This window comes from Saccopteryx bilineata, chromosome 3 (assembly GCF_036850765.1).
Source record: "Saccopteryx bilineata isolate mSacBil1 chromosome 3, mSacBil1_pri_phased_curated, whole genome shotgun sequence".
Lineage (NCBI taxonomy): Eukaryota > Metazoa > Chordata > Mammalia > Chiroptera > Emballonuridae > Saccopteryx > Saccopteryx bilineata.
Window position 1 is genome coordinate 304,464,582 of NC_089492.1, and position 62,394 is coordinate 304,526,975.

The 62,394-nt window shown below is 44.2% G+C and overlaps 1 protein-coding gene across 1 annotated transcript; it reads right to left on the reverse strand.

Moving 5' to 3' along the window:
* Nucleotides 1–17,165: 17,165 nt before the first annotated feature.
* LOC136332005 (zinc finger protein 479-like) lies at nucleotides 17,166–45,169 on the reverse strand. Its single transcript, XM_066271234.1, has 6 exons — nucleotides 44,990–45,169; nucleotides 38,515–38,588; nucleotides 33,182–33,308; nucleotides 32,340–32,435; nucleotides 26,279–26,352; nucleotides 17,166–19,286 (listed from the first exon to the last, which is right to left on the reverse strand). Exons 2-6 carry the CDS (start codon nucleotides 38,527–38,529, stop codon nucleotides 18,393–18,395), a joined length of 1,206 nt encoding a protein of 401 aa, XP_066127331.1. The 5' UTR covers nucleotides 38,530–38,588; nucleotides 44,990–45,169; the 3' UTR covers nucleotides 17,166–18,392.
* Nucleotides 45,170–62,394: the final 17,225 nt, after the last annotated feature.

Consider the following 62,394-nt stretch of genomic DNA (forward strand, 5'->3'; position numbering starts at 1 on the left):
TGAACAATCTGGCCAGGGCTGATACGGCATCTTTATCTAGGTCCCTGTGGTGCCTGCACTGCTCACCCAGAGCTGTTTTCAGGAGCACTGGCTGACGAGGATCAGACCCAGCACACCTGACACCTCCAGGTGAGAAACGGGCTAGAACTTCTAGGCCCAGCTCCCTGGGTAGAATACCTCCTTCTTTTCCAGAAATTTACAGGAACTACTTTTTAAAAATAATTAAGTATGGCCTGACCAGGCAGTGGTGCAGTGGATAGAGCGTTGAACTGGGATGCCAAGGACCCAGGTTCAAGACCCCGAGGTCACCAGCTTGAGCGTGGGCTCAACTGGCTTGAGGGGGAAAAAAAAAAAAAAAAAGCATGAACACAGGTTTGAGGCTGAACATGGAATAACGTTAACTATGAAAATATCTTCATCAACTTGCACAATGAATGAACAGGCTCTGTAAGAACCAAGTTTCAGGCCAATCCAGGCCGACTCTCAGTGTTTTCAGAGTGGACAAGAGGAACTCAAGGGGTGAACAGCTCCACGCTGGCTCACAGTCATTAATTCAACAAATCACATGAAAGAAAGAAAAAGCTGCTGAACATTAGATGCATTCATAAAACAGTACTAGGTTTTGACAGTTAAGATCATACAAATTTTTACCAAGCACACTCAAACAGCCTGATGCTTTATTAAGTATCCATAGCTGTTCCAACACATAATACACAGCAGGTAGGATGCAGGCTCAGAAGTTAAACTAGACCGAATACACTTAAAAGAAAAATGTTATGTAATCCTTTTCTTTTTTTTCTTTCTTTCTTTTTTTTTTTTTTTTTTTTTTTTTATAGAGAGAGAGAAAGAGAGAAGGGGGGAGGAGCAGGAAGCATCAACTCCCATATGTGCCTTGACCAGGCAAGCCCAGGGTTTTTTTGTTTGTTTGTTTGTTTTTTGGGTTTTTTTTTTTTGTATTTTTCTGAAGCTGGAAACGGGGAGAGACAGACAGACTCCCGCATGCGCCCCACCGGGATCCACCCGGCACGCCCACCAGGGGGCAACGCTCTGCCCACCAGGGGGCAATGCTCTGCCCCTCCGGGGCGTAGCTCTGTTGCAACCAGAGCCACTCTAGCGCCTGGGGCAGAGGCCAAGGAGCTATCCCCAGCGCCAGGGCCATCTTTGCTCCAATGGAGCCTCGGCTGCGGGAGGGGAAGAGAGAGACAGAGAGGAAGGAGAGGGGGAGGGGTGGAGAAGCAGATAGGCGCTTCTCCTGTGTGCCCTGGCCGGGAATCGAACCTGGACTTCTGCATGCCAGGCCGACGCTCTACCACTGACCCAACCGGCCAGGGCCTGTAATCCTTTTCATGTTGAGACTCATCCATATTTGGAAAAAAGGGTTAAGAGCTTGTTATGAAAGATCACCAATGCTTATTTCACAAGGTAATGACTACAGAAAAGCAGATATTCAACCTACTAAATATATCACAAAAATTGTTTTTAAAAAGTAAATTAAATGTGAGACGTTTAATAAAAACAGCAAATCCAGTAGACAGAAACTAAGAAGACCCAAACTTTTAATGTTCCTTGAAAAAGCTAGACCTTAAAGCCTGACCAGGTGATAACACAGTAGATAGGCCATAGGGCTGGGACACCAAGAACCCAGGTTTGAAACCTCGAGGTCACTGGCTTGAGCAAAGGCTCATCCAGCCTGAGCCTGGGGTCCCTGGCTCTGCGGTAGTCTCTGGGTCAAGGCACATATGAGAAAACAACCAATGAATAACTATGGAGCTGCAACAAAGAATTGATGCTTCTCATTTCTCTCCCTTCCTGTCTAACCTTCTGTCTCTGACACACACACAGAGCTAAAACTTACAGAAACCAAATTCATCCCAATAAATTCAATTTCAAATTATGAACAAACAGAAAGCATCACATGTTCACAGATTCACTCACTTCTAGTCTCGGTTCCCCTTCCTCTTGCCATCCCAGAAAATAAGACCCATGACTGAAGGACAACTCTCATCCCTCCCAGTTTATAATGGCTGGAACTGGAAGCAAATAATCTTAAAATCCCCAAGCCTTAGAACTAGAAATTCTCATTAGTAATGAGTAATTCTCATTTTAATCCTTTTAACTAAAACAATTAAGCAACTGTGAAATAGATTCACTGGGGAACAAAATTTAAGTTGCATCCACCAAAACACTTGTTCTTACCTAATTCGAGTGTGCTGATCTCAAATCTGCCATTAGTTTTTCTCTGTAAGCTACAGTTTTTTTGTACTTCAAGATTTTAGGTTTTCATCTTATTGTAAAATTTTCAACATTTAGTTTAACATAATGAAGTAGAATGTCTTCTTGGGCATCATCTTTGTGAAAATAGAATATATAACGCAATAAATACACTAATACTCTAAAAGATATAATTGCATCAGAATTTTTATACAATTTTGAAATAGAACATATTAAAACACTTATTTTAATCATAAAATTTGTGCACAACTTATTTAAATTCTATTCAGGCAAAAATTTGCATTTGTAGCTCTTGCGTTTGTGTACTTGTTGAGGACAATCTCGTTTGATGCTCCAGCAGTAGTCTGCTCATCACTAACAGCTCCAAGATTTTCAGGACACTTATCAACTTACTGTTCAGGAAGTGAATCTTAACGCTCATGTTACATCCAATGTCACGGAAAGCTAACAGCATCCTTTGAACCAGAAGTTCATAGTTTTCTGCTTTTTTGTTGCCAAGAAAGTTCTTTGTAACTGCCACAAAAGACTGCCGTGCTGCTTTCTCCTCCTTATTCATCTTCCTGGCAAATTCTCTGACACGTAGGAGGGTTCAAATTTGAGGTCCATCGAATATACCTCCTTTTATCTTCTCAAAAGACAAGGCAGGAAAAGCACAAATAATATGTTGAAAGCATTCACTTTTGGCCCTGGCCAGTTGGCTCAGTGGTAGAGCATCACCCCAGTGTGCAGGAGTCCCAGGTTCGATTCCTAGCCAGGGCACAGGAGAAGCGCCCATCTGCTTCTCCACCCCTCCCCCTCTCCTTCCTCTCTGTCTCTCTCTTCTCTTCCTGCAGCCGAGGCTCCATTGGAGCAAAGATGGCCAGGGCGCTGAGGATGGCTCTGTGGCCTGTGCCTCAGGTGCTGGGATGGCTCTGGATGCAACAGAGCGACGCCCCGGAGGAGCAGAGCATCCCCCCTGGTGGGCGTGACGGGTGGATCCTGGTTGGGTACATGTGGGAGTCTGTCTGACTGCCTCCTCGTTTCCAGCTTCGGAAATGCAAAAAAAAAAAAAAAGGAAGCATTCACTTTTTCTATTCAAAGCCTGAACAAACTGCTTTATTAAGACAAGTTTGATGTGAAGTGGGGGAAAAGTGATCCGGTCTCGATTACCTACAGGTTCATTCACAATATTCTGCATCCCTAATTCCAGAGCTTCATGTTTTAGCCACTCCCTCTGTGTCCAGTGTTTCTCCCAAGCTCAGCTGTCCCACAAAAACAGAAAGCAAGGATACTTCGTGAAACCTCTCTGTTGTCCCAGCAGGAAATTTAGCATTTTAAGATCCACACAAATGCAAATGATCCAGTTTTGCTCCTCATATGTCACAAAGTCGAGGACAGTGTTTATCATAATCTCGCAGATGAGTTGAATTACCAATTGGAACCGCTGCATAAACATTACCTTTGTGTTAGGAGACACATTTCAGACTCCCTTTAGAGTTGTCAAAAAATAGCCACCATTCTGTTAGATTGTAAGCCACCATTCTGTTAGATTGTAACACTTAGCTGGCTGAGAAGACTACTGATATCATGATAGTAAACAAAGTGTTTTGTCTTGGGGGGGGGGGAAGTCCACAAAAATTTGTTCACACTTCCTGAAATGGGAAACTTTAGCTGACCAGAGAGGTATATCCTTTCCCTGAAGCCTGGAGGCTAATAACTCAGCTGCTTTCTTTGATAGGCCCAAATCTCTTACTAAGTCATTCAATTCAGGTTGGCTAAACTGCTGAGGGGTTAATGACTGCTTAGCATCAGAAGACTCTTCAGATTCTACAACAATTTCCTCATTCATGCATCTTATCAAAATACACTTAATCACCATGTTCACTTTCTTTGTCCTTAGAAGAAATAAAACCATTGAAAACTGGAACCTGGAGTGTCTTAGAGTGTGGGATAGGTCATATTGCTGAAGGAATGTTAGGATATGCGATCAGGCCTGACCTGTGGTGGCGCAGTGGGATAAAGCGTCGACCTGGAACACTGAGGTCGCCGGTTCGAAACCTTGGGCTTGCCTGGTCAAGGCACATATGGGAGTTGATGCTTCCTGCTCCTCCCCCTTCTCTCTCTCTCTCTAAAAAAATCAATAAATAAAATATTAAAAAAAAAAAAAAAAAAAAAAAGGATATGCGATCATACGCTGTTTTTTTTTTGCCGATTCCCTTGGTATGGATCAGAGAGAAATAACAGTCACTGCTGTGGTCCTTAGGTTCACGCCTAACCATGGGAATATGAAAAGGCATTCCTTTGCGTTTTCCTTTTGTCCAGTCATGAAGCTTTTCCCCACAATTATGACACACAATATGAGGAGCCCAATTCTTGTCTTGAATGCCAAGGGAAACTTGAAAATAGGCAATATATGCACTTGTCACAAATGATGAAATATTGCGCTTTTGACGTTGAAGTGTGTAACCTCCACATATATAACAGAAGGTGTCAGGAGTAGTCTTACATTTACACCTACTTGAAGAAGCCATGATTGAATCTTAAAACAAAATAAGAGGGTGTGTTTATCAGATAATAATTGTTTACATTTAAAAACTACAATCATACAAAAGTGCTGTTTGTAAAACATTAATTGCCTCCTGGTTATGTTCAATCCAAGAGTTATTACTCTTTAACTCCAATTTAAAAACCAATGCATGCCTGACCTGTGGTGGCGCAGTGGATAAAGCGTCGACCTGGAAATGCTGAGGTCGCCGGTTCGAAACCCTGGGCTTGCCTGGTCAAGGCACATATGGGAGTTGATGCTTCCAGCTCCTCCCCCCTTCCTCTCTCTCTCTTTCTCTCTGTCTCACTCTTTCTCCTCTCTAAAATGAATTAATAAAAAAAAAAAAAAAAAAAAAATTAAAAACCAATGCATGCCATTAACTATAAAAAGAAATTAAAATTGCATAAAAACTAGCCCTGGCCGGTTGGCTCAGCGGTAGAGCGTCGGCCTAGCGTGCGGAGGACCCGGGTTCGATTCCCAGCCAGGGCACACAGGAGAAGCGCCCATTTGCTTCTCCACCCCTCCGCCGCGCTTTCCTCTCTGTCTCTCTCTTCCCCTCCTGCAGCCAAGGCTCCATTGGAGCAAAGATGGCCCCGGCGCTGGGGATGGCTCTGTGGCCTCTGCCTCAGGAGCTAGAGTGGCTCTGGTCGCAACATGGCGACGCCCAGGATGGGCAGAGCATCGCCCCTGGTGGGCGTGCCAGGTGGATCCCGGTCGGGTGCATGCGGGAGTCTGTCTGACTGTCTCTCCCTGTTTCCAGCTTCAGAAAAATGAAAAAAAAAAAAACAAAAAAAAAAAAACTAGAGCATGCACCAAAAAATGGATTTCAGATTTGGAATCAGTGACGCAGAAATTTATAGAAAAAGTTCTAAAACCTTATGCAACAGAAAAAAAAAAATTGTTCCCCAGGGTTATAAACCCGCACACCCATGTATTACCACTTAATCATGCACATCCCAGGGGCTCACCATTCAGAGGTTCTGGTTCCCCTTCTGCTTCTCTGCACTGTTGGCCTTTCTTTTTTTTTTATTTTTCTGAAGCTGGAAACGGGGGAGAGGCAGACAGACTTCCGCATGCGCCGACCGGGATCCACCCGGCACGCCCACCAGGGGCGATGCTCTGCCCCTCCCTCCGGGGCGCCGCTCTGCCGTGACCAGAGCCACTCTAGCGCCTGGGGCAGAGGCCTAGGAGCCATCCCCAGCGCCCGGGCCATCTTTGCTCCAATGGAGCCTCGCTGCAGGAGGGGAAGAGAGAGTCAGAGAGGAAGGAGGGGGTGGGGGTGGAGAAGCAAATGGGCGCTTCTCCTATGTGCCCTGGCTGGGAATCGAACCCGGGTCCCCCGCACGCCAGGCCGACGCTCTACCACTGAGCCAACCGGCCAGGGCCCTATTGGCCTTTCTTGTTTCCATCCTGCCACCCCTGCTCTTTCTCTCCTCTTTATTCCGGCGCTGAACTTGTTCTGAGAAACTCTTAAAAGCTATTTCATCTTCAGCTGCTCCTTAATCTTTGTGAGTGCTCCCATCTCCACGGACGTCCGCGTCTTTCTAGCCTCCCCCGACCCGTGTCTCTGGCTTCCTGTAAGTCTTTCCTTTCCACCCAGTACCCCCGCAGACTGACTCCAAGCTGTTTCTCCCTCCGCTCCCTCATCTCTAAACCCCCTTTCTGTCCCTACTCGCCCCCCCCCCCCCGCAGCTCTCCTCCTCTGAGCCACTCCCTCCTTCTGAAATGCTCCATCCTGCGCCCCTACTCCTGCTCCCCAGCCCCCTCCCTGCGCCCTTCTCTCCGGGCCCCTCCCACTCCTCGGGGTTTCTCCCCTTTCTTCCCCTCGCGCTCCTCTCCCCGATTACTGTCACTCTCCCCGTCGCGGTCCCGTCCCCCCGCACCCCCACGTGGCCGTCTCTTCATGGCCCCTCACTGACCTCTCCTCCCCCTCTCGTGTCTCTCTCAGTCCCCTGACCCCTCCCAGCCCCGCTCTGCGCGTCCCCGGGGCCCCTTCGCTGTCGCCGCTCCCACACAGCCTCCCCGCAGGGGCCGGGGGCTCTTCTGGGGACCCCGGGTTCTCGCCCGGAACCCCCGCCCCATGGACATTGTGCTGTTCCTGGACCCGGGCCTCTTATTAAATGGGGGAGTGTCTCAGGAGGGGGTTCGCAGGTCCCCAGGGCGGGGGGGGGGGTGCAGTCCGGGCTCTACAGGGCGAAAGAGGCCTGGCGGAGGAGGGGCGCACACTGTCTGTCTCCCCAGGATTTAAACAGCGAGGGGCGTGGGGGGGGGCTGCCCCCTCGGACCGAAGCAGGAAACCCCGCTGCCGGGGATGTCATCTCAGGAGAAAGGCCACAGCAAACTCAAAGTGAATTTTATAAGTTTTGTTGCAAACCTGCTCAGGGACTGCAGGCAACCCATGCACGGGAGCTCTGCAGCCCCGAGCTTCTAAAATGGCTCCTTTTTATAGGGTGGCTATCTAGGCTGAGCAAGCATTATACAGAAGCAGATGTGGCAGTTAGCTATTCGGTAGGGAGGTTGCGCACAGCATAGCAACAGAGGTGGGGTGTATAGCTCAGTGGAGAATTTCAAACATAAACTTCTGATAAGGGTCTCTGAATCATAGTCGCCCAACTTTGAGCTGAACTCTTTGTTCTCGGCCTCACAGGGACCTTGTCTGCACTTCCCTGCTCCTGTTTTTCTAAGAGATAGACTCTGGCAGCCACAGCACACTTCCTTGAACCTAACAGGGACGTCCCACACCCCACGGCGGGGTGGCCTCAGAGTTTCCCTGGAAACCAACGCGGAGCCCCCACCCGGCAGCGAAGCAGGCAGGCTCCGGGCCTCTCACCAGGACTCCGCACTCACCTCTGGGGGCCCGGGAGCGGGGCTCTCGGCGTCCACAGCGACTCTCAGTCGCCCCGCCTGCAGGAACGGGACGGGGAGGATCAGGTTTAAACAGGAAGACCGTCACTGGGCTACGCAACCTTCGCGACTCCACAGCCGCTTCCGGGTCTGTAAAAAGTTGCGCGTGCGCATTGCCTCAGAACTGCTGCCCGTTATACCCGAACAGAGCGCTTCCTCAATGGGCGTGGTGTGATAAGAGGCGGGTCCCTACCCACACAGCGAAACAGCGAGGGGAGGGTACAAGGGCGGGGCCTGGGCTCCCCTCCATTTGCTCCCATTGGTTTTAGCCTTTCTCCATTCGTTTAAGACTTCCTCACATCATTATTGCCATTGGTTTTTGTTTTTTTGTTTTTTTTAAGTGTTAGGAGTAGAGATAGATAGATTCTAGCATGCACGGAACCGAGATCCACCTGCACCCCGCCTCCAGAGCTGGTGCTGGAATCAACAGGTATTTTTAGCGCCTGAGGCTGACTGGCTGCTCAGACCAACCAATTTATCCTCAGCTTCCGGGAACACGTGGGAACCAACTGAGACTCTGGCTGAGGCAGGGCTACTGGGAGAGAAGGGAGAGACGTTGGGGGGAAAAAGTAGATGCTCACGTCTGTGGTGTGCCCTGACCAAAAATGAAACCCCAAGAGTCCATATTTTGGACCACACTCTGTCCACTGACAAAACTGGCCAGGGTGATTATTCCTAAAATTTAAATGATTTCTACCAATGCAAAATTTATGATAACCTTCCAAGGATTCAGTTGGATAAGATCTTTGCCACACATTATTTTTTAGATTTCTCTTACTCGTATCTTCACTAACATTCCAAGTTACACTCTCAGTAAATACGTTGTCCAACTGATTATATTTTAACTTCTCTGCCAGTGTAAATTTCTGGTGCTAAGTGAAAGTTCATCAGTTGTTATAGCTGGAAATAAGTCGTGTGGGTCAAAATTGAGCAAGACGACTATTTTCTCTTTCTTTCTTTCTTTTTTTTCTTTTTTAACAGAGGCAGAGATAGACAGGGACAGACAGACAGGAACAGAGAGAGATGAGAAGCATCAATCATCAGTTTCTCGTTGTGCGTTGCGACTTCTTAGTTGTTCATTGATTGCTTTCTCACGTGTGCCTTGACCGTGGGCCTTCAGCAGACCGAGTAACCCCTTGCTGGAGCCAGCGACCTTGGGTCCAAGCTGGCGAGCTCTTTGCTCAAGCCAGATGAGCCCGCGCGGGACCTCGGAGTCTCGAACCTGGGTCCTTCCGCATCCCAGTCCGACGCTCTATCCACTGCGCCACCGCCTGGTCAGGCAAAAATATTCCTTTATTTTTTTTTTTATCTATTCATTTTAGAGAGGAGAGGGAGAGACAGAGAGAGAGAAGGGGGGGAGGAGCTGGAAGCATCAACTCCCATATGTGCCTTGACCAGGCAAGCCCAGGGTTTCGAACCCGCAACCTCAGCATTTCCAGGTTGACGCTTTATCCACTGCGCCACCACAGGTCAGGCTGCAAGATGACTATTTGAAGCTTGTTTAAACAGTTGGAAATTGTGTCTAAGTACCACGACTTCCCTGAGCAAAGGTAGGGTAGAGCCAGATTTAATAGGAGGCACAACAGGCTCGCGACCTGGGCCCCAACTTCTGAAGGTCCCACAAAACCCGAACTTTACATTTTTTCTAATGACACCAATTTTAGTTTCATATGTACAATAGTATTTATTTTTTTATTTATTTAAAAATGTTTAACATGTATTTTTATATTTCCTAACATTTTTTTTTAGGGGCCTAGTATTTTGTTCTGTGTCCAGGGCTGGAACTGACTTTAATCCACCTCTGGGGAGAATATATATGGAATGCTTGAGGTTATTGGCATCGGGTTAGGCTTGTCTGTCTGGCGGATGTTCTTAGTTTTTACATTTGACTGAAACTGGCTTGGGCTAGGTAGGCTATTGTGATTTTGTTAGAGACAGTTATTTTAATAATCTTAACAGAAACAGGCAGGTGTTGGAAACAATGTTTAGGTTATGCCTAACATCTACCTCAAGTTTTTCCAAATTCATTATACTTGGAGGTTTTCTCTAATGAGTATAATTGAAATATTTATCAATAAAGAAGAAACATATGAAGAAGAATCTAAAGATAACCAGGGTGAAAGATTCGGAGATGGAAATTGTAAAAAGTATAAAAGAAAATCATTAGAATATATTACAATAAAACCCCAGGATTCCTGGCCTTTGGTGACTCACTGAATAAAGTGTTGACCTGGAATACTCGGGCTGCCAGTTTGAAACCCAGGGCTGGCCCAGTCGAGGCACATAGGAGAAACAACTATGGTTGATACTTGTTTCCTCCCCCCAGTTTTCTCTTCTCTCTATAAAAATCAATAAAAACCTTAAAAAAAAAATACACCCAGAAATGATCATGTTAAATGGAAACCATGTTACTTGCTGGTGGCCATTGGAATAAAGCATTCAAGTACTACTCATGTTTGGAAGGTTTAAAATATTATCATCTGCCCTGGCAGGTTAGTGCAATGGTAGAGTGTCAGCCTGGAGTGTGGATATCCTAGGTATTTTTTCTGTTCAAGGTACTCAGAAGAGCCTATTTGCTTCTCCACCCCTCCCACTCTTGTCTTTTTCTCCTCCTGTAGCCTTGGCTCAGTTGGAGTGAGTTAGCCTTGGGCTCTGAGAATGGCTTCAGGGACTCTGCCTCAGGCGCTAAGAACTTGGTTGCTGAGCAACACAGCAATGTTACACATGAGTACAGCATCGCCCCCTAGTGGGCTTGCTGGGTGATTCAGGGCCAGGGCATGGTATGCAGGGTTCTCTCCCTGCCTCCCTTCCTCTCACTGAAAAATAAAAAACTTCCATAAACTGTCATGATTTGTTGTCATTTAGATATTTTTAAACTTCACTGAAACTGGCATGTGGCTAAGCTATTCTGAATTAGGGTAAGTTATTTTCATAATTTTAAGTGAAACTGGCAGGTGCTGGAAACAACTTTTAGCTTATGCCCATCACCTGCCTAACATTTATCCAAATTCATTATATTTGTAGGTTTTCTCCAAGTATAATTTGAATATTTATCAATGAACAATGAATGAAAACTTTCCCATTTTAATTGCAAAACTTGCTTCTCACACTAGGAAGGATTCTTTTCAGTTAGGAAAATTAAGGTATCACTTTGATATATTTCTTGATTTCCTTTATACTACTAATTGTTGTCATTTTCAATCACCGTGGTTGACCCTGATGGATGAGATACTTAATCCAATCCTTTTTTCTTATCATTCCATGCATTTGTTTTCTGAACATGTATTTTTTTTTCTTTGATTGTAGAGAAAGAAGAAGGCAGAGAGAGTGAGACAGAGTGAAGCATCAATTTCTTCTTTCACCTATTTATGTATTCCTTGGTTGACTCCTATGTTTTCTGAGTGGCGCCGCAGACCAGGCACACAAGGACAATGCTTCAGCTGACTGAGCTAAATGACCAGTGCCACAGGTTTTTTGTTTCTGTTGTTTTAGTACATACAATGTTGGGAATAGTTTTTAGAATATTTGGAAGGTAGCTATCTAATATTGCAGCCAGTTCTGTTGGGATGAAAGTGATTTCAACGTTTACAACTATCTTCACTAACAAATAATTACATGGCTGCTGAAAAATTTCATTGAATTTAAAACAGTTGGAGAACAGCCAACTATAAGTTAGAATCAAGAGTTCATTTTCTTGCTTGACTGGTTCTGGAACAGTGGATATAACATTGACTGAAATTTCTGGTGTCTGCAGCGTGATCCCATGATCATGGGCTGAATGTGGCATCAACAATTCAATCCTGGGATCACTGGCTTGGCCATGGTGTCACTGGTTCAACAATAAGGTGACTGGCTTGTTTACGAGGCTGTCAGTTGGACCCCAATCAAGGTAGATTTGAGAAGCAAGTAATGTACAATGTAGAGCAATGAGTTGATGCTTCTTTTTTTTTTTAATATTTTATTTATTGATTTTTAGAGAGGAGTGTGTGTGTGTGTGTGTGAGAGAGAGAGAGAGAGAGAGAGAGAGAGAAGGGGGAGGAGCAGGAAGCATCAACTCCCATATGTGCCCTGACCAGGCAAGCCCAGGGTTTTGAACCGGCAACCTCAGTGTTCCAGCTCGACGCCTTATCCCACTGCGCCACCACAGGTCAGGCGAGTTGATGATTCTTTTCCTCTCTCTGTCCCTTTTTGTGGACTGAAATATTGACATGGGAGTGAACTGAACATTTTTACAAGAAAAGTTATGACATGTCTCCCTGTAATATTATAAAACATGTATATTATTAAGCACATCAAAATTATTTTCAAAAATTGGAAAACACAAGCACTAGTGTGTATCAAATTCTGTCTCACAAAAACGCATACTATTCATTTTTAAACACACATGGAACATATATTAACACTGGAATTTAAAAAATCCAAACATGATTATTCTAAGCCAAAACTGTAATGGTGCATTGTATAAAGCAGGGGTAGTGAACCTTTTTATACCTATCACCCACTTTTGTATCTCTGTTAGTAGTAAAATTTTCTAACTGCCCACTGGTTCCACAGTAATGATTTATAAAGTAGGGAAGTAACTTTACTTTATAAAATTTATAATGCAGAGTTACAGCATATAATAATTACTTACCAAGTACTTTATGTTGGATTTTTGCTGTTTGGCAGAATAAATATAACACAACTTACTATAGTTAAATCTTTTTATTTATACTTTGGTTGCTCTGTTACCGCCCACCATGAAAGCTGGAACGCCCACTAGTGGGCGGTAGGGACCAGGTTGACTACCACTGGTATAAAGCATCAACCTGCAGCACTGAGGTTACCAATTCGAAACCCTGGGTTTGCCTAGTCAAGGTACATATAAGAGATGATGATGATGATGTATATATATACACGTGTGTGTGTGTGTGTGTGTGTGTGTGTGTGGCAGACGGGGAGAAACATACAGAGGGGCATACTGGTACAGACAGGAAGGGATAGAGATGAGAAGCATTAATTGTTCATTGTAACACCCGAGTTGTTCCTTGATTGCTTTCTCATATGTGCCCTAACCAGGGGGCTGCAGCAAAGCAAGTAAGCCCTTCCTCAAGCCAGTGATGTTGGGCTTTAAGCCAGCGTTTTCTGGACTCAAACCAGCGAATATGGGGTCTGTATATAATCCCATGCTCACAGCAGCAACCCTACATTCAAGCCAGCAACTTCAGGGTTTTGGACCTCAGTCCTCTGTGTTCCAGTCTGATGCTCCATCCACTGTGCCACTGCCTTGTCAGGTAGGTGCTGATGCTTTCTGCTCCTCCCATCCCGCCAGTTCACTCTTTCCTTTTAAATGAACTTTAAAAATCCAACAAAACAAAATCCAAAGAAGTTTATTCTAGCTCTGCTCAAATGCCTGGGGCATTATTCCAAAATGCAGAGGTTGCTGGTTTGGTCCCAGTCAGGGTACATACAGAAACAGTTTGATGTTTCTGACTCTTTTATTCCCTTTATGTCTTGGTAAAATCAATAAAGAATTTTTTTTTTAAATTTTTACAGGGACAGAGAGAGGGATAGATAGGGAAAGACAGGAATGGAGAGAGATAAGAAGCATCAGTTTTTCGTTAACACACCTTAGTTGTTCATTGATTGCTTTCTCACATGTGCCTTAACCGTGGGCCTTCAGCAGACCGAGTAACCCCTTGCTCGAGCCAGCGACCTTGGGATCAGCTGCTGAGCTTTTTGCTCAAGGCAGATGAGCCCGCGCTCAAGCTAGTGACCTCAGGTTCTGGAACCTTGGTCCTCAGCATCCCAGTCCGATGCTCTATCCACTGCGCTACCGCCTGGTCAGGCAATAAAGTATTTTTTTAACAATGATTACTTTAGGGTTGGACCTGGTTAGTACTTGGATGGGAAACGATTACTCTAGAGATAGGGCTCCAAACAAGTTATCTAAAGATCTTTCAAAGGCTCGCGAAGAAAGGCTTTACTGTAATAGGAAGGGGTCAAAGGGCTACAAATAATAAATGAAATGTTTCTATATAGATAGAAACATTTAAAGTAGATGAAGTTGGCCAAAGGTGTGAAATTTGAGGGAAGGAAATTAAATATTTTTAAAAATTGTAAACAAATTACAAAATAACAGGAAATAAAAATGTTTATTACTTTTTGCTTTGTCTTGTGTTTTAGGGAAGAAGGGAGACAAAGGACAGGAAGGGAGATGAGAAGCCTTAATTCATAGTTGTGTCACTTTATTCGTTCGTTGTTTCCTTTCTCATATGTGCTTTGACCTGGGGGCTCTAGGTAAGCAGTGACCCCTTGCTCAAGCCAGCGAACATCTGCTTCTCACCCTCGTCTAATACCACAGCCAGTTGCTCGATTGGTCTGAATGTGGGCCCAGGTGCTGATTGCTCAGTTGGTCTGAGTGTGTTAGCCTCAGACACTAAAAATACCTTGGTATTGGACCATCAGGCCCAGGTTGCTAGAGACTTCCTGATCAGGCTGTATATGCAGGAGTCGGTCTCACTAAAAAACAAAACAATACTAAAAAACCCCAAAATAGTAAGATGCCTGAAGAGCTGGGTTTGAAACAAGACGTGACCAACTTCACCATGGGATCATAGACATGTCCCCATGCCCTGGCTTGAACCCAAATTTTCTGGCTTGAGAAAGGTATCACTGTATCTGCTGTACACCCCACATCAAGGCACATGAGAAAGCAATCAATGAACAAGTAAGTTGCTGCAATTATTGATGCTCCTGAAGTTTCTCCCTACTGCCTGTCCCTATCTGTCCCACTCTCATGAAAAAATCAAACATTAGTTCATACATATGCACAGTGTTTGTTTCACAACTATGTGCAACAGCTAAGATATGAAAAGTACCCTAAGTGAACATCTATAGATAACACTGGGGAAAAATTTTTTTCATTTTCCGTTGTATGAGATTTTAGAACTGTTTTTATATATATTTCTGCTTTGCCGATTCCAAATTTGAAATGCGATTTTTAGTGCATGCTCTAGTTTTTATGCAATTTTAATTTTTTTTTTAATTTTTAATTTAAGATTTTATTTATTCATTATAGAGGGGAGAGAGAGAGAAGGGGGAAGAGCAAGAAGCATCAACTCCCATATGTGCCTTGACCAGGCAAGCCCAGGGTTTTGAACCGGCAACCTCAGGTTTCCAGATTGACGTTTTATCCACTGCGCCACCACAGGTCAGGCCATAATTTCTTCTTACAGTTAATGGCATGCATTGGTTTTTAAATTGGAGTTAAAGGGCAACTCTTGGATTGAACATAACCACAAGGTAATTAATGTTTTATACTTTTACGTAATTGTAGTTTTTTAAATATAATTATCTGATAAAAACACCCTCTTATTTTAAGATTGAATCATGGCTTCTTCGAGTAGGTGTAAATGTAAGAATAGTCCTGGCACCTTTTGTTATATATGTGGCTGTTAACACACTTCAACATCAAAGACACAATATTTCATCATTTGTGACAAGTGCATATACTGCCTATTTTCAAGTTCCCCTTGGCAATCAAGACAAGAATTGGGCTCCTCATATTGTATGTCATAATTGTGGGGAAAAGCTTCGTGACTGGACAAAAGGAAAATGCAAAGGAATGCCTTTTGGTATTCCCATGGTTTGGCGTGAACCTAAGAACCAGAGCAGTGACTGTTACTTCTGTCTGATCCATTGGCAAGAAAAAACGGCATATGACCGCATATCCTAATATTCCTTCAGCAATAAAACTTATCCCACACTCCGGGACACTGCTGGTTCCAGTTTTCAATGGTTTTATTTCTTCTAAGGACAAAGAAAGTGAACATGGCGATCAAGTATATTTTGATAAAGATGCATGAGGAAATGGTTGTAGAGTCTGAAAGGTCTTCTAATACTAAGCAGTCATTAACCCCCTAACAATTTAGCCAACTTGAATTGAATGACATAGTAAGAGATTTGAGCCTAACAAAGGAAGCACCTGAGTTATTAGCCTCCAGGCTTCAAGAAAAGGTACTTCACTGGTCAGCTAAAGCAGTGGTCCCCAACCTTTTTCGGGCCATGGACCGGTTTAATGTCAGAAAATATTTTCAAGGACCAGCCTTTAGGGTGGGGTGGATAAATGCACAAAATAAAATGCAACCGGCATAAAAACTAGTATTTTTTTCCCTGAAGCTGGAAACGGGGAGTCAGACTCCCGCATGCACCGACCGGGACCCACCCCGCACGCCCTGGTGGGCGTCGCTCTGCTGCGACCAGAGCCACTCTAGCGCCTGGGGCAGAGGCAAAGGAGCCATCCCCAGCACCCAGGCGTCTTTGCTCCAATGGAGCCTTGGCTGTGGGAGGGGAAGAGACAGAAGGGGGGGGGGTGGAGAAGCAAATGGGCACTTCTATGTGCCCTGGGCAGGTATTGAACCCGGGTCCCCCACACCCAAGGCCGACGCTCTACCGCTGAGCCAACTGGTCAGGGCTAAAACTGGCATTTTAAAATATAATTGCTGAACTTATTAGACATGCATCAACAGCGAGTCTTAGACGGATGTAAGAGGGAATCCAGTCAATTTCTAAAAATAAATATCATTCATTTATAAATAAAACGGAAATAATGTACATTATTCTCTGTGGACCAGTACCCGTCCGTGGCCTGGGGGTTGGGGATCACTAAGCAAAAGTATCCCATTCCAAGAAGCAAGAACAAATTTTCGTGGACCTTTTTCCCTGAAGACAAAACACTTGTTTACTGTCATAGCAGTAGTCTTCTCAGCCAGCTGTTACCACTTAAAATCTAACAAAATGGTGGCTTTTTTTTTTGTATTTTTCTTAAGTTGGAAATGGGCAGGCAGTCAGCCACATGCGCTCAACTGGGATCCACCTGCCATGCCCACCAGGGAGTGATGCTCTGCCTATCTGGGGCATCGCTCTGCTGCAATCAGAGCCATTCTAGTGTCTGAAGGAGGGCACAGAGCCATCCGCAGAGCCCAGGCCAACTTTGCTCCAATGGAGCCTTGGCTGCGGGAAGTAAGAGAGGAAGGAGGGGGAGAGGTGAAGCAGATGGGCGCTTCTCCTGTGTGCCCTGGGCCAGAATCAGACCCAGAACTCCCGCATGCCAGGCCGACGCTCACCACTGAACCAACTGACCAGGGCCTATTTCTTGACAACTCTAAACGGAGTCTGAAATGTGTCTCCTAACATAACAGTAATGTTTACACAGCGGTTCCAATTGGTAATTCAACTCATCTGCGAGATTATAAAAATTATCCTCGACTTTCTGAAAAATGAGAAGCAAAACTGGACCATTTGCATTTGTGTGGTTCTTAAAATGGTCAATTTCCTGCTAGGGAAACAGTTTCATAAAGTATCCTAGCTTTCTTTTTGTGGGAGGGCTGAGCTCGGGAGAAACACTGGATACAGAGGGAGTGGCCAATACGTGAAGCTCTGGAAGTAGGGATGCAGAATATTGTGAATATTTCCCATACACACAGGGAATAAAATCACAGCATGAAATCATGTGATAGCAAATCACTTTAATATATTTGTCATATCGCAAATACTGCCAACAGAAGATTCTAAATAATTATACGTAACTCAACCAAGCAACTTATGATTTACGAAAGCACAAAGCAAAGTTAACTGAGGTTGTAATCATGGCTTAACTACCTATATTTTAAAGTATTATGTGAAAACTTTTGAGTACATTTCAGATGGTTTTTTATTTTTTTAAATGAGTCTAGACAGACTTCTGTATGTATAGTTCCCAGCATCCACCTGGTAACCTGTATAGGCCTGATGCTCAAATCCACCAAACTATCTTTAGTGCTTGGGGGCTGACACTCAAGACGAAATGAACTATCCGCAGATCCTGGAGATGACACTTGGACTAACTAAGCAATTCTCAGTACCCCAGTCCAACGCTGGATCCAACTGAACGACTCTTGCTTTGAGTGGGGTAGAGACATAGAAAAGAGAGGGGAAGAGAAGCAGATGGCCACTTCTCACATGTGCCCTGAGAAGGAATCATACCTGGGATGTTTGCACTCCTGGCTGATGCTCCAATTACTGAACCCCCAGCCAGGGTATATGCTAGGACTTCAATTCAATAGGTTTTCACATGTATATATATTATTTACATCTTTATGCTCTCTTGTGCAGCAGGAATTGTGTTGGCTTCTGACATGTATATTTTGAAATAAGTTCTTCCACCATATACTACAAACATGAACATTTTAACCAGTTACATTCTCTGATATGGAGGTTGCAGTTCAAGCTAATGCCTTTCCTATATTCTTCATTCAACATTTCTCTTTGGTATGAATTCTCATGTATTAAGTTATGAATGCAGAATAAAAATTTTGCAAGACTGTATACGTTTCTAAGGCTTACCTCTGGTATAAATTCTCTCATGTTCAGTAACATAGGAATGCTGATTAAATGCATTGGCACAGATTTCACATTTGCAAAGCTTCTCTCCAGTATGAATTTTCATGTCAAGTAATTACTAACCGCCTAAAAAGTTTTTGCCATATATTTCACATTTGTCAGGTTTCTCTCTGCTATGAATTCTCAAATGTTGAGTAAGGTCTGAAAGGTAACTTAAAGCTTTGTCACATAATTCACATTCATGTATGGATTCTTTAACATATGCCTTTTATCATGTTTAGTACATTTTACCTGCTGGTTCAATGCTTTGTCAGATTTCAAATTTTAGGGTTTTTCTCCGATATGAATTACTTCATTTAGTAACTTCTGATCAATCTTTGAAGGCTTTTCCACATATTTTACACTTGTAAGGCTTGTCTTCGGTATGAATTCTCTTATGTTGATTAAGTGTTGACAACTTAGTAAAGGCTTTGCCACATATTTCACATTTGTGTGGCTTCTCTCCGGTATGAATTTGTTCATGTTTAGCAAGGCCTGAAGGATAATGAAAAGCTTTGTCACATACCTTACATTTGTGAGGCTTCTCTCTACTGTGAATTACCGCATGTCGCGTAAGGTGTGACAGTTTACCAAAGGTTTTGCCACATATTTCACATTTGTGAGGTTTCTCTCCAGTATGAATAGTCATATGTTCCGTAAATACTGACCACCTACTAAAGGCTTTGCCACATACTTCACATTTGTGAGGCTTCTCTCCAGTATGAATTCTCATGTGTTCAGAAAGAACTGAAGAAGAACGAAAAGCTTGACCACATATTTCACATTTGTGAGGCTTCTCTCTGGTATGACTTCTCAAATGATCAATAAGCTGTGAATGGAAATTAAAACTGATGCCACATTCTTTGCATTTGTAATACTTGTCTGCAATATGGGTTTTCTTATGTTTCTTTAAACTGGATAATTGACTAAAGAATTCCCCGCACTGATAGCATTTGTAAGCTTCTTCTCCAGTATCAATATTCTCAGATTGATTAGTATTAAAATATTGGCTCAAAGATTTGTTACATTCACTATATTGGTTTGTGTTTTCTGTAATATCACTATTATTATCTGTATTGAGATCTGAGGTTTGATCAGTAACTTTCATACTTTTGTGATGGTTCTCTGAAACGCTGGTTCTTGAATAGCTTTTGAGATTTGACCACTGGTAAAAGTTGTTCCAAGATTCATTAAATTGATCACTTCTCTTGCCATTATATGTACTCTGGAATTATAAAAAAAAAAAGGTCATTAGTGAGGGTTCTAATTTCCTTAAACATAAAAGTTTTTCCCAATTGCCTGACCTGTGGTGGCGCAGTGGGTAAAGCGTCGACCTGGAAATGCTGAGGTCACCGGTTCAAAACCCTGGGCTTGCCTGGTCAAGGCACATATGGGAGTTGATGCTTCCAGCTCCTCCCCCCTTCTCCCTCTCTGTTTCTCTCTCCTCTCTCTCCCTCTCTCTGTCCTCTCTAAAAATGAATAAATAAATAATTTTAAAAAAGTTTTTCCCAATTAAGTATTCTATGAAACCATATTAGAATAAAGACAATACCAAGACTATTAAATTATAAGCTTTGGATCTAGGAGGAAATGCATCTAGGGAAAAGCATAATGAATCCCTCTTTAAGGGATTCTCAGATCTGGCCGGTTGGCACAGCAATAGAGCATCAGCCTGGCAGTAAGAAGTCAAGGTTTATTTGCTCTCAGGACACCTGAGAAGTGACCATCTGCTTCTCCACTGCTCATCCCCTACCGTCTCGCTGTCTTTGTTCTCCTCCCCCAGACAAGGCTCTGTTGGACCACATTGGTCCAGGTGCTAAGGATGACTGAATAGCTTCACTTCAGGTGGTAAAATAGCTTGGTTTCTGAGCAACAAAAACAAATGTCCACGATGGACAGCATCACCTGGTAGAGGTATGGCTTGGTAAAAACAAGGTGGGGTATGTATGGGAGTCTTTCTGCCTTCCCACTTCACTTAAATAAAATTAAATAAATAAATAAAAGTTCCCAAAATTATATTCTTTATAATTTGTTTTCATTGGTAATCTCTAATTTTCAGAAAAATTTAACCTAATCCAGTATTTTTCACGGGCCAAATGAGTATTTATTTTTAACATCGACTAGATAACTTCTGATATTTCCAATTTCCTTTCAGAGAATATGTTTGTTTATAAAATTGTTTTTTGCCAGACTTGGTGTGGTGCAGTGCATCGGACTGCAACATAAGGGCCACCCTGGTTCAAATCCTTAAGGCTGCAAGCTTGGGGATGGGCTAATCTGGCTTCTGTAAAGGTTTACCAGTTTAAGCGTGGGGTCACTGGCTTAAGCATGGGATCATAGACCTAACACCAGGGGTCCCCAAACTTTTTACACCGGGGGCCAGTTCACTGTCCCTCAACCGTTGGAAGGCCGGAGTATAAAAAAAACTATGAACAAATCCCCGTGCACACTGCACATATCTTAAAGTCAAGAAACAAAACGGAACAAATACAATATTTAAAATAAAGAGCAGTAAATTTAAATCAACAAACTGACCAGTTTCAATGGGAACTATGGGCCTGTTTTAGGCTAATGAGATGGTCAATGTCCGGTTCCATGTTTGTCACTGCTAGCCGTAACAAGTGATGCAAGTGTGCATCAGTTAGTCTATATCTGGTTGGAGATTTCAAATGTTTTATTCTGGAAAAAGTCTGTTCACAGACGTTAAGTGCTGCCAAAGATGGTTGCCATTTTGAGTGCATGGTTCCTGAGATTAGGATATTTCTCAGAGGGGAGAGATGCATAGAAATTAGGCAAGCTGCTTGACTTGAATGCGACTTTCAAAGAGTCACAATTCTGCAGTTCAGACAGTTCCATTTGGTAAATTGTATCCACATTTTCAATGTCAATAGAAAATGGGTTACGGAAAAGCTGTATGACCTGTTCATGAGATGAAGCTCTTTAAATCTGAATTGGAACTCCTTTTGCAACTTTTCCAGTGAATCCACACATGTTTCTTTTGGGAATGCAATCAAGGGTTTTTCCCCTAGCAGAATTTGAGTTAAGGGGAGATGGCAGAAATTTTCCTCCTTCACTTGTTTGATAAGGAGGCCTAATATTACTTCAAATGCTTTCACATGTGATTGCATATCACAGATGAGCTTCCCTCTTCCTTGAAGTTGCACACTGAAACTGTTGAGTAATTCTGTTACATCTGTCAGAAAGGCAAGGTGCCATTTCCATTCTGCATCATTGAGCTCTGGTACTTCTTTGTTTTTTGAAAGCATAAAAGCTGTAATCTGTGGAAGTAAGACATAGAAATGTCTCAAAACTGTCCCTCGAGTCAGCCAACGGACTTTTGTGTAGTACAGAACATCTTCATAGGCAACATTTAGCTCAGACAGAAATTCCTGAAATTGTCTGTGATTTAGTGCATTAGCTCTAATGAAGTTAACACAAGATACCACAATTTTCATAACACAGACCCACTTCAGTGATTTACTACATAGCGCTTGGTGGTGGATGAGGCAGTGTATGGCTATTGGATGAGAATGGTTACGTTTGTCCATCTCTTGGTTAATGCAAGCAATTACTCCTTTCTTAGACCCCACCATGCTAGGAGCACCATCAGTTGTCACACTGGCTAGTTTAGCCCTGTCCAGCTCCAAATCCTTCAGTTTGGGAAACCTTTTCATAGATATCCTCTCCTGTAGTTGTTCCTTTGATGCTTTGCAGTGCAGCAAGCTCTTCTGTCACTTCGAAACTGTCATTCGTCCCATGAATAAAAATTAGAAGTTGTGCAGAATCACGAACATCATTGCTCTCGTGGAGTGCCAAGGAAAAATAGGAAAGTTTTCTTGCAGAGGTTTTCAAATGTTGATGCAAATTGTCTCCCATTTCTTCAATCCTTCATGTAATCGTAGATCCTGAAAGACTAACTACTAAATAAGCCTGCCTTTTCTGGATACAACTCTTTGGCACCCGAAACAAGATACTCTTTAACAAATTCTCCCTCCACGAATGGTCTGCCAGTGCATGCTATTAGCTTGGCAACTTGAAAACTTGCTCACAGTGATGAAATATTTAGCTGCTTCTGCTTCACAAAAGTATTTTCTTGAATTGTCAATGTATTTTTTAGTTTTAATATTTTATCTTTTTTCACATCTCCGACCAAACAATCATGTTTATCTTTATGTTGAGTTTGATAGTGTCGACGCAAGTTGTATTCTTTGAACACAGACAGTATATTCTGGCATATCAAACACACAGTTCTTTCCTTGTACTGCATGAAAAAGTAATCATAAGTCCACTGTTCTTTGAATATCCTACACTCCGAGTCAATTTTTCTCTTTCTTGACGTCATTGTTTCCTAGGGATTCCAAATTGCTATTAGTAAAATACCTATTTATATATAGTCATATAAAAACATGTACCAACAATAATTTTGCCCACACAGAGGCATACACACTGCACTGCCCATCAACGCAGCCTTCCCAGTCCACATCATTTCAGCCTCACCGGTGGCCATATTGGTGGAACTCCACTTTTACCTCAGGCTCACACTGATGCGGTGCGCGATTACTGAGCCAGTCCCTCCACCATCTTTCTAGTTCACACCACCCTGTGCGAACCACACTGTGATCTGTGAACTCACACAGGAATATGATCGCATAGGTGAGAAGTCCCATGCAATCAGATTCCACGGCAGGAAAAAAGAAGGCATGACACTAGTGTGTGTCCTCTTGTAGTCCATATTTATGGATCTGTAATTATAAACCATAATACGAAAAACACATGCCTCACTTCTCCCACATAGTACAATGGCAACCATACTCCCCCAGATGCACAACATACTGGCCACTATAACCTCCATTTGCCCAAGTCTCTCCCCACATTACTACACAGTACAATGGCCCCATTCTCCCCCAGATGCACAACATAATGTCCCCTATATAAGGGCCATTATGCATCTGGGGAAGAATGGGGGCCATTGTACTACCGTGTTGCCCCGAAAATAAGACACTGTCATATTAATTTGAGCCCCCCCAAAACAGGGGTTGTCTTATAAATCACCCAGTGGCAGCGGTGGGCTTCTTACAGTAGAGGCCCACCGCTGATGTCACAGACCAGATCACCGCTATTTGATGCCTGTATACAATACTGGAGGCGGTGCTGGGCCTATGACACTATATACCGCCATCTGGGATAGCGGAGGCTGCAGTGCTGGCTGTGATGGGCCTATAACACCTTGCACAGGTCCATCACCGCCACCACTATACCAGACAGTAGTATACACAGTGCGGAATGTATACATCCTGTGCTCCTGGAGTACTGTATGTGGTGGTGCCACAAAGCTCGGCATCACTCACGTACAGTACTACTTACGGTGATGTGGGAAGCACCCGTCACAGCTCAAAAGCACGTTTCAATGTGCAACTTCAAGGAAGAGGGAAGCTCATCTGTGATATGCAATCACATGTGAAAGCATTTGAAGTAAAACTAGGCCTCCTTATCAAACAAGTAAAGGAGGAAAATTTCTGCCATCTCCCCTTAACTCAAATTCTGCTAGGGGAAAAACCCTTGATTGCATTCCCAAAAGAAACATGTGTGGATTCACTGGAAAAGTTGCAAAAGGAGTTCCAATTCAGATTTAAAGAGCTTCATCTCCATGAACAGGTCATACAGCTTTTCTGTAACCCATTTTCTATTGACACTGAAAATGTGGATACAATTTTCCAAATGGAACTGTCTGAACTGCAGAATTGTGACTCTTTGAAAGTCGCATTCAAGTCAAGCAGCTTGCCTAATTTCTATGCATCTCTCCCCTCTGAGAAATATCCTAATCTCAGGAACCATGCACTCAAAATGGCAACCATCTTTGGCAGCACTTACGTCTGCGAATACTTTTTCCAGAATGAAACATTTGAAATCTCCAACCAGATATAGACTAACTGATGCACACTTGCATCACTTGTTACGGCTAGCAGTGACAAACATGGAACCGGACACTGACCATCTCATTAGCCTAAAGCAGGCCCATAGTTGCCATTGAAACACTGGTCAGTTGATTTAAATTTACTGTTCTTTATTTTAAATATTGTATTTGTTCCATTTTGCTTTTTTACTTTAAAATAAGATATGTGTAGTGTGCACGAGGATTTGTTCATAGTTTTTTTTATACTCCGGCCCTCCAATGGTCTGAGGGACAGTGAACTGGCTCCCGGTGTAAAAAGTTTGGGGACCCCCAGCATACAGTGTCACAGGCCCAGCACGGCCTCCAGTGCTGTACTCAGGGATGGCGGCGATCAGCCTGTGACACTGTGTATACAGCATCATGGACATCTGCAGCAGCAGCAGTGGGCCTCTTCTGTGGTAAGCCCATTGCTGCATGTTTCCTCTATTATAAGACACCTCCTAAAAATAGGACAGCCCCCGTCTTTTGGGGGTAAAGTTAATATAAGACAGGGTTTTTGTTTTTTTTTTAACAGAAAGAGAGTGTCAGAGAGAGGGACAGATAGGGACGGACAGACAGGAACGTAGAGAGAATGATCAATCACCAGTTTTTCGCTGTGACACCTTAGTTGTTCACCGATTGCTTCTTCACATGTGCCTTCAGCAGACCAAGCAACCCCTTGCTTGAGCCAGCGACTCCGGGTCCAAGCTGGTGTATTCTGCTCAAACCAGATGAGCCTGAGCCCACGTGCCCAAGCTGGTGACCCCGAGGTCCTCCACATCAAAGTCTGACACTCCATTCACTGCGCCACCACACGGTCAGGCAAGACAGGGTCTTGTAATAGGGGAAACATGATGTGCAGTAATGTGGGGGTAGACTTTTGGGCAAAGGGAAGTTATAGGGGCCATTATGTAATTGTACATTTGGGGGAGTATGGGGGCCATTGTACTGTGTAGTAATGGTTCTAGTGCTTTGCCTTTCTTCCTACTTCTGCTGTTATTTCACATTCCTTTCAGTGATGTGGGGTGCTGCAGCTGCAGACCAGATCTGTGTCATATGACGCGCTTCCAGAGTCGTAACGCATGCGTTCTGTGTCATCGGAAATATTACTGTACATGACACCAGCACATACAGTACTCTAGGACACAGGATGCATCCTGTGCAATGTGCATAAGGATTTGTTCATAGTTTTTTTTATAGTCCGGCCCTCTAATGAACTGGTCCCCAACCTTTTTTGAGCCATGGTTTGGTTTAATGTCAGAAAATATTTTTACAGCCTGACCCTTAGGGTGGGACAGATAAATGCACAAAATAAAATTATGCGACCGGTGTAAAAAAAATGTTGTATTTTTAAATATAATTGTCGAACTTATGAGACAAGCATCAAGTGTGAGTCTTAGATAGATGTAACAGAGGGACTCTGGTCATTTTTTAAAAATAAAACATTGTTCAGACTTAAATATAAATAAAACGGAAATAATGTTAAGTTCTTTATTCTTTCTCTGCAGACTGGTACCAGTCACAGCCCGTGGGTTGGGGACCACTGCTCTAAAGGGTCTGAGGAACAGTGATGTCCGAGGGACAGGATGCATTTGCATCCTGTGCTCCTCTCACGGACCACCAATGAAAGAGGTGCCCAATCCGGAACTGCGGCGGGGACCGGATAAATTGCGTCAGGTGGCCACATTTTGGGGACCTCTGCCTAATACCATGGTCGCTGGCTTGAAGCCTAAAGCAATGGCTTGAGCAAGGGGTCACTGGATTGGATGTATCCCTCACCTAAAGTTACGGTACAGATGTGAAAGCAATCAATCAACAACTAAGTTGCTGCAACAAGGAAGTGTTGCTTCTCATTTTTTTCCTTCTTGTCTTTCTGTCCCACTCTGCTTTTCGTGGTTAAAAAAAATTGTTCTGAAATTTTGTGTTTAGAAGGACACTGTTCTCCAAACATAATGGATTTAAATGGGTAGTTCTTTCAAAATGTTATATATCTGATTTCTTTTAATTTATTTATTCACTTTTTAGAGAGAGAGAGAGAGAGAGAGAGAGAGAGAGAGAGAGAGAAGGGGGGAGGAGCTGGAAGCATCAACTCTCATATGTGCCTTGACCAGGCAAGCCCAGGGTTTCGAACCGGCAATCTGATTTCTTTTCAAAACAAAATTATTACTAAGAGTAACAACTTCAGTTTTGTTATGTCCACCACAGCATTTTCAGACCTTGCAATTGAGCTAACATTCTCAATCTTTTATTACATATTGATTTTTGAGCCACACCTTCCATCTTACCGGTAACTTCATGTGCAATGAATCCTCTATGTATGGCTTTGGTAACAAACCCTGGGTCTCTTCAGAAAACATAACTGAAAGAAACAAAATAAATTATAACAAACTATACTCAAGTAATTGTACCTTAAATTCTAACTGACCAAATTAGTACTTGGTATAGGATTTCAGCTACATAGTACAATAGGAAGCATCAAAACTTCACTCCATTAAGTAAATTTAGAAACAATCACTAACACAAGAGACATTTTTGAGGACTCCATGAGCCAATCAGACCATATCAGCCCCAGTAAAAAAAATGCATATCTACAAAGATAAGATGCTGATATCTGTCCCCAACAGCAGACCATACTCCTGCATGCACCATGCCAATGTTGTGAGAAAACCCCCAATTCCCACTTTTCTTCTAGAGAGAAATAAATGAGTGTACTGTGTGTCTAATGATCTGGTGCTTTTGCCACTGCCCGAGAAACTGTTTTCTCTTTTCTGGGTCACAGAGCACTGAAATTATGACAGGATAATATGAATGCACTATGGGGTTGATGTTTTGAAAAGGTGACTGTTTAAAGACCATGGGGACTGCAGTATGAAAGACAGACATGAGGTAGATGATGATAGCACAGCTCTAAGGAAAAACATATTTCTCTCTGGTTGGATAGCTGACAGGGGTGGAAGTCTTCCTGGACACAGAAGGTGCAGTTCAGATTGCCAGTCAGGATACATTCGGAAACATCTTCATGTGTCTGTCTCTTTAAAAATATTTATATATTGATTTTAGTGAAAGGAAAAGAGACAAAGAGAGAAATGCTGATTCCTTTTCCAGTCACTGCTTAATTCTTTTTTTTTGGGGCGGGGGAATATCCAAAATTTATTCTTCAACAGTCAGCATCAGCAGGTGAAACTACAGGGTTTTCTCCGTAGACATACATTCACAAGGCATTAACAGCGAGAAAGCCTCTGGTGTGTCCTTTGTAACAATACCCACTTCACAGTGTAAACAGGTATCATTATTGTGTTCACTTACAGTTCCAGAAGGAAAGGCACAACTTGTCAAAAAAAAAAAAAAATCTTTTAGATCCTAAAGTCAGGTGCAATAACTCAGAGACCAACTTTGACATAAGTCTACATTTCCACAGAGTGGGGAAAGACTCCTCCACCCAGAAATTAGGGTCTTTCCTTCTTCCTCTTTAAACCGTTTCCTTGTTTGCTTAGTATTGCATATACAAAAAAGGGGGTAAAAAAAAAAAAAATCACAGCAACATCTTGAACATCTGGTCGCTCCCACCAATACATCAAGTCTTAGGTTTCAGACAGGGACTAGGAACACTTTCAGCGGTCATAAAATAGGAAAAGAGAAACTAAGGCTACAAAAATAAAAAATAAATGAGGTAAATTAAAGCTTTCATACCCAGGACTTGCCTGTTCCAACTTTGTAGCCTTCATGCAATAATCGAGGGGAAGGGGGGAGTCTTCATAATAACTTGGCATAAGTCACATCAAGGAACTTTTTATAAAATTTAGTATGTGAACTTCTCATAAGATACATGCCCTTCCACAAGCTTCTTCAAGAATGAAAAACCCCTTGTTTTGATAAAGAGTAGGCATTGGGGAACTAATGAAGTCACCTGAGGTTCCCCGCTCAGGTGGCCCACCTGTCCTGGTGGTGCTCAGGAAGAAGGCAGGGAATCGATCCACTGGCACCTTAGGGCTCCCACTGAACTGTCCTTCAATAAGCAGCAACAGACACATCAACTTTCTAAGGACTAAAATCAGTCCATTGGAGGGCATCCTATCTAAGGTTCCAAGGTTGAAATTATTTTGTAATTCTGCAACCTTAGTTTAAAAAATAAACAAGTACATTCAAAAAAGAAAAAAAAAAAAAAAGATGGGTGCAGGGTTGGGGGACATACCAAGCAGGTCCCTAAAGATAACAGACCATGTCCATTTACCCGCATTCGGTCACCACAGAAGTAAAGTACTCAGCATCCCCTCCCCCCAATTCGGCTAAGCAGTTGTCTCTTCCATTAAGGTTCAGTAAGTTCCAACTTGAAACAGGTGACAGTCTTTGGAAATAGTTACTCTAGCTTGTACAAAGTTTTCGTGTATACAGTTTGTCTCAAGTAACAAAGGTACTTTGCAAGATCCGCTTTCTTCCAAAATTAAAGAAACAAAAAAAATACTAGTCTGTATTTGTTTTAGTAGGAAATTTTTTTTTTTTTTGCAAAGCAGCATAGCAACATCTGTGATTGTAGGACTTGCCTGAGGTTGTGGTCACAACTGTAAACATCATTTGCACATCAGTAAAAAAAAACTAACAGAAGATGGGTTCTTTCAAAAAACCAATGGTCTAGTTCAGGGGTCTCAAACTCACGGCCCGCAGACTAATCCACGAAGTTCAAAATATTTTGGATAAAATTAAGTAAGCCTAGGGGCCTACTTGTATTTTTCATTTCTCTAGCATCCTAGCTAGATATTAGCTTAGTTAACAGCAGTTGTGATGCGAACTACAGTTTCTGGTCGTTTTGTGACACTGAGTAAACTGCATGTACGATTGTGCTTGTTGTACTGATTTTTTTTTGTTTTCAACTGTGGTGAGAAAAGTGTTGCGTAACAGTTGCCTTTTGTAGACCTAGTGCGGCCCGCTGAACGGCTGTGATCTTGCTCTGCGGCCCACATGCTGAGTTGAGTTTGAGACCCCTGGTCTAGTTGAAGAACAGTCGCTCTGTGTTCTCCTTTCAACATTGCTTAATTCTTGGATTTGCCATCACCAGAATCAAACATGACACCCTGGGCAAAGGGTCCCCAAACTTTTTACACAGGGGGCAAGTTCACTGTCCCTCAGAACGTCGGAGGGCTGCCACATACAGTGTTCCTCTCACTGACCAGAAATGAAAGAGGTGCCCCTTCCGGAAGTGCAGCAGGGGCCGGATAAATGGCCTCAGGGGGACGCATGCAGCCCACAGGCTGTAGTTTGGGGATGCCTGCTCAAGATCAAGTTCTGAGTCACCCAGCCTGGGATAGAATACACAATGTTCTCAATCACAGAGAATATTCTCCTGTGTACAGAACTGGTTATTCCGCTAAACAAGGCTCAGTAAACTTAGTAAGATGCAAATCGGACAGGTTATCAGCTGACCACAGAGGAATGAAACTATGAAAAATTAGAACATGGAAATGAAAGTGACAGAAACAGAGGGTGGACACTGAAAAACTGAAGGGTTTGGGAAAGCCTGTATTTCTGAGCAGTAAAATGGTGGTCATCTGAGGGATGTTGGTTTTCACACATAATACTGAAAAAAAATTCACCAGTTGTATTTCCAAATAAAATAAAAAATGTAAAAAACAAGTTTGTAAGTTATATGTATTTTATATCATTCAGTTTTTCAGTGGCCAGCCTGTATTAATGGAGTATAAAATAGTATGATAAACTAGATCAAAAGAAATCATAAAATAAGTTGAAAAAAATGAAATAACATAATATTACAAATATCATGAGATTCAGAGAAATTAACCTGAGTAGTGATATTTTCTCATGTTCACTGAGCCCTGAGAATAAAGTTTCTCTGTTAAGAAAGAAAGTATGCCCTGGCCTGTGGTGGCGCAGTGGATAAACCTTCGGCCTGGAATGCCAAGGTTGCCGGTTCGAAACCCTGGGCTGCCCTGGCCAAGGCACATACAACAAGCGAGCAATGAACAACTAACATGAAGCAACTATGAGTTGATACTTCCCAATCCATGCTCCCCTTTCTCTCCTGTCTCTGTAAAATCAATAAATAAAGTATTTTTTAAAAAAAGAAAGAAAGTATGCCCTGGCCGGTTGGCTCAGCGGTAGAGCGTAGGCCTAGTGTGCAGAGGACCCGGGTTTGATTCCTGGCCAGGGCACACAGGAGAAGCGCCCATTTGCTTCTCCACCCCTCCGCCGTGCCTTCCTCTCTGTCTCTCTCTTCCCCTCCCGCAGCCAAGGCTCCACTGGAGCAAAGATGGCCCGGGTGCTGGGGATGGCTCCTTGGCCTCTGCCCCAGGCGCTAGAGTGGCTCTGGTCGCAAGATGGCGACGCCCAGGATGGGCAGAGCATCGCCCCCTGGTGGGCAGAGTGTTGCCCCATGGTGGGCATGCCGGGTGGATCCCGGTCGGGCGCATGCGGGAGTCTGTCTGACTGTCTCTCCCTGTTTCCAGCTTCAGAAAAATGCAAAAAAAAAAAGAAAAGAAAAAAGAAAAAGTATTTCAGTTCTAGTTCTATCAACTTAAAATCATGTTTGTTTGATAACTAATTTAAGGAAACAAGAAAACATACATTTGCCTTTTTAATGCTGCCTTACACGTACAACTGTACTCTGGATAGTCAGGAGGCAAAAGGACGTACATGAATGTTTGTACCACTCAAAGGGTTAATATCAAGAGAAAATTCTATATACATAGATAACTTCTTACAGGAAAAATAAAAGAAATCAAATTAAAAATACAACTTTACACATCAAGGAAATAACAAAGAAAAATCAAAGCCCAATAGTTAACATAATGAAAGAATTTTCAAAACACGAAAGTGAAAAGTAAAAAAAAGGCTTGACCAGATGGTAGCTCAGTGGATAAAGGGTTGGACTGGGACGTGGAGGACCTACGTTCAAATGCCCAAGGTCACCAGCTTGAGTGCAGGTTGCTGGTTTCAGCCCAAGGTCACTGGCTTGTGGAAAGGATCACTTGGTATTTGCTGCAGCCCCCTACTCGAGGCACATATGAGAAAGTAATCGATGAACTAAGATGCTGCAAAGCTTAACTGATGCTTCTCATCTCTCTCTCTTCCAGTGTGTCTATCCCTATGTGTTCCTCTTTCTGATGCTTTCAAATAAAGAGAAAATGAAAAACAAAATTGCCTTTGCCTTAAGTAAACTTCAATAGAGAAGCAAAACATTTCCCTACATATGAAGTGCTTAATAATTCCATAACCTACTTTTTACCAAAGAACAAGAACAACATTCCAGCACTTGAGTCTAAAAGCAGAACTATGACAAAGATCTAATCAGATAAACACACTGGACAGTCTTAGGTAGCTCTGCAGCTCTGCATCATACAGGAAAGAATAACGAATGACAGTGATGACAAAAGCAGGTAACAGTGGACGCTTTCTTACCAGCTGGACAGGTCACCTATGGCAGTACCTTCCTAAAGGACTCTATGAGATACATAGAAACATTAAACTATTATGACAGAGAGAAAATAGTGGAACAAAGACTAGAAATTTCTTTCCTGGTTCATACGAAGTAAAAGGAAATTATTTTTAAAAGATTTTATTTCAATGCTTTATCCACTGTACCACCACAGGTCAGGCAGCCAAAGGACATTTTGAAGTAGAGCAGAAAATTAGAATTTCTCACTTTGGGGAGGTGCATTGTGTTGTTGGAAAATTTCACAGGATTAGAAATTATAAACCCAAAAACATGGCAACTGCCCCTAATGTTCCTGTAATTTATGCAAGAAATTCGGAGACCTCAACCCTTTGTTCATAAATTCTTTACACAAGACAAAATCAACATTTAAGAAAAAGAAAGGTCTAGTTCCGACGATGGAAGTCACTGGAGCAAAAGCAGAGTCCTGAGAGGACGCAGGATAATGGGACATGATGGAGTCCAGCTGTCCTTCTATGACAGGGGTCCCCAAACTGTGGCCCCCTGAGACCATTTATCCAGCCCCCGCCATACTTCCAGAAGGGGCACCTCTTTTATTGGTGGTCAGTGAGAGCAGCACAGGATGCAAAGCATAGCCTCGCTCACGTACAGTACTACTTCTGTTCTTTTTTTTACTTTAAAATAAGATATAAGATATGTGCAGTGTGCATAGGGATTTGTTCAGTTTTTTTTATAGTCCAGCCCTCCAACGGTCTGAGGGACAGTGAACTGGCCCCCTGTGTAAAAAGTTTGGGGATCCTTGCTCTATGACAACAGGGATACACCTGGGCCTCTCTCAGCCCTTCCCACTGCAGCAGCTTCCCAACCACAATGTAAGGTCTGGCCTCCTCCCTGACCTTTAGATCTCTCACCTGTGTCATCTGCCTCCTCATCCCACCTACCTGGGTGGAAGGATAGTGTCTTTCTTCCCGTCACATCCCAGCGCTTCTTCACTTGCTCCAAGTACATGACCAGGACTGGCTTAGGGACAGAAAGCCCTGTTTAATGCAAAAAAAAACAAAAACCCATGAGTTTTGATAGAGACTTCTACATTTCTAATCCAGTCAGTGCCAACTAAGAAGACAGAATAGAATATGGTAATATTTAGAAAATTATCCTGCAGCCCCACTGGTGATGGCAAAGTGGATAAAATCAACATGGAATGCTGAGGTCTCCAGTTCAAAACCCTGGGCTTTCCTGGTCAAGGCACATATGAGAAGCAACCTTTCTCCCTCCACCAAAGTTAATAAATAAACATAATTATAATAATTAAAAAATTATTTTCCGCCTGGCCTTTGGTGGCACAGTGGATAGAGCTTCAACATGGAATTGCTGAGGCCCCAGGTTCAAAAACCCAGGCTACCTGGTCAAGGCACATACGACAATCAATGAACAACTAAATAAAGCAACCATGAGTTGATACTTCTCACCTTCCATCCCTCTCTCTGTAAAATCAATAAATAAAATCTTTAAAAAAAGAAAAAAATTATTTTCCTAAACACTGTTTTCAGATAGTATCTTAATTTTTCTAGACACCATGCAAATTTTTTAGACATTGACTTCCTATTCTACACACATTCGAAACCAATTTTTTACTGCAGCAGCAAACGTCCAATTTGGTTCTTGAGAAGAAGAAATCTGAAAGTGTACCATCCAAAGCAGAAGCCCCCAAACAATGCCATAAAAATAAACAAAAAAACCACGAGCAGATGCAAAATAAACTTCTAAAGGAAGTCATCCTCACCCAGGGAGACCAGGTTCCTGTAGTTCTCCAACATCACGTCCATGTACAGTTTCCGCTGACCTGGGTCCAGGCATTCCCACTCCTCCTGAGAGAAACCTATGGCCACATCCCTGAAAGTCAATGGTCCCTGAAAACAGAAACACACACATATTCATTAAAGGCCACCAGCAGAGTTCAAATAGTGACCCAACTTGAAAACAGTGCTGGAAGTGGTTTTGACCTAGGAGAATATCCTGAACTATATCCGGTAATATCCAGTGGTTTTGAACCAGCAATAACCTCTATAAAGTATTCTCTAAAACTGAGAAATGAGGATGACACGTGTCTACAACACTGCAGAGACTTGACTTTGCAGAAAAATAAGCTTTAACATAAGACATCGGCACAGGCATATAGATTTGTCAAAACTATTGTGCCATTCACAATGAGTTGTGTTCATTTCTCAGCTAGAAAATCAGGATGAGTTGGAAATGTAAGTAGTTCTCCCGTATTAACATGGACAATGAACTGAAGTTTTGTTAAAATGGTGATTTCCATGGAGAAGTTCTGCAATGTGGCCCGTGACCCATGTGTTTAACACACTCCCATTTTATTAGTGACACCAAAGTTTCTAGGTCACATGCCATTCGTATGTATTGTTAAGAAATTTTAGCCTGAGAGGAAAGGAGGAGGAAATAGAAAGAGGAAGAAACACCAACCAATCCATCTGTTTTTCTGCCCTAACCTGGGATTGAACCAGCAACCTATACAATTCAGGCCGATAGTCAATAGTTTTGTTTTTTCTTTTTTTTTTCTTTCATTTTTTCATTTTTCTGAAGCTGGAAACGGGGAGAGACAGTCAGACAGACTCCCGCATGCGCCCGACCGGGATCCACCCGGCACGCCCACCAGGGGCGTCGCCATCTTGCGACCAGAGCCACTCTAGCACCTGAGGCAGAGGCCACAGAGCCATCCCCAGCGCCCGGGCCATCTCTGCTCCAATGGAGCCTTGGCTGCGGGAGGGGAAGAGAGAGACAGAGAGGAAAGCGCGGCGGAGGGGTGGAGAAGCAAATGGGCGCTTCTCCTGTGTGCCCTGGCCGGGAATCGAACCCGGGTCCTCCGCACGCTAGGCCGACGCTCCACCGCTGAGCCAACCGGCCAGGGCCCGATAGTCGATAGTTTAACAAATGGAGCTATCAGGTCTGGGCTACATACTTTTTTTTTTTTTTTTAAGTGAGGAGATAGAAAGACATAGGCTATACTTTCAAATTGCACAATAATAGAAACCACAGGAATTAATATATATAACTTTGAACTGAGAGAGGCTTATAGAATTTTAAAGTTTCTTTTTTAATGTATTTTTTTTAATGCTGCAACTAAGAGTTGAGGCTTTTTTGTTTTTAAAGACTATTCATTTTAGAGAGGAGAGGAGAGAAGGAGGGGAGAGAGAGAGAGAAGAGGGGAGGAGCAGGAAGCATCAACTCCCGTATGTGCCTTGACCAGGTAATCCCAGGGTCTTGAACCATCAACTTCAGCATTCCAGATTGACGCTTTATCCACTGCGCCACCACAGGTCAGACTGAATTTTAAAGTTTTTTATCTACTGGTCTTTAGAGTAAAATCAATTAATTTGCTGGTCCCCAAATTTATGCATTCATTGGTTGATTTCTTCTCCCGAGATCCACAATTATGTAGTTTACTTCAATTCTTCATTATATATGTGTCCAATACTTATCATTTGCAATTTCTAAACAATTTTTTCAAATTTTTAATTATTAAATGTATGTTTTATTTTAATTTTTTTCTTTATGTTTATTTTATTGTTTTTCCAGAGAGAAAGGGAATGAAGATAGAGAGGCAGAAGTGCTGACCTGCTCTTGCATGCCCTACAACTGGGGATCAAACCGACAACCTATGCACTTCAATAAAATGCTCCAACCATCTGAGCTCTATTCAGCCAGAGGTACTTTAACTTTTTTCTATAAGCTTTGATGTTTGTTTCATTTTATTTTAATTATTTAGTGACATTAATTACTGACATATAGGCTTTAGGTGCACAATTTTGTGACTTATAAACTGTATATATACGGTATTATGTTTTCATAACCACAAATCTCCACCACCACTCATTTTCTTTTTTTTTTGTATTTTTCTGAAGCTGGAAACGGGGAGAGACAGTCAGACAGACTCCCGCATGCGCCCCACCGGGATCCACCAGGCATGCCCACCAGCGGAGATGCTATGCCCAGCAGGGGGCCATGCTCTGCCCCTCAGGGGCGTGTTCTGCAGCGACCAAAGCCACTGTAGCGCCTGGGGCAGAGGCCAAGGAGCCACCCCCAGCACCCGGGCCATTTTTGCTCCAATGGAATCTTGGCTGCGGGAGGGTAAGAGAGAGACAGAGAGGAAGGGGGGGTGGAGAAGCAAATGGGCACTTCTCTTATGTGCCCTGGCCGGGAATCGAACCCGGGTCCCCCGCACACCAGGCCGATGCTCTACGGCTGAGCCAACCGGCCAGGGCCCCACCACTCATTTTCCCTTTACCCTTTTCCACCTGCCCCACCTCCCTCAGTGTCATATCAAGATCTGCTAACTAAACACCAAGCCTTGGACCTATTGAACTAAATTGTCATGGACCTGTAAACACAGGAACCACAATCCTTTGGAAAAACTTGCTATAAGTAGTCTTAGACCAAAATTCTTTCTTTGTTATGAGAATCTTTTATGAAACACACATTAAAGGGTAACCTTAATTTTCATTCCAAACTAAATCTACAATTCTTAAAAAAAAAAACCAAAAACTGACCAGTGAACATAAAAAACTTCATTAATGTTCACAGCAGTTTCTGTAACTAATAACAAAAACATCTTAAGCAGGTAAGAAGGAAAAATAAATAACAATATTTTATGCACATACACACATAAAGTATAGGAACCAGGTACAACTTAATACTGATCACATGCAGGATTCTATCTTCTGTTATCATTAAAAAAAAAAAAAACCCCAAAACTAACAGAAAAGTTATACTTCAATAAAATCAAGACTGTTTTTCAATTCTATAAATCCTGATTTATTTTTGGGTGATATCCTTTCTATTTTATAAATACACTAGAGACAGAAATACCCGTAACAATTTAAAAAATTAAAATTAAACCCCTGGCTGTTTGGCCCAGTGGAAGAGCACAGGCCTGGTGTGTGGAAGTCCTGGGTTTGATTCCCGGCCAGGGCACACAGGAGGCACCCATCTGCTTCTCCACCCTTCCCTCTCTCCTTTCTGTCTCTCTCTTCTCCTCCCACAGCCAAGGCTTCATTGGAGCAAAGTTGCCCCAGCTGCTGAGGATGGTTCCATGGCCTCTACCTCAGGCACCAGAATGGCTCCAGTTGTAAAAGAGCAACGCCCTAGACAGGTCGAGCATCGCCCCCAGTGGACTTGCCAAAAGGATCTTGATCAAGTGCATGTGGGAGTCTGTCATGTTGCTTCACATTTCTCTCACACACACTCACACACACACAAATAGAACTAAAATAAGCTAAGTTGGAAGCAACAGAGCAATGCCCCGAATGGGCAGAGCATCACCCCCTAGTGACCTTTGCAGGTGAATCACGGTTAGGGCACACGCAGAAGTTTCTTTGCCTCCTGCCTCTCACATTAAAATAATAACAACAATATAAATAAATAAATAAAATTAAAACATTAGGACACCTTTCTTATTCTTGCACTTCTTTCAAAATTTCAGTGAATCGTTAGTGGAGAACTGTATCTTAGAATTTTAACTTAATTGAATATATGCTAGTAACAGAATCACCATGGACAATTCAAATGGTAGGTTAGAGCATCCATCTTTCATATTCAAAGATTGCAGGTTCAATTACTAGTCGGGGCACATGTAGGAAGAGATCAATATTTCTGTCTCTCTCCTTCCTCATCTCTCTAAAGTCAATATAAAAAATTAAAAATATAATGATTATATAACTCTTTTACTGCTTTGAAAATCCAAAATGGGAAAATGATTACGCCTGCAATATGACTGTGAAACATTATAACATTTAGAGGCAAAGCCTCATTGCTTCGCAGAGGTTATCAAACTTTTTATGAAAACTGCCTACTTTTGCAGCGCTGATCAACCTAGTCCCTACTGCCCACTAGTGGGAGTTTCAGCTTTCATAATGGGCAATAGCAGAGCAACCATGAAAGCTGGGCCGCCCACTAGTGGGCGGAAGGGACTAAGTTGCCCAGGGCTTCAAAAGTGGGCGGTTTTTATAAAAACTTTGATAACCCCTGGAAGGTTCTGAGTCAAAAGCCAAATGTGCAATGTTTTCCAGAAAATAAAAGTAGAGCCCTCATTTTTAAAGTAACAAAGAAAAAGGGAATTTCCAGATGACACAGGATGTTTTCTGCATCTTCCTCACCAATCCCCACTAGACCCTTGTTAACCATAATAGGAACTATTAAACTATTAATGGGGCTCTTCAGCCATGTGAGTATCAGGGGGACTAGATGAGTATCAGGTGGCTGAGGCAGAGATAAACATGTCATCACTGCTGTGAGAACAGCAAAAAACACATAAGAAAATCAATACTTGAAAATTATCATAAAAATCATAAGTTTCCTGCAAATGTCCATCCAAAGGTGCACTCCACATTGTTATTTATAACAGTTCCTTTAAATAGTAAGTCTTTCGGACCAATCTAGTGAGCCAGTCTCTTCCAGCTACTCTTCTCTGTCAAAACTTTCTGAGCTATTCTGACCCGTAGAACTTGCCGTTCCTTAATCCTGACCCACAGAGCTGACGCTGCAGCCACATGAACCTAAAGCCTACATTCCCTTCTTCACAGATGCCTTCTCAGGTTGATCTATCACAAAAGGGACGTGTCTAGTATTTGATAAAGATTATTTCACCTGGTGGCTCGAGCTCCTCCGATAAAAAAAAAAAAAAAAGATTATTTCAGAGAGGGAAGTCTTAATGCCCGCAGAAGGGCTGGATGGAGACAATGCCCAGGAGGTTTTGGGACAAAGAAAGGAAATATACCAGCTGCTAACGTAACAATTGTAAACAAAACACCCCCCCCCCCACTTTGGTGGCACAGTGGATAAAGCAAGAAGGAACGCTGAGGTCGCTGATTCAAAGCACCATGTTTGCCTCGTCAAGGCACATATGTGGTGTTGATGCTTCCTGATCCTACCCTTCTCTCTGTCCCCTCTCTAAATTGAAATAGAAAACAGAAAAATATGTAAACTGAAGCGACCTCCACCTGCAAGCACACCAGAAGTAGAAAATTAAAGGGTGCAGGTGCTAAAGTCACTCAAGTTAGGAGGAAAAGCAAACACAGCCTCTGACCAGGACACACCGCTTACCTGAGAAGCAGACATTTTGCTCTGGTCCTGGTCTGGCTTGTTCTCTCAGGTAACAATATGCCAAACAGTCAAGTCTGCCAAAACAAAACAAAATCACCAGACGTTCACAAGGTCATGAAATCCTGTAGGCTAGTCCCACTGTCAGGGAAGGGTAGCCTTGAAATTTATAGCTAAAAAGCATATAATCTCTAAGACCTCATCAAGTAGGGGCACTCACGCTAGGTGAATTTATCTGCTTTGCCTTTTGCCAAGAGTAGAGCTTTGCGTAAAATGCTGCTTGCTTTGCCTAAACGCTACACCCTGTTCCTTACCTGAATTCTTTTTAGATGGTGATAATAGTTGAGAAAGAAAGAGCTTCCATGGATTTGATCTTCTCCAGTGACAAAGACCACTCTCCTGCCTTTCTCACAAGAGAGTAAGGAAAAGTGAGCTCCTCCAGGGAGACCACCACACTGTATTTTCTTTCCTGTCTAACGTGGTCTCCTCCCTCAGACATCCACACATTCCCACAGCAATGAGAACGGGCGCTGCTCTCCTGAATGCCCAAACCCAACACAGCACCGTTACCTCCCCTGAGCATCCCTGCCCTCCTCACAAATGCAGCCTGGGCGCTCCTCTCTGGAGCATGTCTGTGCCCCCTCACTCACCTTTGCCTTCCTGTCACGGTCCAGGGGCCCCTGGGGAGGTGTGATGCCAAGTGAAAAGAATGCAGTGAACTGGGGTGCATAAGGGTTACAGAAACTTTAAAAAAAAATTTTTTTTTTTACTTTTATTAATTTTTTTTTTAGAAAGGAGAATGAGAGAGAGAGAGAGAGAGAGAGAGAGAGAGAGAGAGAAGGGGGAGGGAGGAGCAGGAAGCATCAACTCCCATATGTGCCTTGACCAGGCAAGCCCAGGGTTTTGAACCGGCGACCTCAGCATTACAGGTTGACGCTTTATCCACTGCGCCACCACAGGTCAGGCTACAGAAGCTTTTGCACACTTTATTTTCCAAGCCAGTTTTATACAGTGCAGAAGGATTCACGCATGCACCTCCCCCTCCTGCTGAAGTAAAGTCTAGACAAGGCAGCAGGTGATATATGTGTGGGAGCAACAGTGCATGTGCTCACACTTCCAGGTCACATCCTCTGGCATAGCTACTGTGCAGGTGCCAGGTGCTACAGCTCACAGTGGGGCGCTCACACTTCCTCTCTTCTAAAACCCAAAGGCCACTCATTTGCTTTTGAAACTTGTTCTGAGTCCGGTGTGAAATTCAGGCAATTTGCACCGGTTCAATAGAAACTATAGAATTTTTTATTCAGTTCAGCGAACAATCTGTTAAAATGGCACCTGTAATGAGGGTTCTCCCTAAGGTGGGTGGCTGTGCACACAATTACAAATTTACATTTTTTACTATTTAATGGTCATCTCAACAACAGCACATGCAAAGCGCCCATAGTAATGTTCATTCTATCCACAAGTGAAAAACATTTGAAAGAACTATGCTTATATTTATTTTCATAAAACTCATACCTTTGATAAAATACATTTTAATTCTCTTGCCTGTTACTTCAGTAAACAAACATATAACATAAAGGTAAAAATTGCCAAACTGCCAGGGGGTGACAAGCTGTTATTTGTTTCAGCTTTGTGTTAGGTCCAAAATTCCTGATATATCATCAGTGTGCTGGGGTTCCCCAATCAAGAAGCAATATGGAACCTGAGCGGGTTGTAGTACAATGGATAGAGCATTGCAGTGGGATGCAGAGGATCCAGGTCTGAAACCCTGAAGTTGCAGGTTTGAACACAGGGTCACTGGATTGAGTGGAGTATCATAGACATGACACCCTATGGGCGCTGGCTTGAGCCCAAAGGTGGCTGGCTGACTTGAGCAAGAGATCACTCACTCAGCCGCAGCCCCTTTCTCAAGGCACAGATGAGAAAGTAATCAATGAATAAACTAAGGTGCAGCAACGAAGAATCTATGCTTCTCATCTCTTTCTCTTCCTGTTTGTACTTACCAGTCCCTCACTGTTCTCTCTGTTAACAAAAATAAATATTAAAAAAAAACATATGGAAATACCTTAAATACGTTGTATTATGTTTAATTGTGTTTTTAAAAAAATTATTTATTCATTCCTTTTACAGAGAAGAGAAAGAGAATGGGGAGGAAAGAGCAGGAAACATCAACTCCTATATGTGCCTTAGCCAGGAAAGCCCGGGGTTTTGAAAAGTTGTTATCAGCATTCCAGGTTACGCTTTATCCACTGTGCCACCACAGGACAGGGACTATCAGTTTTTATTTAACCCTTTGAATGCTGAGTTTTTTCATGTTTGCTGACCCTTGGGTCTGAGTGTTTTTTCAAAAAATGAAATTAGTTCCAGTTTTATTAACTTAAAATCATGTTTGTTTAATAACCAATTTCTGGAAACAAAAAGAACATACATTTGCCATTTTTTAATGTTGCCTTACATATTTTTTATATAAATCAATTATACTGTGGATGGTCAGGGGCACAAGGACATACATGAATATTCATACTACTCTAAGGGTTAATGTTTCTTCATTAATATTTTAAAACTTTTGTATAACATAGTTTTGTGTACCTCTTTTATTGTCCTTATTTAAGGATTAAATGCATGAAATAGTAAACTACCTTTTGGTATATCTGTCTTTATACTTAAAATGGTTATTAAGTCAGAGAACCAGCTGTTAAATTACTTAAATTGAATCACTGCCTAGTCCTCTTCTACCTCTGTGATCTGTAAATAGAATTTCTTTCATGGCCCTGGTTACTTGACTGAGTGTATAAAGCACCAACCTGGTGTATCAAACATAGGTCAATCAATGAGAGCAGGAGTAAATGGAACTAAGTTCTTCTATACGCCCCCCCCCCTCAGGAAAAAAAAAAAGAGAAAAAAGCATCAAAGCATAACAAATGCATCCAGGAACCATTCTGCAATTTTCAGGACTCACCTTGGAATCACCTGGAGCAGCTTATTAAAACGACGCTGCTCCACACAGAGCAGCTCTCCAAGTCTGAGGGGGAGGGCTCAGGTAAGGTCCTTCCTTAAAACTCCTGAAATGATGTGAAACAGGTGGGGAACAGTTCAGCAAGAATAAGTAAGGAAAAATGACTGCAAGGGAAAGGAGCCTACAGGGGTAACTGCGTCAGCCAGTTAAAGATTAACTACTTCCTCTAGTTCTCTGAAAGGTGGCCTGGGGCACAGAACTTGTACAGAGCTGGGACCACTGGTCTGAAAACCCATACCCCTTTTCTGACCCCACCTAAACTCAGCCTCCCAACCTGGAGCCATGAGAGTGACATATACCGCTAGACCAGCAGTTCTCAACCTGTGGGTCACGACCCTGGCGGGGTCGCCTAAAGCCATCGGAAAATACGTAATGCATATCAGGTATTTACATTCCGAATCATAACTGTACCAAAATTAGTTATGAAGTAGCCACCAAAATTACTTTTTGGTTTGGGGTCACCGCAACATGAGGAACTGTATTGCGGTGTCACGGCATTAGAAAGGTTGAGAACCACTGCGCTAGACAAAGGGATCACAAGCCCCTTCCATGAAAACCTATATTCTGTAAATGGTATATAAACTCTAAGAATATCAACCTTGGGGAGCATGTGTCTTTGTAGTTTCTAGTCAAACGTGCTGCAATGACTTTTAATAAATTCTCTATCCTCTGATTAAGTTAACTGAGTGTCGGATATCCTCCGTTGGGTCACTTCCTGCTACATGAGCATGTAGGTTCCTTGGGGATGAGGGCTCCAATCTAAGCTGTGGTTCTGCATGTCTGCAGTGGGGCCCAGGATACGGCACCTTTATCTAGGTCCCTGCATTGCTCCCTCAGAGCGGTTTTCAGCAGCACTGGCTCACGGAGTTCAGACACAGCACCCTCAGATCTGTGGGTATTGTAAGAGCTTGGGACTAGAACTTCTATGACTGGCTCCCTGGGCAGAATTTTCTCTTATGCAAAGTTACATTAAGTACTTTAAAAACAAAAAAAGTGTATTTACAGGTTTTGAAGCTGAAAACATGGGAAAAACGACAGCTATTAAAATATGTGCATCACCTTACACAATGAATAGACTAACTCTGTAATGTAAGAACCAAGTTTCAGGTCAATCCAGGCCATCCTTCAGTGTTTTCAGAGTGGACAAGAGGAACTGGAGTGCAACACCTCCTTGCTGGCTCACAATCACTAATTCAACTATATAATATATATATATACACACACACACACATACATATATATACATGTATATATATTGTATATATGCTGCTGAACATGGGATGAATTCATGATACTAGGTTCTGACTGCTAAGATCATACACATTTTTACCAAGTACACTCTCAGATAGCCTAATATTGTTTATTAAGTACCAATGGCTGTTGCCACACATGATACACAATAGAAAGGATGCAGGGTTCGGAACATAAACTAGACACAACACATTTAAAAGAAAAGTGATGTGAAATCTTTAATTATACTTATACGGTCTAAGTTTTAAAAAGTCGAGACCTAAAATTTAATAAAGAATTTAAGAGCTCCTTATGAGGTATCACTAATGCTTATTTCAGAATTTAATGGCTATACAGGAAAGGATATTTAACAGACTAAAATTATAACAAAAAAGACTTTCTTTCTTTTTTTTTTTTTAGGTAAGAGAAGGGAAGGAAGAGAGACCGAGTCGCAAGACTCCACCCACCGGAATCCACAGGGAAAGCTAAATAGGAGGCGATGCTCTGACCCCCACCTGATGCCTTTGTTCTTTTGCTCAGAAACGAGACATTTTTTTAGCTTCTGAGGCTCAAGCCACGGAGCCTGACCATCCTCTCAGCGCAGGAGGCCAACTGGCTCGAAACAGAGGGAGAAAGAAAAGGGGGGGGGGGAGGGGGCCGGGCGGGGGAGGGGGGGAGAAGCAGATGGTCCTGTCTGATCTGGAATCAACCTCAAATCCAACCCAGGGCATCCACAGCCGGGCTGATGATCACGGAGCAAAACCAGAAAGCGCCCAAAAAGCTTTTAAAAAATGCATTAAATGTGAGACATGTTATTACAAAAAGGAAATCCAGTAGACTGAAACAAAGAACACCCAACACTCTTATTATTTCTTGAAAATCTAAAACTAACATAATTTTACAAATTTCATACCAATAAATTCAAATTCAAATTTTAACTAGAAAGAAAAACTGTCTCGGGCTGAGACTCAGTTATTTCTTGTCCCAGTTCCCCCTCCTCCGGCCATCTCAGGAAATGAGACCCATCACTGAAGCACAAGTCCCGCCCCTCAGAGTTTACAAGGGCTGAAACTCAAAACAAAGAATCCTCACAAGCCTTAGAAACTGGATATTGGTCATTCTCATTTAAATCACCTTAACCAAAACAACTCAGCAACTATTAAATAGATTGTAAACCTGCACAGCCCATGTATCATCCCTTAATCATTCACATCCGACAGGCTCACCACATCAAGTCAGGCTTCCCCTTCTGCTTCTATGTAGTTTCGTCTATAGACCCGTTTCTGTGTCTTCCCTGCTTCTCTGCACAATCGTCCTTTCCTGTGTTTCTGCTCCCATTCCGCCACGCGTCCTCCCCTTTCCCTATTCCTGCCCTATACCTGTTGCGAGAGTCTCTGGAAACCTAGTTCCAATATAGACGCTGTATCTAAACAGTCTGTGCGACTGTTCCCATCTCCGTAGACGTCTTTGTTCTCCCGAACCCTAGCCAGTAACCCGTTTCTCCAGTTCGTTGTCACAAACCCCACCCCTGCCCCGCAGGCTGCCTCCGAGCTGTTTCCTCCTCGGCTCCAGCATTCCTAAACCGCTTTTCAGTCCCTCCTCGCCCCCCAGCTCTCCTCCTCTGAGCCACTCCCTCCTTCTGCTCCCCAGCCCCCTCCCTGCGCCCTTCGCTCCAGGCCCTTCCCTCTCTTCGGGGTTTCTCCCCTTTTTTCCCTTCGCGCTCCTCTCCCCGGTTACTGTCACTCTCCCCGTCGCGGTCCCGTCCCCCCGCACCCCCACGTGGCCGTCTCTTCATGGCCCCTCACTGCCCTCTCCTCCCCTCCCGTGTCTCTCTCCGTCCCCTGACCCCTCCCAGCCCCGCTCTGCGCGTCCTGGGGCCCCTTCGCTGTCGCCGCTCCCACAGCCCTCCCCGCGCGGCCTGGGGACTTACCCTTTTACTAAGCCTCGAATTTACAACGGCTTTTTGCCACTTGCATTCTAAAACAAAGTGGCACAAGTGCTCACGCTTTTCTTCTGGGAACCCCGAGTTCTCGCCCGGAATCTCGGCCCAATGGAAAGTGTGCTCTTTCTGGACGCGGGCCGCTAACTAATTGGGGGGGGGGGGTCCCCACGCCCCACGGCGGGAGGACACGGGCGGGACGGCCTCAGAGTTTCCCCGGAAAGCGACGCGGAGCCCCCACCCGGCAGCAAAGCGGGCAGGCTCGGGGCCTCTCACCGGGACTCCGCACTCACCGCTGGCGGCTCGGGAGTGGGGCTCCTCACGTCCGGACTGACCCTCAGCCTCTCCGGAAAAAGAATGGAGACGAGGAAGGATCAGGTTTAAACAGGAAACACCGTCACCAGCCCCCCAGCCCTCGTGACCTTTTCTACGGCCGCTTCCGGTTCATGAATAAGCTGCGCATGCGCACGACTTTAAAGACGGTTGGGGTCAGATTTTGAACTACTACTTTCCGCCAAGGGAGTGATTTCAAAAGTGACCAGGTCTGTGTCAAGACAGCTCATTGGAGGGGGGCAGGCTAGGGAAGCTACCTGAGCTCTCCTCTACCTGCTCACTGGTTATAGAATTTCCTTATTCTTTTGTTTCACTTACCCACATCATTTTAACTAAAATTTGAAATATTTTTTTGCAAAATTTAATTTATAACCCTCCAAAGATTCAATTGGATCTTTGCCAAACATATACATACATACATATATACATGTGTGTGTATCTATAGCAGGGGTCCCCAAGCTTTTTACACAGGGGGCCAGTTCACTGTCCCTCAGACCGTTGGAGGGCCAGACTATAAAAAAAACTATGAACAAATTCCTATGCACACTGCACATATCGTATTTTAAAGTAAAAAAACAAAACGGGAATAAATACAATATTTACAATAAAGAAAAGTAAATTGAAATCAACAAACTGACTAGTATTTCAATGAGAACTATGGGCCTGCTTTTGGCTAATGAGATGGTCAATGTGCTCTTCTCACTGACCACCAATGAAAGAGGTGCTCCTTCCGGAAGTGCGGTGGGGGCCAGATAAATGGCCTCAGGGGGCCGCATGTGGCCCGCGGGCCGTAGTTTGGGGACCCCTGATCTATATCTATCTATCTATCTATATTTTTAAAATGATAGATGGAAAGATACAAACAGGGACAAACACCTGGTGGGATTCAGCCAGCCCTCGCATTGGTTCTACAAAACCGATTCAGCCTGACCTGTGGTGGCGCAGTGGATAAAGCGTCGACCTGGAAATGCTGAGGTCGTCGGTTCGAAACCCTGGGCTTGCCTGGTCAAGGCACATATGGGAGTTGATGCTTCCAGCTCCTCCCCCTTCTCTCTCTCTGTCTCTCCTCTCTCTTTCTCTCTCTCCCTCTCCTCTCTAAAATGAATAAAAAAAAAAAAAAAAAAAAAAAAAAACGATTCATAATTTTTTGTGGAGTTCGGCCAACTAGTTAAAACGGTGCCGCGGACCAGCGCAGCTCCCAATTCTGGGTCTTGAGTGAGAACGGCGCAAAATTAAGAAAACAGACTTATTAAGAAAAAAGGATGGTGGCCTGACCTGTGGTGGCGCAGTGGATAAAGTGTCGACCTGGAAATGCTGAGGTCGCTGGTTTGAAACCCTGGGCTTGCCTGGTCAAGGCACATATGGGAGTTGATGCTTCCAGCTCCTCCCCCTTCTCTCTCCTCTCTCTCCTCTCTAAAAATGAATAAATAAAATTAAATTTAAAAAAAAAGAAAATGGACATCCCTGTTTAAAAAAAAAAGAAAAAAGAAAAAAGGATGGGACCAGAGGACTCTTCAATGCTGATGGCAATATCCAAATACCCCATAACCCCAGTGTGCTTTTTTATATAGTAATATGCAAATCAAGGAAGTCCTTGATACAAAGTTACACAACTGAGGCTAAAATAGGAATTCTCCCAAGGCATAAACAGGAATGCTCTCACAGTGGGACATAAGTGAAATCAACCAATATCTGAACAAAGAGTAAGAGGAAGGGCATGTAAATTGCTTCCAGCAACTTAGCAGCAAGTGAAGTGGGTGCAAATACTCAGCATCATAGCCAATTATGGAGGTGGAGGGGAGAGAACTTAGCCTTTTGCTAAGCCTCGAATCTACAAAAGCTTTTTGCCACTTGCAGTCTACAACAAAATGATACATGTATTCACGGTTTTCTCTTAGGAAGGCGCCTGGATAGTTGCCCTCTGCAGAAATTAAAATTTTCCATTCCTTACTATTTTTAACGTTCAATGCGCAATAGCGTATTCTAAGCGCCTATAATAACGTTCATTTCCTTCACAGGTGATAAAAACCTGAAAGAATTATGCTTGTAATATTTAATCATTTCACAAAACACATTATACATTTAATGAAATGCTACATTTCAATTTTCTCACGTTTGTTACTTCAGTAACAAAAACAGGAGGGGATTTTCCATGGCAAGTATCCCCATCAGTTGAGAGAGGTGTTTTTTACTGCCAGCGCTCCCCCCCCTCCGGCGAGGCTTGAACAAACGGAATGGCCCGCCATTTTCAGGCTGCACACTTCCTGCACCGTCTGCCCATTTCAATGCGAATCTACATGGCCACAACCACCCACCTGAAACCATTCTTCCGCTTCAATGTAGTTCCATCTATGGACCTGTTCCTGTCCCTTCCTGGATCTCTGCACCGTCGTCCTTTTTTCTGTTTCCCCTCTCCTGCTCTTTCTCCCCCTTTCTCTTTTTTGGGTTTTTTGTTTTTTTTTTTGTATTTTTCTGAAGCTGGAAACCGGGAGAGACGGTCAGACAGACTCCCGCATGCGCCCCACCGGGATCCACCCGGCACGCCCACCAGGGGCGACGCTCTGCCCCTCTGGGGCGTCGCTTTTGCCATTACCAGAGCCACTCTAGCGCCTGGGGCAAAGGACAAGGAGCCATCCCCAGTGCCCGGGCCATCTTTGCTCCAATGGAGCCTTGGCTGCGGGAGGGGAAGAGAGAGACAGAGAGGAAGGAGGGGAGGGGGTGAAGAAGCAAATGGGCGCTTCTCCTATGTGCCCTGGCCGGGAATCGAACCCGGGTCCCCCGCACGCCAGGCCGACGCTCTACCCCTGAGCCAACCGGCCAGGGCCTCCCCTTTTCTCTATTCCTGTCCCCGGAAACTCTTGAAACCTATTTCACCTTAACGTCCATTTACCCTTGATCGTTTGGAGTGCTCCCATCTCCGCGCAAGTCCGCGTCTTTCCTGCCCCCCCCTCGCCCCCCACTTCAGAAGGCTGCCTCTCCGAGCTGTTTCTCCCTCGGCTCCCTCTTCTCTAAACCCCCTTTCTCTCCCTACTCGCCCCCCAGCTCTCCTCCTCTGAGCCACTCCCTCCTTCTAAAGTGCCCCTTCCTGCGCCCCCCCTTCTGCTCCCCAGCCCCCTCCCTGCGCCCTTCTCTCCGGGCCCCTCCCTCCTCTCGGGGTTTCTCCCCTTTCTTCCTCTCGTGCTCCTTTCCCCGGTTACTGTCACTCTCCCGGTCGCGGTCCCGTCTCCCCGCACCCCCACGTTGCCGTCTCTTCACGGCCCCTCACTGACCTCTCCTCCCCTCCCGTGTCTCTCTCCGTCCCCTGACCCCTCCCAGCCCCGCTCTGCGCGTCCCCGGGGGCTCTTCTGGGGTCCCGCGTTCTCGCCCCAAATCCCCCGCGTTCTCGCCCCAAATCCCCACCCCACGGAGAGTGTGTTCTTCCTGGACCTGGCCCTCTTATTAAATGGGGTGGGGTCTCAGGAGGGGGTCCGCAGGTTCCCAGGCCGAAGGTGGGGGGCTGCCCCCTCGGGCCGAGACAGGAAACCCCACGCCCCACGGCGGGGGGACACAGTGGGGCGGCCTCACTGTTTCCCGGGAAACCGACGCGGAGCCCCCCACCCGGCAGCAAAGCGGGCAGGCTCCGGGCCTCTCACCGAGACTCTGCACTCACCGCTGGGGAATCGGAAACGAGGCTCTCCGCGTCCGCAGCGACCCTCAGGCGCCCCGCGTGCAGGAATGGGGACCCGGAGGAGCGGCTTTACACCCGGAAGACCGTCACCGCCCACCTGCACCTCCCGCCGTGACTGTTTCTACGGCCGCTTTCGGGTCAGTAAGAAGCTGCGCATGCGCAGAGCCTCAAGGACAGTTGGGATTAGATTTCGCACTGTTCCTTTCCTCCAAATGAGGGAGTTAAAGAGTGATCAGGTCTTTGACAAGACAGCTATCCTCAGTGTCTCGGGATGGCACTTGGACCAACCAAACTATTCTCAGTACTTGAGTCCAACACTGGATCCAAGCGAGCCACTTGCTGTGATTGAAGAAGAGAGAAAGAAGAGAGAGAAAGAGAAGAGGAGCAGATGGTTGCTTCTCACGTGTGTCCTGAAAAGGGATCTACCTGGGATGTTTGCACTCTGGACTGATGTTCTAATCACTGAGCCCCGAGCCAGGGCCTCAGAAGGGATTTCAATTCAATAAGTTCGTGTGTGTGTGTGTATGTGTGTGTATTTTAACTGTATTTTTCGCTCCATAGGGCACATCTGACCATAAGACACACCTAAGGTTTTAAGGAGTACAATACCAAAAATATATTCTGAACCAAATGGTGTTAAAATATTTAATAAAATATACCACTAATAATTCAACAATTTTAACTCAACAGCAGTATTCACAACCATTTAGCACTGTTATTAACAAATGAGAAGAGACTTTAATGTACAACTACTCTTCTATTTGTCCGGGAACCCCAGGAACTTATTGCTAGTATCAGAATTTTTTTTTAATTTATTTTATTTTATTTTATTTATTCATTTTAGAGAGGAGAGAGAAAGGAAGAGAGAGAGAGGAGAGAGAGACAGAGAGAGAAAGTGGGGAGGAGCTGGAAGCATCAACTTCCATATGTGCCTTGACCAGGCAAGCCCAGGGTTTCGAACCGGCGACCTCAGCATTTCCAGGTGGACGCTTTATCCACTGCGCCACCACAGGTCAGGCAATTTTTTTTTTTTTTTTGTATTTTTCTGAAGCTGGAAACCGGGAGAGACGGTCAGACAGACTCCCGCATGCGCCCCACCGGGATCCACCCGGCACGCCCACCAGGGGCGATGCTCTGCCCACCAGGGGGTGTCGCTCTGCCCCGACCAGAGCCACTCTAGCGCCTGGGGCAGAGGCCAAGGAGCCATCCCCAGCACCCGGGCCATCTTTGCTCCAATGGAGCCTTGGCTGCGGGAGGGGAAGAGAGAGACAGAGAGGAAGGAGGGGAGGGGGGTGGAGAAGCAAATGGGCGCTTCTCCTATGTGCCCTGGCCGGGAATCGAACCCGGGTCCCCCGCACGCCAGGCCGACGCTCTACCGCTGAGCCAACCGGTCAGGGCCTAGTGTCAGAATTTAAGAAGCTCAGTTGTTCACAATCACTGGTATTACCTTCTTTGCTATTTTCATATGTGATACTATCGTCAGTGCTATCTAAGGCATTGGTAATGCCACAAATTTTGAATGATCGTACCCTGGTTTCAATCTTCACTGACTGCCATGTTCTCACCCATTCACAAACTTGAATAATAGTGGGTCTCTTCATTGGTCCAGTTGGTGTCAGATCATGATTACCATCAGCCATCCATTTGTTCCTCTCTTCTCACATAAAGACTTTAAACGGTTTCTTTATGGAAACGCCAAGAGGTACAACTGGCTGGTAAGACCTCCAGGAATTACAGCAAGTAGAGTCTTCAATTCTTAAAAGTTATTTTGTGTGGTTTCACTAATATGTGCTCTAAACTGGTCAAGCACTAACAGGGAAGATTTTTTCAGAAGCCCTCTAGGATGTCAGGACCAAACTTTTTCAATCCACACTCTCATTCCCTTTTCATCCATCCATCCTTTCTTATGAATGTGTACAACTCCACGTGGTATCACTTCTTTTGGCATGATTTTCCTTATGAATACTACCATCGGTGGCAGTTTCGTGCCACTTGCACAACCAGACAACAGAACAATGTAATGGGTTTTCTCACAACCTTACGTTTTCACAATTACGATTTTGGCACCTTTCAGATCAACAGTCCTGTTAAGATGGCACATCAAAGGTTAGCGGGATTTCATCCATATTCCCAATCTGGCTAATTTCAAAATCACTTTTCTTCCTAGCATCAATTGCAAATTTGTGAAAAGACAGAATCTTTGACTCATATTCTTTTGGCATTTTTTGTGCAATTCTAGTTTTGGTATGCATGGCAAGGCAACATCGTCTCATAAATCTGAAGAACCATGATGGTGATCCAGTAAAATGCTGAATGCCTTTCTCTACAGCTATGAGTTTGGCTTTGTATATTATCATTTTTGTAGAGACTGAGAAACCACTATTCCTGTGATGTATGTTCCATTCTTTCATGCCCACGTCTACCTCTGGCCACTTTGCAGCATGCCTATGAAGAGTACACATACTTTTATCTGCTTTCTGCAGCTGATCCTGTTTTTTGTTTTTTTTTAAATTATTTTTATTTATTTATTCATTTTAGAGGAGAGAGAGAGAAGGGGGGAGGAGCAGGAAGCCTCAACTCCCATATGTGCCTTGACCGAGCAAGCCCAGGGTTTTGAGCCGGCAACCTCAGCATTCCAGGTCAACGCTCTATCCACTGTGCCACCACAGTGCACAACCTGTTTTATCCACTCCCTTATTTTTTTCAGTAGAAGGTATCCCAAAATGTCTCTCTGCTGCTTTGGTTCCATGTTTTTTAACATATTTTCCTACCGCCATTTAAAAAGGAATTTTATATGATAGCCTTTTCTGCTTTGTCATTTGTGTAGGTAGTGACTGTGGCACTTTTCTACAAAAAAATACAGTAATAACACAGTTATGAAGTGGATCTACTACTGATGCACTATTATAGAGATGGATTAGCTGCTGACACACTGTTAACGGGGACACCATTGGGGTTATACCTTGGTAGGGAACACTTTAGTGAAGGACACTTTCTTAGGCCCCATTCACTCTACCGTATTTTGTTTCCACACTCAACGGGTTTTGAAAAAATATGAACCCAACTCATATGTCATTGGTGGTTTTTTTTGGATTCACAAGGATATATTGAATAGTTGTGTGAATAGACCCTTAGGGGTACATCAGCAGATCCTGTTCCTGGACCCAAAAAATAATACAGAGAGCACCATTGAATCCTATCCCCTGACCAAAACATTAATATACATTAATATACGAGCACCATATGCAGACTGAGGAGGGGGGATATATGAGGGGTTATGGTCAGCAGCTGGGGGTTAGGTGAGGGGGTTGTCAGAAGATAGGTAGCGGGGTTAGGTGAGGCGTTCGGTCAATGGCTGGAGAGGTGTTGGCAAGCTGTAGCGCCAATCCTGCAAGGTTCGGACCAGCAGCTGCAGACGGAACTTGAGAGAGCGGTGGGCTTGGGGAGCGCAGTCCATAGTTCCATCCTATTTTTCATCTACGAGCATCGTTTCCCAGAATTATGCTTTTTAGGAAAATGGGTGCTGGTACTCACGTACTACGCTTACTTGCACTTTGTCCCCCTGAACAACTGGCATCTGTACTTGGAAGAAGGCAGTCAGGCCAATAGCAAGTGTGCAGGTGCAGTTTTGCCTGGGGAGCCTGGCGCAGGTGAAACTGGCCTTTGAGGAGGGCGGTTCCTTGCAATCGGTATGCCCCCAAGCCTACTGCGCAGGTACTAAGACCCATTTTCTTACAAATTGGTGTTTTGTTTTAAGATGAATTCCAGTAAAAAATGACTGTCCACAGCAGGGGGCATTCCATTTGGGATGCCAACGTGTACATTGGCCCTCCATACCACTGGAAATGGGGCCGCTGATACTTACCACTTTGCTATTTGCACCTTATATGCCCAATAGCAGTTTATCATGCTAGCTGTACAGCTGTGCACATTATTGCACCCCCTGTGTAGGGACCCGCCTTACCCTGAAGGTTGCATGAGAGGTTGCATAAGGAACAAGGAACTTAGAGCTGACCCAGCCCCCAAATCCTGTTTATCTAGATTTGTAACAGTTTTAACAGTTTTAAAACTTTTCCACTGCCTGCCCTATGTTACTATGCCATGTGACTTCTCCCCCCGCCAATAGCTAATAGCCAAGTCTGCTTTTGGAAACTGCTTGCTTGCTCAGCCTATATAAGACCTAGTTTGTGAGCGTTTGGGTGCGGCTCTCATCTGCGACTTTTTAAGAGTATAGTGTCCCTGAGACACCCGAGAGTCCGCCCCTGCGCAGGTTAAAAGCTTGGCCAATAAATTTTCCATCTAAATTCCTGAAAGTCTCCGACATCTGTTTTGTACCCCGGTGGATGCTACATTTTGGGGGCTCGTCCCGGGATCCCCTACGGTGGGACCTTTGGTCGGAGGCCAGAAGGACAGCTCGAGCTGGGTAAGTTTTGCTGGGGATCCCATGTAGTCTGTTTCTGGCTCCGGAGCATTTGCAGCCTGTGGTGGTAGACAGGACGCTGTCAGAGACCCGCCCAGGCACTCAGGGGAAAGGGCAGGACGCTGCTCCCTGAGTTATCTGTATCAGTAAAAAGGTGACCGGTTGCATTAGGAATTTCTGCGCTGCGCTGCGCTGCGGTTTGACTGTGTGCAAATGCCTGAGTCGAATGTAAGACAGGTGAGAGGAAGAAATCCGAATGAAAAACTTGCTTGTGTGTGTTTAAGTCTGTTTATATATTTTTAGTATTGTTGTTCTTGTGTGGGTTTTCATTGAGGAAGCAGAAGAGGATTCAAATTGAGAACCGAAAAATGGGACAACAAGAGTCTGTACCCGGTTCTCCACTAGAGTGCCTGCTAAACAATTTCTCCGATTTTCAGAAAAGAGCCCAAGGGTACGGGGGACCACCTCTGGACAGAGAGACCCTGCGGACCCTAAGTCAGTTAGAATGGTCCGCCTTCAACGTAGGATGGCCTACTGAGGGAACTTTTTATCTCCCTATAGTGTTTGCTGTTCGAGCTATTATCTACCAGGTGCCCCACCCGGACCAATATTTATATATTGATGTGTGGGTTGATATTGCTACTGAGAAGCCCGGGTATATCAGAAAGTATCTAAAGAATGGCAAGAGAGAGAGAAGGGCGATATGTGTTACTGCAAGTAACCAGAGGACAGGAAAAAGCAGCAAGGAAGTAAAAGAGAGAACCAACCCCCCAAAGCAGTCTAATGTACAGTCATCTAGAATTTACCCTGTCTTGCCTGAACCACTAGAGGATCCCTTAGACCCAGTAAACTTCCCTCCTCCCTATCGGAGACAGGGCGAACCTGATTCCACACAGCAGGAAGAAAATAGATTTTTGAGTCCACCACACACCTGAGGAGGGACAAGCTATTCGGCTCCTCCTCCTCAGGCGGGAGCCACTGCCATTTTGCCTCCTCCTCAGGCGGGAGCCGCTGCCATTTTGCCTCCTCCTCAGGTGGGAGCTGCCGCCATTTTGCCTCTTAGGGAAGCACCCCTGTCACTAGAAGCCGGCCCAAGGACCCCCTCTCGTATGATTTATGTGCCTTTCTCCACTAGTGACCTCTATAATTGGAAGCACCAAAATCCCTCGTTCTCAGAAAAACCTCAAGGATTAATCTCCTTACTTGAGACTGTTTTTAGAACCCATCAACCGACATGGGATGATTGTCAACAGCTTTTGCAGACTTTGTTCACCACAGAGGAAAGAAATCGCATAAGCCAGGAAGCGGAAAAGGCTTTCCTAGAGGATGAGGGACCAGAAAGGGAAATAGGGGATGTTCTCCCTAGACAACCACCAAACTGGGACCCCAATGTTAGCAGGGGAAGGTAGGCACTCTCTCAGTATCGCCGGGCTCTACTGCGGGGACTGAAGGCAGCAGCCAGGAAGCCTACTAATTTTAGTAAGGTAAGTGAGGTTATCCAGGGACGGGAAGAGTCCCCCGCTGCATTTTTAGAGCGGCTAATGGAGGCCTACCGGGTTTATACCCCTATAGATCCAGAGGCTGAAGAAAATCGCAGGTTAGTGAATATAGCTTTTGTGACACAAGCAGCATCAGACATTAGGAAGAAGCTTCAACAGTTAGAGGGATTTGAAGGAGAAAACAGAAGTAAGCTGTTAGAAATAGCTCAGAAAGTATATGTAAATAGGGATGACCCGGAATTAGGAAAAGCGGCTGTCAAAATCCTCCTTGCTGCTAACAGCTCTGAAAGAAAGGAAAAAAAAGGGAAGCAACGTCGAGGTAAGGGGAGGCCCACCGCAGAGGCAACTAGACAAGGACCAGTGTGCATACTGCAAAGAGAAGGGACACTGGAAGAAGGACTGCCCTAAATGGCGGGCTGAAAGGCCCAACTGGGAATCACAGGTACTGCTCCAATTGGACTGACGGGGCCAGGGTTCTATCCCTGTTGGCTCCCAGGAGCCCATGGTCCCCTTAACAGTCGAAGGAAAGCCTACTAGCTTCCTGGTTGACATGGGAGCCACGTATTCAGTCTTAAAGAGTCCACAAGGAAAAATACAAAAAGAAACCACGAAGGTAGTTGGGGTAACAGGAAAAGCAGTATCCTACCCACGGGCCACTGCTAGGATCACTGATCTAGGCCGTGGGACCATAACCCACTCATTTCTAGTCATTCCAGATTGTCCTTACCCACTTCTGGGTCGAGACCTCTTACAGAAGCTTCATGCCACAATCACCTTCAAACAAGAAGACAGTGGCCGGGAAAAAGGAAGCCTAGAGGTAACGGTGCCCATATCAGAAGAATACCTGATAGCGGCCCTCCAGGGAGGTAAGGACAAATCTATCGGGGTCCCAGAGGAACTAAGGCAAAAGGTACCCGGAGTGTGGGCTGAAGCCAACCCGCCAGACCTAGCCGCCCATCAGCCACCTGTTATAGTGCAGCTGTTAAACACCGCTAGCCCTGTGTGGGTGAAGCAATATCCCGTTCCAGTGTGGGCCAAGCAGGGTATAGCACAACATCTAAAGTGGCTGTTAGTAGCAGGCATCCTCCGGGAGTGTCAGTCTGCCTGGAACACGCCTTTGTTACTGGTTCAAAAACCTGGGACCCAGGACTATCGCCCGGTACAAGACCTGCAGGAAGTCAATGCCCCGGTAAAGACTATACACCCCACAGTGCCAAACCCCTATACCCTGTTTAGCTCATTGCCCCCTATGCATACATATTATTCAGTATTGGACTTGAAGGATGCTTTCTTCTGCATCCCACTAGCTCCCAGAAGCCAAGACATATTTGCTTTTGAATGGAATGATCCAGAAAATGGACTAGTGGGACAATATACTTGGACCAGGCTTCCCCAAGGGTTCAAGAATTCTCCCACTATCTTTAATGAAGCTCTGAGCAAAGACTTGCAGGGGTTCCAAGCTGACCATCCATCAGTTGTACTGCTACAGTACGTGGATGACCTCCTCATCGCTGTAGCCGAAGAAGAGCAATGCAGGACGGCCACCTTGGACCTACTCCAGGATCTCCAGCAGATGGGATATCGAGTCTCTGCCAAGAAGGCCCAGATTGTCACCCAAACTGTAAGTTACTTGGGGTATAACTTACAAGGGGGACAAAGGACATTATCCAGCCAAAGGATTCAAACTGTGTTGCAGATCCCAGAACCCACTAACAAAAGGCAAGTGCAGGAATTTCTGGGTGCAGTAGGATATTGCAGACTCTGGATATTAGGATTTGCAGAGCTGGCCAGGCCCCTCCACGAATTAACATGGGGCAAAGAAGAACAGTTTATTTGGACAGACAAGGAAAGGAAGGCTTTCCAGGCACTGAAGGAGGCCGTAGTAGCAGCCCCGGCATTGGCGCTACCAGATATGGCCAAACCTTTCCAGTTGTACATTGCTGAGAAGGGAGGGGTAGCCTTGGGAATCCTCAGCCAAGAGCTTGGGCCATGGAAGAGGCCTTTAGCATACCTATCCAGGAAGCTAGACCCCGTAGCGTCTGGCTGGCCAACCTGTTTGAGGGCACTTGCTGCTACCTCAATCCTAGTTAAGGAGGCCAACAAGCTGACATTGGGTCAGGACATCCAGGTTATTGGAGAGCACTATCTAGAACAAGTGCTGCGTACCCCCCCCCCCGGGATAGGTGGCTCTCCAATGCACGACTGACGCAGTACCAAGCACAGTTATTGAATCCCCCGGCAGTGCATTTCTTGAAGACGGCAGCCTTAAATCCTGCCACTTTGCTACCATTGCCAGACCCATCAGTGGTCCATGACTGCAGACAGATATTGGACACTGTCACAGGGGCCAGACCAGACCTTCGGGACCAGGCCTATGAGAAGGCAGACCTCACGCTGTTCACTGATGGAAGCAATTATGTCCGAGATAGACAAAGATATGCAGGAGCAGCCGTAACTACCCAGGACAGTGTCTTATGGCAGAAAGCATTACCAAAAGGTAGGTCTGCACAGCGAGCAGAGTTAATTGGACTTACACAGGCCCTCCAGATAGCTGAGGGAAAAGTGGCCAACATTTACACGGACAGCAGATCCGCCTTTGCCACTGCTCACATTCACGGTGCCATTTACAAAGAAAGAGGCTTGCTAACAGCAGGGGGAAAGGAAATTAAGAATAAGACTGAGATCTTAGCCCTGCTTGATGCCATTTGGCTTCCCTCTAAAGTAGCCATAATTCATTGCAAAGGACATCAAAAAGGGGACTCTCCAATTGTTCAAGGAAACCGTTTTGCTGACATTGCTGCCAGAGAAGCTGCGGAAGAAGGGACTGCAGACATTCTTCCGCTCTTGCCTCAACCCTTGCTGCCTCCAGACCCTAAATATACTCCTGAAGAAGAGCAGGAAGGAAAGCAATTAGGGGGTAAAAGAAATAAGCAGGGGTGGATAGAACTTCCTGACACCAGACTCTACCTACCCCAAGGAATAATAGGAGAAATTGCAAAGGAAATCCACGCAAGTTCCCACTTAGGGCAAAATAAGATGGAACAACTAATTAAAAAGTACTATAGGGGACCTCAGATTAGGAATATAGTACAATCTATAGTTTCTAGATGTAAGGCTTGTGCTAAGGTCAATGCTATAAACAAGAAGCTTCCCCCTTTAGTTAGATATAGGGGAAAGTGCCCAGGAGAGTTATGGGAAATAGATTTCACAGAAATGACTCCAGGAAAGGCAGGATTTAAGTATCTACTTGTGCTAATAGACAATTTTACAGGATGGACAGAAGCCTTTCCCACTAAAGGTGAAACTGCTTGCATGGTTTGCAAGATCCTACTAAGAGAGATCATCCCTAGATATGGAATTCCCATAGCCATAGGGTCTGATAATGGACCAGCCTTCATTTCTAAAATCTCTCAGGAGTTAGCTAAAAGGTTAGGAATTAACTGGAAATTACATTGCATTTACAGGCCTCAGAGTTCTGGGCAAGTAGAAAGAATGAATAGTACCCTAAAAGAAGCCTTAATCAAGTTAAAGGAGGAGACCAGCGAGAACTGGGTAGAGTTAGCCCCTTCGCCTTGTTCCTGGTCAGAAGTACCCCATATGTCAACAAGTGGACTCCCTATGAGCTCATGTTTGGACAACCTACTCCATTAGTTCCCCAGCTCACTAGAGAGGAAATAGAGGTATCTAATCATAATTTCCTCAAGTCCCTACAGGCATTACAGCAGATCCAAGAGGAAGTGCGAGAACTAAGGAGGGAGAGAGGAGCAGCCCAAGAAAGCAGCACCCGAGAACTTCCACCAGAGCCTGGACAATGGGTATGGATCCTTAATCATTGCCAAGGTGGCAAGGGCCATTCCAGGTATTGCTCAGCACACCTTCTGCTGTTAGAATTGCTGAGAAGCCCTACTGGATCCACCTATCCCATGTGAAGCATGCCCAGGAACCAGGAGAGAATAATAGGACATGGCAAGTGCGACGGGACCCCGATCAGCCTCTCAAGGTCACCTTCTCCAAGGAATAAGGACTGTAATATTTTATTGGACCAATAATCCTAAACAAGGTTTTAGGTTTCATCAAGAAAGAATAGAAGTTGTTAAGCTCATGGTTCTTTCTCAGCCTTACACACTCCTAGCAGGGGAAGAAAACAAGTCAAAGGTTTAACTCATGTCTAAGAAAAAGGGGGCAATGTAGGGACCCGCCCTACCCTGAAGGTTGCATGAGAGGTTGCATAAGGAACAAGGAACTTAGAGCTGACCCAGCCCCCAAATCCTGTTTATCTAGATTTGTAACAGTTTTAACAGTTTTAAAACTTTTCCACTGCCTGCCCTATGTTACTATGCCATGTGACACCCCCCCCCCCCCAGCCAATAGCTAATAGCCCAGTCTGCTTTTGGAAACTGCTTGCTTGCTCAGCCTATATAAGACCTAGTTTGTAAGCGTTTGGGCGTGGCTCTCATCTGCGACTTTTAAGAGTATAGTGTCCCTGAGACACTCGAGAGTCCGCCCCTGCGCAGGTTAAAAGCTTGGCTAATAAATTTTCCATCTAAATTCCTGAAAGTCTCCAACATCTGTTTTGTACCCCGGTGGATGCTACACCTGCAAGCCTCATTGGTTGCTCTGTGGCTGCCATAGAACACATCTAGAAGAGGTACGGTATCAGCAGTTCCTGGTAGTAAGGAGGACCAATGCCACAAGAGGGCGACTTAAAGTGGACCAAAGTACGGGTCTTGGTCCATTGCCTTCGGGCATCCCAATTTGAGATGCCTTGCTGTATGAAACCCGCTCCAAAAACGTACCTCTCCCATGTTTCCATGGCACATGCGCGGGCTCTGGTCCAATCAGCGCTTTATGCCATGCATATATTACCATGGCATAAGGCCCTGCATCAGACAGAACTCCAGTATTTGGAGGGAACAGATACATCCCCGGAACAACTGCGGTCTGCGGCATGCTCAGACATCCAGCCTATCTGAATGACTGGGTTCAGGAGAGAGATTTAGATGCAAAGAGTCGTCTTGAAACCAGCGAAAAAGGTCAATGTTTATGAATAATCTAAAAGATAGTAAATCAGCTGGCCCTGGAGTCTTTCAGACTCCAGCACCAGCCATTCAGGTTGTTGTTCTTTAATTCAGGATACTCCCCTGCTGCAGCACTAAGGAAAGGCCAGTTATTTTTTACTCTATATAGGTAACCTAGCTAAATTACAGCTAGAATAAAATGATGAAGATGAGCAGCATAGCCTGCTTCATCTGCCGCTGCTAAGCCTGTGCTCACTGGCTTCCCAGCTCATTGCACAAGCTTCACACACTCGGCCCCTCCCCTATCTACCAGCCAGCCAGCCAACCAGTGAAATGCTATTAGGCTGACAAGTGACGTCAGCAATTCACAAAGACCTCTAGCAGCTTCAGTGCAGCCCTCTACCGATGCAGGGTCTCTCTCATGTCTGCCCTTGATAATGCCAGATGAATGCACCCATACGATATCGCTCTCCTTCCCTCCTGCCCTGCATGCCACGGTGGAAACTGGAACAAGGATATCACTCAGCAGATGCGGGGGTTCTGCACGCCACTGTGGCGGATACAATTACACTCCCACTGGTGCTCATGCTACATATGATTACCGGTGCAGTACCCCACAGCAGCTAAAAAAAAAAAAACATTCACTCCATAAGAGGCAAGGTCATTTCCCCCTCCACTTATGGGGGGAAAATGCATCTTATGGAGTGAAAAATACAGTATATACTTACAACTTTATGTTCTGTTTGGTATCAGCAGTTTTTTTTTTTAATTTTTTTTTATTTATTCATTTTAGAGAGGAGAGGGAGAGACAGAGAGAGAGAGACAGAGAGAGAGAGACAGAGAGAGAGAGAGAGAGAGAGAGAGAGGAGAGACGGGGGGGGGAGGAGCTGGAAGCATCAACTCCCATATGTGCCTTGACCAGGCAAGCCCAGGGTTTCGAACCAGCGACCTCAGCATTTCCAGGTCAATGCTTTATCCACTGTGCCACCACAGGTCAGGCCCTGGTATCAGCAGTTTTGTGCTGGCTTCTGACATGTCTATTTTGAAATAAGCTCTTCCACCATATATTACAAACATGAACTTTTTAGACAGTGCATTCTGATATAGAAGTTGTAGTTCAAGCTAATATGTTTCTTATATTCATTTAACACTTCTCTTTGGTATGAATTCTCATGTATTGATTAAATTGTGAATGCAGAATAAAAGTTTTGCAAGGTTGTTTACATTTCTAAGGCATTGCTCTGGTATGAATTCTCTTGTGGCAATTAACATGTGAATGCTGATTAAATGCCTTACCACATACTTCACATTTGTAAGGCTTCTCTCCTGTATGAATTCTCATATATTGAGTAAGTACTAACTGACAACTAAAGGCTTTGCCACATATTTAACATTTGTGAGGTGTCTCCCTGGTATGAATTCTCAAATGTTGAGAAAGTGCTGAAGGATGACGAAAAGATTTGCCACACACTTCACATACATGTGTCTTTTCTAACTTACGCTTTTTCTCGTGTTTTGTACATTTTACCTGCTGGTTAAATGCTTTGCCACAGACTTGACATTTGTAACGCTTCTCACTGATATAAAAAACTACCTCGGGTTTAGTAATGTTTGATCACCGATCGAAGGCTTTCCCACATATATTACATTTGTAAGGCTTCTCTCTGGTATGAATTCTCACATGTTCAGTAAGACCTGAAAGATAATGAAAAGCTTTGCTACATATTTCACATTTGTGAGGCTTTTCCCTGGTATGAATTTTCGTATGTTGAGTAAGTTTCCCTGACAATGAAAAGTTTTCCCACATATTTTATATTTGGCTTTTCGCTAGTATGAATTCTCGCATGTTCAGTAAGTTTTTCCTGCTGATGAAATGATTTGCCACATATTTCACATTTGAGAGGCTTCTCCTTGGTATGAATTCTCATGTGTCCATAAGTGCTGACCATGTACTAAACGCTTTGCAACATATTTCACACTTGAGGGGCTTCATTCTGATATGAGTTCTCATATATCAAGTGTTGACCTTCTACTAAACACTCTGCCACTTATTTCATATTTTTGAGGGTTCTCTCCGGTATGAATTCTCGCATGTTCACTAAGGGCTGAAGAATAAAAACAAGTATGCATATTTGATGCATATTTCACATACATTTGGCTTCTCTACGGTATGAGTTTTCTCGTGGATAGTACATTTTACCTGCAGATTCAATACTTTGCCACAGACTTTACATTTGTAAGGTTTCTCTCTTATATGAATCACTTTATGTTTAATAACATATGATCGCTGATTAAAAACTGTACCACAAACTTTACATTTGTAAGACTTCATTTTGGTATGAATTCTCTCATGTTCATTAAGTTTTGTACAAAAATTAAAGGCTTTTCCACGTATTTCACACATGTAAGAAGTTTCTCTGGTATGGATTCTCTCCTGTTCAGTAAGTTTGAAATGCAGAATAACAGCTTTATTACCTTTTACAGATTTGTATGTCTCCTCAACAGTATGAATCCTTTCATTAATTGTAAGGTGTGAATGGAAATTAAGTGTTCCCACATTCTTTATACTTATAATACTGTCTGCAGTATGGAATGTTTTATGTTTCTTTGAAACGGAGAAGTGACTAAAGAATTTCCCACAGCAATAGCATTTGTATGCTTCATTCCAATTATCAATAGTCTCAAATTGACTCATATTGAAATACTGACTCAAAGATCTGTTACATGTACTATATTGGTTTGCCTTCTCTATAATAGAACT

Bases quoted from the DNA above. Each gene is read 5' to 3' on its own strand.
- LOC136332005 (XM_066271234.1), bottom strand. The intron at 32,436-33,181 runs GTGAGGATGACT...TGCATTAAACAG, and splicing joins CAGGAACCTGGTCTCCCTGG to GGCTTTCTGTCCCTAAGCCA. The intron at 19,287-26,278 runs GTAAGATGGAAG...TTATAATTCCAG, and splicing joins CATTGCACATGAAGTTACCG to AGTACATATAATGGCAAGAG.